General features: G+C 41.9%; 1 protein-coding gene across 1 annotated transcript; it reads left to right on the top strand.

The window, feature by feature from the left end:
• Positions 1-32,124: 32,124 nt before the first annotated feature.
• On the top strand, positions 32,125-44,392 carry PNPLA4 (patatin like phospholipase domain containing 4). Its single transcript, XM_007670455.1, is given in 5 exon segments — positions 32,125-32,216; positions 32,371-32,506; positions 40,182-40,247; positions 41,339-41,407; positions 44,270-44,392. Coding segments are annotated over 5 exon segments (486 nt in total).
• The last annotated feature ends 27,697 nt before the right edge of the window (positions 44,393-72,089 follow it).

The raw sequence follows: 72,089 nt of genomic DNA, 5'->3' as shown, positions 1-72,089 counted from the left end.
GTATTTGTTAAGTGCTTAAGTGCCAGACACTTCATTAAGCACTGGGATGGATACAGGTTAATCAGCTTGGACACAGTCCATGTCCCACATGGGGCTCACAGTGTTAATCTCCGTTTTACAGATGAGGTAAGTGAGGCAGGGAGAAAGGAAGTGATTTGCTCAAGGTCACAGAGCATACAAGTGTTAGCGCTGGGATTTTAACTCAGGTTTTTCTGACTCCCAGGCTCATGCTCTATTCACTGGACCGTACTTTTTCTCAGAGAATTGAAAGAGCCTATCACATTCAATATCATTTTACTCAACATGAAAAATAAAATATCCTTCAACTCATGCTAATCAATCAATCGACAGTATTTAGTGAGTTTTTACTGAGTACAAGAGCATTGCGCTAGGTCCTTGAGAGAGTATAATAAGAAGTAAAAGACACAGCCCCTGACTTCATGAAGATATTTCAAGCCATGCATGCTTCACTCTGCCACCTGGATCATTTTTCTACAGATATGTTTAGTTCATGTTTTCCCCTCTTCCCAGAAATCTCCAGTAGTTGCCCATCTACCTCCACATCTAACAAAAACTCGGTACTGTCGGCTTTAAAGCATTCAATCACCTTGTCCCTCCTATCTTACGTCTCTCATGTCCCCAGCCTGCACATTATGCTCCTCTAATTCCAAACTACTCACTGTACCTCAATCTCATCTATCTCGCCACTGACCTCTCACCCACATCATGCCGCTGGCCTGGGATGTCCCCCCTCTTCATATCTGACAATTTCCCTCCCCTACTTCAAGTCTTACTAAAAGCACATCTCCTCCAAGAGCCCTTCCCTAAGCCCTCATTTCCTCCTCTCCCACTCCCTTCTGCATCACCTTTGCACTTAGATTTGCTCCCTTTCATTCATTCATATTTATTGAGCGTTTACTCTGTGCAGAGCACTAAACTAAGCGCTTGGGAAGTACAATTCAGCAACAAAGAGACAATCCCTGCCCACAGTGGGCTCACAGTCTAGAAGGGGGAAGACAGGCTCCCTTAACTTCTCGACTCCACGGCAAGTATGTGAATATCAGCATTATTTATATTAATGTCTATCTCCCCCTCTAGACTGTAAGCTCGCTGTGGGCAGGAACCATGTCTACCAACTCTGTTATTATATTGAACTCTCTCAAGTGCTTAGTATCGCACTCTGAACACAGTAAGTGCTCAGTAAATGATTGATTGATTTTTAAGTAATTTATATTGATATTATATTAGACAGATAGTGGAACTTTGTCAATGGAAGGTCATCTGTTGGTTTGGCTACCACCTGCTGCTTTGGAGTCAGTGTTTCTCAAGATTGGGATCTCAAAAAGAGGTGAGAACGTGAAGGGCCTTAAAGATGTGTGAGATTTCGAACTGCTGCATAGAGACCTCAACTTACACCACCACTAAAGAACTCTGTGTTTCCAACCCAAGATTTTATTGTAAGATGTGCCCACCAACTCTGTTATGTTGTAGTTGCCTAAGTGCCTAGTACAGTGCTCTACACATAAGCGCTGTATTAAGCAATAGAGTAGACAAAAGACAATCCAGTTGGGCATAGTCCCTGTTCCACATGGTGCTCACTGTCTAAGTAGGATGGAGAATAGGTATTGAAACCCCTATTTTACAGATGAGGAAACTGAGGCACAGATAAATTAATTGGCAAGTTGAAGATCACCCAACAGGCAGCTAATGGAGCCAGTATTAGAACCCAGGTCCTCTGGGTTTTTCTCTCTTTTTTTTCCACCGTAGAGTCCCAGATAGTATTCCTCTACTGAAATCTTAGTGCCCTGCGTGCTGGGAAGATAGGGAGTTAGCTGCCAAGTTAGCTCTCCAGCCTTGCCAGCTCATAGAAAAGCCAATAAGAGCAGTGAAAGAAGAAAATAAAAAGTTATAATTATAAAATAAGCCTTCAATAACTAAAGATAAGATGGATGATCCACTACTGTGTTCTGCACCATTTAGTTATCCATCAATTTATCACTCTTACAAGAGGCTTAGATATGACCTGGGGGGCAGGAAGCATTTATACCAACTGTTGTACTGAATTCTTTCAAGCTGTCAGCATTGTGTTCTGTTCACAATAAGTGCTCAATCGTAATGATCGATTAATTCCCTCTACAGGGATATCCCCATCCTGTATTTCAAGAATGAACAGTTTTAATTCTATTTCCTTTTAAAAAATTTAAAAAAACCACACCAGACTATGTATAGTCAGATGAAGGAGTTTAGGGGAAAATGAGGAAATGGAAAAGAAATGCGGAATGAAATTCAGGGCTTCCTTGTGAACATATACTGTAAATGATGGATCCGGTCAAAGTTTCATGCCCTAATGCCCTGCCATTAGATCAAACTGATAAAATCACAAATTGTTTGCTATGCAGTTGCTCTTTTGCATTGTATAGCAGTGCCCTCTGCAGGAGCAGGAACAGCCTGAGTTGCAAAGCACCGCATCTTCTGAAAACGGCTTCTTTTTCTTCCCCTTATTATTAGGAGCTCCCTGGATGCTGGAAAAAGCCATTGAAAAAGCCTAATAAAATCATTTGGGCTTAAACCATTAAGATTTGTAAACATACTCAAGTGAGGTGGAGTGTACAGATGAAAAGATTGCTTGGGGGGGGGCATGGGAAGACTTATCTTACCATCATATAAAGTGGAGAAAATACAGTCAGATTAAAAGAACATTTCAAGGATGGAGTTTCCAAAATGTCATCTAATCCTTGTCTGTTTCCAGGCAGAATCAGAAAATAGCTCCAGACAGTTGAGAATCTACATTTTTTAAACATCCAGAGGAATTTGCCAGACATTTACTTCATTATCCACTTGCTCAATCAGTGGCACTTACCGATTCCTTACTAGGTGCCCAGCACCATACTAAGCACTGGGGAGAGTACAACTCCAGTGTATACTCTGGAGTGTATACACCTCCTTCGTCTCATTTCACATATTCTGTTTTTGTTATTGCTGCTGTTGTTTTTAAAAAGGAAATAGGATTAAGATGGTTCATTCTTGAAAGACAGGGTAGGGATATCCCTGTGGAGTAAATTCATCATTTGGAAATGCTTTGTCATGTCTAGCCTAAATCCCTCATCCTTTGGTATAGGCCCACTCTCTACTTCAATTGTAGAACATCAGATCAGAAAGACAATGTGAATAGTAAATCGAAATCCCTCACATGTGAGTAGAGCTTACGTCACCCTCATTTTATTTTCCAAGTCTTATTTTCCAGGGTACAAAGTCCTATTCCTTTAACTCTATCTTGAGATTTTAATACATCAAATTCTTAATTATATCTGTGATGCAGTTTGGGTCTTAATTTTTCCATGAGAGAATAATAAGGGACATGCTTTTAGCACCAGAATGTATAATAATGATGGAATTTTTAAAGTGCTTATTATGTGCCAAGAACTGCATGGCCTAGTGGATAAAGCACATGCCTGGGAGTCAGAAGGACCTGAGTTCTAATTCCAGTTCTTCCACATATCTGCTGTGTGACCTTGGGCAATCCACTTAACTTCTTTGGGCCTCAGTTACCAGAGCTTTATAATGGGTAATGAAACTGTGAGCCCCATGCTGGACACAGTACAACCTGATAACCTTGTATTTATTCCAGCATTTAGTACAGTATCTGGCACATAGTAACAAATACCATTAAAAAATAAAAAATAAGGTTAGACACAGTCCCTGCCTCAAATGGGGCTCACGGCCTAAATGGGAGAGAGAACAGGTATTGGCTCCACATGTACAGAGGAGAAAAAGGAGGCACAGAGAAGTTAAATGACTTGACCAAGGTAAAACAGCATGGAATTGTGGAGCTGGGATTAGAACCCAAGTCCTCTGACTCCCTGGTCTAAGCTCTTTCCACTAGGTCATGCTTCTGTTTCAGGTCTGGAAACTCATGGAATCCAGTGCCTTAGTTGTTTTTTGTGTGGCCACCCCATAAAAGAAGTGAAGAAAAGTTTTCTGCATGTTGGGGGGCTTTTTTTGGTTTCTTTTTTTTTTTCCCCAGAAGGGGTTGAATATAGAAATAAATCTGAAACACCTGAAAATTTTTGCAGATTTCTCTGTCAAATTTAAAAATCTGTTTGAACATTTATAGAGTATTTGTAACAATTATGAGCAGCTTCCTCAATCCTACACATTAAAAATGGGTATTTTTAAGAGAAAGGTGGAAGATTTTGCATGCACTGCCCATTAAAGTATATGGAAGCATATGTGTAAATTAAGTATGCACAAAAAACCCTGCGTAATTTTCCATATATTCTAAAAGACATTATTTTGCAAGGGTTGTTTGTGTAAAAAGGAATAGTAAAAAGTAAAGTCAATTTTTAGTCAGACTGCAAGTTGCTGAAGTCTATTCATAGGAAACAGTACTGAGTTTTGAGCAGCTCTGTTGTGGAGAGTAAACAAATGTGTATCCCAGGTTTTCCCTTAACATTAACAACATTCAACAGTACAATTCAAGCACTTAGTACAGTGTTCTGCACACAGTAAGCACTCAATAAATACCACAAATCATAATAATACAATTATCACCCTAATCCCAATAAATACTTACCAAGTGTTTCCAAAGTATTAAATCTGATAAAATAGAAGAAAACTTACAAAAGATGCACTCTGTGACCTTATAGCACCGACACGCTAAAGAGACAGCGTGGCTCAGTGGAAAGAGCACGGGCTTGGGAGTCAGAGGTCACAAGTTCAAATCCCAGCTCTGCCACTTGGCAGCTGTGTGACTGTGGGCAAGTCACTTAACTTCTCTGGGCCTCAGTTCCCTCATCTGTAAAATGTGGATTAACTGTGAGCCCCACGTGGGACAACCTGATTCCCCTGTGTCTACCCCAGCGCTTAGAACAGTGCTTGGCACATAGTAAGCGCTTAACAAATACCAACATTATTATTACAAGATTGACACATATGTTGTTTTTATCTTTTTCTGGCATTGGCAAGTTTTGTCCTTACCCATTCACTCCTCTCCCTCTCTGCTTTCTACTTTTCAAATATCTTTTGTTATTCTTTCTTTCTCTAACTTCCTTTATCATTTTAATCTTCTACTTGGAGTCATTTTGTCCTTGCCTATCTGCTTTTTATCTTCTTACCTCCGCTCCCCCCCCAAAAAAAACCCTCCAGCAACTGCTGCATCAAATGCCAGACTGATTCAACTTTTCAGAAGCTGATGTTCTGTCCAAAGGACTGAAAGAGTTGCCTGACATTGGGATTTCTTTCATTTCATATGGATCAACAAGATGTCTGTTTCCTTCCTGTGTTGATGGTCCTCCTTCTCCTTGTTGTGGGCAGGGAATATGTCTGCCAACTCTGTTGGATTGTGCTCTCCCAATTGTTTAGTACATTGCTCTGCACACTTAAAAAAAATAGCACCTAGTGATTAATTACCACCACCCCTTCCTACTAACACCCCATGGCGCCTCTCCTTGAGCAAAGTATTTTGATTCAGGATGCCTCAGTTTCTGCCACAGTAAGTTTCTCAGTGGTCTAATGCAGTTGGCCTCTACCCTTTCCACTCAAAAGAGCTGCTCTTGCCAAGATCAATAAAATGACCTCCTTCCTGGCCAATTCCAACTAATTCAAGAATTTGCCTCATTCCTCTAGACCTCTCATCTCTTTTAGCTATTCTCCACTGTTTGTAGACATACTTTTTCATTCAATCATATTTATTGAGCACTTAGTATGTGCAGAGCACACTTTTTATGGTATTTGTTAAGCACTTACTATATGCCAGGCATTATAAAAAGCACGGGGGCAGATACAAGCTAATCAGGTTGGACCCAATCCATGTCCCACGTGAAGTTCACGGTTTTTATCCCCATTTTACAGATGAGGTAACAGGCTCCGAGAACTAAAGTGACTCGGCCAAGGTCACAAAGCACACGAGTGGATGAGTGGGGATTAGAACCCAGGTCCTTCTGACTCCCAGGATCATGCTGTATCTACTAGGCCACACTGCCCCAATGGTGGAGAAATCTACTCCCTCAAAGAGATGCAGCTAAAGACCCTTTGTATGGCTCCCGTTCCTTTATTGTATTGTACCTGTGGTCTGGCTCTGCTGTCATTTTCTTTTTGTAGTAACGTCCCCTTAGCACAGATAGCCTTAGCTTAACACTTAGCATACTTAACATCCAATCAAGCAATCAGTGGTATCTACTGAGCACTTCCTGTGTGCAGAGCACTCCACTAGCTCAGGTGATTACAATACAACAGACTTAGGGGACGTATTCCCTGCCAGTGAACATCTATCCAGTGAAGCTGAAGTCCAGTGCAGCTCAGATCCAGTGAGCAGGGCATTCAGGTCTTTGCGTAGCTCTCCTTCCCTGACACTGGGTGGTAATTGAAGGCATTAAGTTTCCCATCACAAACCTCTTGCTGGCTCCTTCACTTCCTCCATCCCGTAATGGTTAGTGTCCCCAAGGCATCTCACCCAACTCTCATTCATTCCAACAACCTCTATCTGCTCATTAGACAGTGCTGGGGAGACACACTCAGATGTTGTGGTGCAGCGCAAAAGACTGTGCCACTGACCTTTGCAGCCATTCGACTGCTTTCTGAGAAGTGCTACCCGTGACTTAACGGAAGCAGGCCCTGCCCACAACTCCCATTGAATCAAATAATCGAGACCATGGTTTTACTAAGAATCTGGATTGCGCATCCTCCCAGGGCTGGGCCCCCAAGCCATTAGGCAACTCTGGTGTACTTCTACAGGTTCTATTTAAGAGCTGAGAAATTGCTAATGCTCTTCCCAAAGAGCAGAAAGCATCTCTAAGCTCCCAGATGCTACGTCCTGCTGTGATCCACAGGTAATTGCTGCATGCTAAGGTCAAAGGCAGCAGATAATCCTAGCTATACTATTCACCCAAGCAACCGTATTCTGCATTTTTTTGCGTATTCTGCATTTTTTTTTGCGTGAGGAATTGGTATTAGAAGGTGACAGGTTCAGGTGGAGACAGATTGAGATGGAAGAGTTGTTTCCCACATCAAGATTTGTTAACCGAAGACTTTAGAGGCTTTGGGAGATCAAAGTCCAGCTGTTTAGCTTTGAATGATTTACTGAGGGGAAGGCCAAGAGGTGACATTATTGACAAACTTCCAGAAATATGGGAAAACCTCTTCAGAGGGCAAGATAATATTAAGGCACCACAATTTATGTATTTTAAGACTGCTTATGTACCTGTCCATAAACTATGTATATTAATATCTCTCCCTCTAGGACTGTCAGCTCTGTTGAACTGTACTCTCCCAAGTGCTTAAAGTTCTCTGCATACTGTAAGTGCTCAGATAACACGATCAATGGATGATGGGTGGAAGAAGAGGAGGATGAGCTTTTGGAGAATATTAAATGCAACGACTTCAACCGCAAATATTTAACCAAATCATGCCACGTTATAACTCAAAGATGTTAGTCATGCAATCAGAATGTTGATCTTCATATTTATAAGGGACTTTGTACTAACCGGGATTCAATGTAGTTGTACATGAAGGTTTCAGAATTGTAATCCCTGGAAATCTAGAAAGATATGGTCATCGCTTCAGAGTCTCAAGCAACTGGTTTTGCTAGCAACTGAGCTGAAACGGGTTTGGAAGAGTGAGAAGGTATCACAGGCTAAAGCTTGAAAATGAAAACATTCGCATCAGGTACAATCAGTACTTAATTTTCATTTTTCAGATGAGGAAACTGAGGTACTGAAAAGTTGAGTGACTGGTCCAAGATCACTCAGCAGGCAAGTGGCAGAACCAGGATTAGAAGTCAGACTTCCTGGTCCCTCTAGACTATAAGCTCCATATGGGCAGGGAACAGGTCTACCAACTCTGGTATACTGTACTCTCCCAAACGCTTAGTACAATGCTCTGCACATGGTCAGCGCTCAATAAATACGATTGATGGATTGATCCTGACTCACAGTTCTGTATGCTTTCTGCCATTTTATAAGCAGAAAGGGTAGGTATGACTTTCAGTTCCAGTTTTTTAGGCTCATGGCATTTGGCCTCCAAAATTATTTTCACACAGGAATCAGTATGACCTTCTTGAAAGACTGAAAACAGATAATGGTTGAACTCCTACAAAAGACATTTTATAAATGTTCTTCTCTGGTTATGGGCTTGGGACCAGATAAGTAGCTGAAATAGCCAAAAAAAAAAAGAGAGAGATTTAAATTTAGATAATGATAAAGTACCTCAAAAGAAAAGCAGATGCTGTTGTCAGGTTGATTTAAGAGACCAAATCACTTCAGGAATGAATACCGGGACAATTATATTGGTCTTTGGTGTGTACTAAGAGAGAGAAATGTGTTAGAGAGAAAAATCTAATCTCAAGCAATAGGATGACTTCATTCTTATCCAGTTCTTGGAGATCTGAAGAATAAAAATCCTTTTGAGAAATGACCGCAACTGAAGAGATAAAGAAAATGTGTATGTATGTGTGAGTGAAACTAGCCTTCAGATATCTACTCTACAAAAGCTATGAAAAGCAGATGGAATTTTCGACTGAGGTTACCAAGAGAATAAAACCTCCAAGAAAAAAAAAGAGAAATTGATGTTACAATAAGAATTGACAAAAAACGTTCAATCGAATTTCAGAGGTTGCCGTTAGATGCCATAAGGGGGAGCTAAAGAAAAATATAAAATGGAAACGTAAAAGAGGAAGAAGTCAGTTTCCTTTCCAAAATCCTTCATCATTAGTAAGATGGTCATAAGGATCTGAAGAAAGAAAGAGGACTAAAAAAACCCCAATGACAAATTTATCCTCCCCAGCTACTGAGACAGATGAAGTCAAAGGTCAAGTGAGTCAGACTGAATAGCTACATGTGGAAAGATAAAAGGCATCAGCAAACACATTTCCCACTTAATTAGGAGAATGCAATTTACAACCAGCGAACTTCCGTGTGCAAGGTAGTTCAGAGTTTCTGGCTAAGAAATCAAAGCAGAGATTCATAGCTACATAGAGGAACAAGAGACTGTGTAGGAAAAAAAACAGTCAAATATACTAAAAAGATCTACATTTAGAAATATTAGGAACAAAGGAAACCTGGATAGTATATACACATGAAATAGCTCAAAATCCAGTAGACGAAATACCCTGAAAAAACAAGAAATGGGGAGACAAGAAGAAATTCCTGCTTTCTTTATAAACAGGCATTTCTAAGTGTTAATCTCCTTCATAGCCCAGACCCACTTTAGGCTGAGTCATTTTCGTCTGATTCAACCGAGCTAATTCTACAACTCCCTCAGATTGTGATAAAAATAATAATGATAATAGCATTTACTATGTGCCAAGCACTGCACTAAATGCTGAGGCAGGTCCAACACAATCAGATCAGACACAGTCTCTGTCCCACATGTGCCTCAGCATCTAAGTGGGAGGGAAACCAGATGAACCAAGACAAGCAAGTTGCCCAAGGTCATACGGCAGGCAAGTAAAACTGGGACTAGAACTCAGGTCTTCTGACTCCCAGATTGATGAGATAGCTTTTCATTTTAGAATAGTTCTTTAAAGCATTCAAACAGAAACGGGTTCAGTCGTTACAATCTCAAGTACTCAGGATCTGGCTTTCCTGTAACTGATGAACCTCAAAAGGAATTCTGCAAAGTTGGGCTTCTAACTGACTGGATTCGTCAAATATGCTACAATGAAAACAACGCTAATCACCTAACTAATGAAGCTTGAAAATAGGACGCACAGCTTATTCAAAAAGCAAAAAAGTACCAAATCAGGTCTCCACAGCTCCTCAGCGTGAGGCTGCCAGGTTAATCTGCTTGGGAAACCAAAACTAACTTGGGTAAATGCTCTCTGGAGAGATGAAAGCAAGATTAATTAAAGGATTTAGCAGTTTTAGGTTTCTTTTTTACGCTAGCATGCATGAGAATTGTGTGTCCAGTTATGTGAGGAAAGTACCTGCCTCTTGCTACTTGCTGAAGGCAAAATGGAGAGATGGAGTGAGATTTTTATCTGTGTAAACAGCAATAGCTGATAAAACCAGTGACTAACCACCTGTTTCACATCATGTACATGTAAACACTGCTTCTTTCCCTGCGCTACTGCCCACAATTACCCACAGTGGCTTCTCTCTGCGCTACTGCCCACAATTACCCGCAGTCGCCGGCACCCTTCTTTTATCCACCTTCTCATCATGACCTCCCCAAAACCCCTGTTCTTAAGAAAGCATCTAATATCTGATTACTGTTCAACAGGCTGGCCTATCTTCTATGGCTGTCTCCAACTCCTCACTGTTACGCCATCCTTTTTCTCTCCCGCAAAATGTTACCGTTCCGCCTGCTGTCGGAAACTAGTAAGAACAAAAGCTAGTCGGTGTAAGTGAATGTGCCGAGGCGGAGATATGGCCATCAGTAGCGTACACTAAACTGACATTCTGCTCCCTAAAAAGAGTGGATGAGTTCATTTAAAAGCAGAGAATTTAGGTCAGGAATTTTTCTTAGCAATATTGTATGGGATACCTCCTCTTGGCATTCAAATCATCTCTGAATGTCCTACTTCTTATCACTTGAAAGAGCCCCACTTAACGATAGCTTTTCTACTGATGGATATGATAGTAAAGGTATTCAACTCAAAGAAAACATATCTTCCTTAATATTATTTTCATTATGATGATCATTATTGTGACTTTTAGGGCTTACTAGGGGGCAAAAACAATAATATAAAAATAAAAAAGGGGGCCAGCTGCAGATGCAAGTGACAAGAGGTGGGGAAAAGGAGGTAAAAAAAAAAAAAGAAGGGGAGAAAAAAAGGTGGGTTGGAGAAGGTGAGGGTGAAGTGGATACCAATCAGTCTGGTTGGATGCATTTTGAACGCAGGCTTGATGTAGCAATTGAACATTTTCTACTGAAGTTCATGTAGAAACTATCAGGGGAAGATCATCTGGGCTGTAATCTCAGCTCTGCCACTTGCTTGCTATGTAATAATAATAATGTTGGTATTTGTTAAGCGCTTACTATGTGCAGAGCACTGTTCTAAGCGCTGGGGTAGACACAGGGGAATCAGGTTGTCCCACGTGGGGCTCACAGTCTTAATCCCCATTTTACAGATGAGGGAACTGAGGCACAGAGAAGTTAAGTGACTTGCCCACAGTCACACAGCCGACAAGGGGCAGAGCTGGGATTTGAACTCATGAGCTCTGACTCCAAAGCCCATGCTCTTTCCACTGCGCCGTGCTATGTGACCTCCTGTACCTCAGTTTCCTCATCTGCAAAACAGGGATTAAATATCTGTTGTCTCTTCCCATTAGGCTGTGGGACGAGGACTGCATATGATCTTATTATTTTGTATCTACCCCAGTGCTTACTCCACTGCTTGGTACAGAGTAAGCATTTAACAAATGTGTTACATTGTACTCTCCCAAGTTTTCTCATCACTGGGGTAAAAAAATGGTTCATTCAATCATACGTATTGAGTGCTTACTGTATGCAAAGCGCTGCACTAAGCGCTAATTGGATTATCAGGTTGGACATTGTCTCCCTCTATAGACTACGAGCTTGTTGTAGGCAGAGATTATGTCTATGAACTCTGCTCTATTGTGCTCTAATAATAATGATAACGTCGGCATTTAGGCGCTTACTATGTGCAGAGCACTGTTCTAAGCGCTGGGGTAGATATAAGGTAATCAGGTTGTCCCACGTGAGAGTCATAGTCTTAATCCCCCTTTTGCAGATGAGGTATCTGAGGCACAGAGAAGTGAAGTGACTTGTCCACAATCACACAGCTGACAAGTGGCAGAGCCGGAATTAGAACCCATGACCTCTGACTCCTAAGCCCCTGCTCTTTCCACTGAGCCACGCTGCTTCTCTCTCCCAAGCACAAGTTCAGTGCCCTGCACAAAATAAGCGCTCAATAAATATATTTCGTTAATAATCGCTCCCAAGGGCTTAAAACAGTGCTCTGCTCACAATAAGCAATTGATTGTTGATTATAATTTTTAGCTGGAAAAAAATCCTGGAGCGGAAAAATCCACTCAACCCACTTTTAATCCCACTGCTAATGTGCGCCAACCCAATCAATTGTATTTCTTGAGCATTTACTGTGTGCAGAGCACTGTACTAACCATTTGGCCAGTGCGCTAAGTGAAGAAAAAGAGATTTCTTCCAATTTCAGAAGTTAGATTTTAAAGCTTGAGGAATCTATTTTAAATCTTATTAACTTGCATCTACCCCAGCGCTTAGAACAGTTCTTGACACACAGTGAGTGCTTATCCAGCACAATGATAATAATAATAATAATAATAATGATGATGTTCTCTTAAGGAGTGAGTTTCCGTTTACATACACGTTGATACACTGAGACTTAGTAGCGTGCTTATTTAGTTACATTTGTTGAGGACAACCGTCACCTAAGCAGATAATGGTATCCAAAATATCTCTAATGGCAGGCCCTAGGAAAACTTCTAATTTACCATCAAGTCACATGTGATCTCTTCCCCCTTCCGGACACACCAAAGGCGCAAGCCTTTTCCCAACATGGACTAGTGGATGAGTGCAGGATTATCAGTCAAGAGACCTGGGTTCAAGTCCAAGAGCTGCCACTTGTCACCTGTGTAACCTTGAGCAAATCCCTTTATCTCTCTAGGTCTCAGTTTCCTCATCTGTAAAATGGAGATAAACATTTTCTCCAGGTTCTCAAAGATTCCTTTCCATTTAGAGAAAAAAATCTTGGATTATAGGGGAGTAATTTCATGAATGTGTGGGGTTTACAAACTTTATTAACATTAGCTTCTCCAACATCCAAGACCATATGATAAAAACAAGAAATTGCCTTTCTTCCCATCCAGAACATGGATGCTTCAGGTATTTCCACCAAATTTAGCAAGAGAAAAGTATTCTGTTCTCGTAGATTAAAAAGCAGGATATTTTTGGCACTACCTAGATACTAATATATATCAACAGTTGGCATGTAAGTATTTATACCACATATTGTGGCTAAAACAATATGCTGTGTCTTGGCGGAGCCTGAAAAGATTTCCACTTGCTAAGTTTCATAAATCAGATCTTAAAAGCCAAATGTGGCAGTTGGACAGGATGGTGGGAATACCGATCTTGGAGTTAAGGGAAATTCATTCTAACACCATTGGTTTTGTTCATTGAGTTCTGGAAGCATCGCTGTGGAAAACTTTCATGCCTCTTTACCGCTAACTAGCCTTCCAACATTCAGCCGCCATGCAAATCAGTGCTTTTTGAATCAGAAAATAGGCCACCGACTTCTGTTGCACTAATGACCTGAGCAATTCAAAGCGCATTCCATTACTTGAAGAGGAAAGTCAGCACAGGCTCCCCTTGATGTCTGGCCCAGAAGGATGAGGAAAAATGTGTTGAGCGTAAGGAATAAGAAATGCCCTGTTGCCTCTTTCCCCCTTAGTGGAGAGCAGTGGAAAGAGGGCAAGAGGAAGAGGGTGTCTGGTTCTGCTTCCCCTCTCTATCAAGCCTTCTCTGTCCATCGCTCTTGATGCCGAGCTAGGCATCATTCAGAGTATTTGTTTTTTAGGCCAAGGGTGTCCAAACTCGTTCCCTGTCCGTGTCCTACCCTTACTTGGTCAGGGTGAGACCAAACCAAAGCCTACCTCTAGCAGTGTCATGAATGATTGCTAATGACAATCTGTCACTGGCAACAGGGACCTGATTGTGCAACTCTACTTTTCTTGGTGGTGGGGCCATCCTTAAAATTGTTTCCCCTGGAAATAATGTCAGAAGTGGTTGTTCCAAGGGTCGGTTGAGACTGGATTCAAACAGGTGGTGTGCTAGATTTGGTCCTTAAGACATAGTTTGTACATCCCATGGTCAGATGAATTTGAACAGAGTGCAGTGGGATTAGAATAGGAAAAATGGAGGGAGTGGTTAAGCTCTTTAAAAGAATCAATTCATGCTCTTTGTTGAGTACTTATTGTGTGCACACCACTTTACTGAGTGTGTGACAGGATGTAATACAAGAGAGTTGGTGGAATAGAGAAGCAGCATGGCTAGTGGATGCAGCACAGGCCTGTGAATCAGGAGGACCTGGGTTCAAATTCCACCACTCCATCACTTGACCGCTGTTTGAACGGGGGCAAATCAAAAATCCTCTGTGCCTCATTTACCTCATCTGCAAAATGGGGATTAAGATTGTGAGCCTCACGTGAGACTTGGGCTGTGTGCAACCTGATTAGCACGTCTCTACCCCAGCACATAGTACAGTGCCTGGAACGTAGTAAGCGCTTAACCAATAACATTAAAAAAAACAGCAGACACAATCCCTTCCCTTAAGGAGTTTATGCCACAGAGTTGAAACCCAGAGGTAAGAGAACAGGAAAAATATATTTTACTATACAATGTAAAGAATTGGGAAAAAAGAATTGGGAAAATCCCCACAATATCAGTTTATGGACAAATTCTGAACCATTTTAAATATATTCTGGTTTATATTGGGAAAACAGATTTGAGTCCAACAATTTCAGTTTCAAGTCCATTCCTTCCTGTTTTCCAGTTTGTGTGTTTCCCCCTCTTCTAAATACTATAATGTACATTGTAAATTTTGCCTTATAAATAGCAACTCTTTTTGGTGAATTAGGTGAATAAAATACTCTAAAACATGGTACCTTATGAAGTGCATAGTGGATAGAGCATGAGCTTGGAAATCAGGAGGAGCTGGTTTCTAAACCTGGCTCTCGTCTGCTGTGGGCACTGAAAAGTGCAACACCAAGGCCTTCCTAAAAATGTCAGTTCTACACTGACTTTGCCGTAAATTCCAGTTGTGGTGTGAAGCTAGATTACTTTCAGCTTGGGGGACAGTTGGGGAATTAACCAAGCATCAGATCTGAAAACAAATGAAAAATGGGTTCCTGCCAGTGACTTTCTGGCAGCCAACTATCAAGGCACTGAGTGCTATTCAGACACTCCCCCATCCGGATCCAGCCAAACTCCAGTTACGCAGAAAGAGTCTCTGAAAGGTTTATTCTTAGTCCTGAGCTAAAGAATGCATTGCAATATGTAAAGAATACTTTTAAACAGTAAAAGGCTCTCCATTTTAAACATTTTCTGAGTATCTCCCTGATCCCCTGATCAATAGGCCCAATCTGATATTCCTGAAATTCCCCTAATTAAATTCTACCACCTCTCCCAGTGTCCATAAACTAAGTGACAAATTCTATCACCACTTTTGCTTGTAGTGAGGACAGGACTTGAAGGCAGTTAAGCATAGTGGAAAGAGCATAGGAGAGGGAATCTGGAGTCCCGGATTCTAGCCTAGCCTAGCCTTGGGTTCTAATTCCAGCTCTGCCACTTGTCTGCTGTGCGACCTTGGGCAAGTCCATAACTTCTTGGTGCCTCAGTTACCTCATCTATAAACTGGGGATAGGATACCTGTTCTCATTCTTAGACCGTGAGCCCCATGTGTGACAGGGACTGTGTTTAACCTGGTTTATTTTGTAGTTAACTGAGCACTTTGTACAGTGCGAAGCACATAGCAAGTGCTTAACATGTACCATTAAAAAAAAAGTCATCACAGAAATAGAAGCCGTGATAGATGGCAAGGGACCTGGACCTGCTTTGAGTTACATGTGTCAGGGAGGGTACACTATTTAAACACATACATGAGCTTCTTGTCAACATAAGGAACAGTGAAGAGATATTGCAGGATCCCCAAAATGCACCATCATCAAGAAAAAATACGACAGATCAGACTGCAGGAACTATCAAGAAATCTCATTAACAATCAACCAATTTATGTACATATCTCTAATTTATTTATTTATATCAATGTCTGTCTCTCCCTCTAGACTTTGAGCGCATTGTGGGCCAGGGAACCTGCCTATTTATTGTTAAGTTGTAAACTCCCAAACAGTACAGTGCTTTGCCCACAGTAAGCACTCAAATGACTGAATGAATAAATGAACAAATCACTCTTATTTACTGAGCGGCTACTGTGTGCAGCGTACTGTATCATCAGTGTTTTTTCTGCTGTGTTTCCTCAGCAAATTGGCCCCATCATCAACGGCAGAAAGAATGTTGAGGTGAAGAGAACCACCCTCACTCTTCAGCGGTGGTGTTGGCTAACATTCACGGCTACATCATTTCCTTAATAACGTTGAAATGTCTTTAGTTTGGTGGTGAGCAGCATGTCTTCGAAGCCCTCTGGACCATAAGCTTGTCGTGGCCATAGAACGTGTCTACCAACTCTGTTATACCGTAGGCTTAGTACAGTGCTCTGCACACAGAAAGTGTTCCATTAATACCACTGATGGATTGATCTTAAATTTTGGCTTCCCAGCACATGCCGGGAATATTTCTTCCCCGGATCTGTAACTTGTGCGGAGCAGGGTAGCAAGTGCTTGTGAAAGTACAGTACAGTAAAGTTGGTAGACACCGTCTCTGCTCTCAAGAGGCTTATAACTTAAATTACTCTCTATTTCTGACAAGAACCTAGACCGCATCCTTCGAGAGAGAATAATGAAAAAGAGTGAAGGTGGTAAATCCCAGAATCACATTGTTGTTTCAAGCCACAGGGTGGCACAGTAGGCATGAGTTTTGCAGCATGACAGATCTAGGAACAGAGAACATCTGACACGCTCACCAGCTCTGTTCTCTAGAAATTGATCAGTGAATTGATTAGCGAAAGGCTCACCTAGACTCCGAGACTGCTTCACAGGCCGGACGTTGTTTTAAAATATGCTTCTCATCAACTCTATATGTCATTTCTCTTATTCCTATCAATACGTTTCTGTCACGGATGTTCTTCATGAAAGGGAAGGGGATCACGGGTTGAAAAGAGCGCAGATAACAGATGTGTACATGGCTTTAATAATTCTACTTTGGGGGAAAGTTTTTAAAGGGCTTTAAGTCATTCAAGTAATTTCTCTTGGGAACTAGCACTTAATTCAAGCTAAATGTGTGTTAACTCTAATTATCTCAGGTAGGAAATGGAAGCTCTTTAGTAACATATCCATTGCCCTGGCTATTTGGTTTTACCCTAGCCATTCATCTGCTTTGACCTTACGTGAAAAAATCAGAAAGTCATCAAGTAACATTTGTAGATATTCCAGGGGCATTTCAGCCATATTATAACCCACTCTCAGAAAGCCAAAATAAAAGTGAAATTTTTACATGCCTAAGAAGGAACACATTTTTAAAAAAGAATCTTTTTTACTACTGAATCTATCCCACAATTCCTTGCTATTGATTACGAGAGGTGGCAGATTATCAAGTTGACTTAAGTGAATATCTGATTACACTGATAATTAGATCTCAGCCGGCTTGTCTGACTCTAATGTGGTTATAATGTCTATTGCCGGGTTCAGAAGTGAAGTTAATCTTCTAACCCAAGGAACCTCAGCCTTTGATCACTTCAGGGACTGTTATTATGCCCATGGAAGCTTTCTCTCTCGATTATGACCAGATGGATTAAAATTCTTTCAATTTTACTCATCTACTCTTTACTTTTAGCTCCAGAACAATAGATGCGAATCCAGTCAGCAGACTATTCCCTTTTCTCTTTCAAAATTTAAACAGAAATGTTTCACACATAACAAGAGTCCTTAAGGTTTGAGTTTTATATGTATCATATATATTATAATCTATGAGTCTACAACATATTATATATATTCATATGTACACACATGGACAAATATTCAGCGAACAGAAAAAGTGAGTTTTTCTTCAGTTTTCATTGCAAAAGAAAAGTGCATATCCCAATGTGTTTTACTGATATGTGCTGATTTTATCATGCTACACATATACAGATAGGACCAGCTTTGAAATTGAATTATTTGATTACATACACATGTATGAAGGAAATACTGTGTTGGAAACATTGCAGTAATCACTGAGGTAAATTCAAGAAAATTATTTAAAATTGGGTCTGTTGCCCAAAACTGTGGTGGCAAATACATTAAAAATAAGATAAAAACCCAATGACATAAGTTAAAATTGAACAAAACCATAATCAGGGGAAGCAGCAGGGCCAGGGAAAGAACATGGGACTGGGAGTCAAAGGATCTGAGTTCTAATCCTGCTCTGCCACTTTTTTTAAGGTATTTCTTAAACTCTTACGATGTGCCAGGCACTCTTCTAAGCACTGGGGTAGATACAAGGCTATCAGGGTGGACACAACCCCTTGTCCCACATGGGGCTCACAGTCTCAATCCCCATTTTACAAATGAGATAACTGAGGCCCAGAGAACTGAAGAGACCGCCCAAGGTCACACAACAGACAAGGGGCGGAACCGGGACTAGAACCCAGGTCTTTCTGACTCCCAGGCCCATGCTCTCTTCTTTAGGCCATGCTGTTTCTCCACTGGTCTGCTGTGTCACCTTGGGCAAGTCAGCTTCTCCGTGCCTTTAACCTAATATTTTCTGGGTCAAAATACTGGGGCAAAAAAGGAGTATTTTCAAATAGCATCAACACATAATCCAGGCTGACTACTGAATTAAATATCATTGGTCCCATGAAGTTATACACCAACTTCATGAAATTTTCTACTTGTCCAGAACAGATGCAGTTAATAAAGTATTAGAATCATCCACTAGACTGTAAACTCCTCAAAGGCAGGGATCACATCTGGTAGCTCTATTCGACTCTCCCAAGTGCTTATTCTGGCAGTCTGCACAGAGTAAGTGCTCAATAAATACTATTAAGTCTCCCACAGATATTTTTAACTCCCATCTCCCCTACTGTATTACAAACTTTCTAAAACGGATCATTTCTTATACTTTGTGTGTGTGAGAGAGAGATTTACCTATAGCAGAGCTCTCCCACTCTGTTTGTGGAACCAAACACTCTTCTATATAGTCTTCAAGTACTCAGTACAGGGTTTTACACATAGTAGGAACCCAATGAATACTGTAGATACTGACTAGTACTCAGACTTTCTTTCCCTTTTTAGATGACTGCTATTTTCCAAAGAAATGAAGTTTAGTAGCTGCCCTTTGAGAATGATGAGGTGATAGACAAGGCTTGACTAGAGAGTTGGGAAGTTTCATTAGCTAATGGGTAATTTTGGAACTGGTTTCTGCTGTCAAAGATCACTTAACATTACTTGAATGAAAGGTTTATAGTTCCACCACAATTGTCCAAAAAAATGGCATACTGTCATCTTTCCCTTAGAACCCTTCCCTATGCACTTTGAGGTTATGGATTTTCTGTAAACAATAAGCATCAGATAAAGCTTGACCCTGATTAACTAAGGAATTATGACTCATGAGGTTACCTATGTTCAAAGAGGCACGGACATCTTTTTTTATCAAAATAGGCTATACTATATGTGTTCATATTTTCCAAGCATTTGGAAACACTTAAAAGAGTTTGGAAGTCAATCTTGAGGTGTGTGCATTGAGAGCAAACTACACTTTTTGTCAGTTTCTGGCATTCCACGAGTCCCATGTGGATGCCCACATGTGTGATGTAAAAAGTGAATTCAAGTGTATCAAACAATTCTGTTTGAGCGTGACATAAATTGTGTTTTATGACGTGTCACCCAAAACAATGAGGTGCCCATGAAAATACATCGGGAATGCTCGTTTCCTACAAATTAGAAAAGAAAGAAATGGACATGTGTTGGGAAAACAAAGTTAGAAACATATGGAAAGACTGCATTCTCAAGTACAAAGCAGAATGGTAAATAAATCACAAAGTGAGAATGAGGGGAAAGGATGAAAAGACTTGCCCCTACAAAGAAAACACTGTTTTGTTTTTTTTCAGAATTACCAATTGAGGAACTGTTTTAAGTAGGTATATTCTCAATGGGAAATGCAAAACATTTTACTTCAAGCTTCCAGTGCTCTAGGAAAATTAGGAGAAATTAAAAATGAAGACAAGTTTGCCGACTGTATTGTCTACCTTTTAAGAATTTCCATCACTCTACGGGATGAAAGAAAACCCCAAGTGTCCCCATCGATATTTCACACAATCGTGCTCCACTAGAAAAAAAATTCTACCAGTAAACACTACCTACTAATACTCCATACTAGAGGTCTCTGTCCCACATTCCTTTTCTTTTTCTTTCCTTTTGTCAAGTGATCAATCACAACCGCCTTCGAGTGCACTTTCTTGGGCATGAAATTAAAGATTTGTATCCCAAAAGGCACTAATGAGTATTAATCGATATCGCACATAACCATGAGACACAAAAAGGTGGATTAATATACGTAGAATCATACTTGGAGGTATTTCTACTATGCACCTAGTAGGCCTTTTTTTTGTTTTGTGGCATTTAAGTGCTTACTATGTGCCAGGCACCGTAATAAGTGCTGGGGCAGATATAACGTAATTAGGTTGGACACAGTCCCTGTTCCACGTGGGGCTCATAGCCTTAGTTTCCATTTTACGGATAAGGTAATTGAGAGACAGAGAAGTGATGCGACTTGCCCAAGGTCACGCAGCCGACAGATCCTTCTAACTCCCAGGCCCATGCTCTATCCACTAGGCCATGCTGCTTCAAATGTTACGTTATTAAAATCACGACTACAGCATCCACCTTCTACATCACAAAATAGAATTTTCCACCCTTTCCCCTCAGTCAATCAATCAGTGGTATTTACTGAGCACTGAGTATGTGCAGGTAACTGTACTAAGTACTTGGGAGAGGACAATTCAACAGAATTGGCAGGAATGTTCCCCGCCCATTTTATACTCTAGACACTATACAATCTAACGTCTAGTCTACCGACTGTGTTGTACTGTGCTCTCTCAAGTGCTTAGTACAGTGCTCTGCACACAGTAAGGGCTTAATAAATCTGTTGATTGATTGACCACATAGTAACTCTCTTTCAGATGTTCAAGAACCTTTTGGAATATTTGCTCGTGCTTGTTTCCTTATTAACCCACAAAATCACATTCCAACCACACCCATCCAAAAACAAACTTAGGAAGAGAAAACGCTAGTTTCTTAATGTGTGGAGGCTCATTTCAGTTACATGGTATTACAAGCCCAATTTGGCAAGAGTATTATTACTCCCCTTCATTAGAAAATAATGTAGAGCTCTTTGGAATCCTATCCTTAGAAGCTGCCTTTTAGTAAAATGAAAGCCCCCCCCCCAAGAAGAATGAAGAGGAACTGTTCGTTTGAGTATATTATCTATTCTTTCAGTATGCTGCCAGTATGAAGGTTCAAATAAAAATCAAGAAGTAAGGACAGTAAGCAAAAGCTTACTCTACTTAAAAGAACATTAACTGGCATTCTGTTTTGCTGTGATGCTTTTGCTCTATAGTTTTATAAGTCCAAAAAAAAAAAGAATCCCAAAAATGAATTCTGTGCTTTCCAAAAGCATTGAGGGTACCATGGTGGAGCCTGTGAAATTACTGTTATGTCTAGTCTAGGAAGAGAGATTAACAATGTATAAAAATAGATTACTTTCAAATCAGATCAGTCAATACATTAGAAGTCACAGTTTCCTTTTTTCATGAAGATATTTTTCAAAAAAAAATGGTTATGTTCTTAATGTTTTGGTTCAGCTTTCTAGATTAATATTTTTTAAATGACGGGAGGAATTAATTTGGATAAAGCAGAACCATATATGGCCTCTTCTTCGTCCTGTTAACTATCAACATTTTTAATGCATTTTTATTATCACATCATCACTCAGAGGTACAGCCTGAACCATTTACAATTTGAGCCGTTTGTTCTACATATAACTTTTAAATGGTTAAGTTTACTTGAATCAACACTTTCAGAAAATCTTTGGAGTACATAAACCGATTTTTTTTCCAATTGTCTTTTGTTATAAGAGCTTGCCAAAAGCAAAGGAGGAAGAAAAAATGAAAGGTCCTCTATTTCCTCGATTCCCGAGCAAGGCCAAAGAACCCTCATGATGCTCTTCTTAAAAGACTCTGATCTTCTAGGTTGGGTTGGGACTGTACTTTTTTGCTGCTGCAATTTTGCCACTCATGTTTCATCTTTCAAAAGATACTAGAACAAAAACCTTAAGCTGTGAGTACAATATGGTTTCTCTAGTGAGGGGTGGCAGTTTCACGATCATAATTGTTTTTATGGCATATTTTGAATTTGGGAGGTTTAAGCAACCAAACGACGGTAGCTCTGTGCATATGTGTGATTTTGGTGAAGACGTAGGTACTACAATGTGATTTCTGCCTAACTTTCTTTCAAGACTGCAGAGGAGGAGAAAGAACACGACAAGAGATGGAGATTTGGGAGTCATCCATCTAGAGATGGTACTTGAAGTTGTAGGAGCAAATGAGTTTTTCAGGGGAGGAGGTGGAGATGGAGGATAGAAAGGAACAAAGAACTGAGCCTTGAGGGAGTCAGAGGAGAAGGCCGTGAAAGAGACTGAGAAGCAGTAGACAGAGAGAAGGAGAACCAAAAAATGGCACCTTACCATTTGCTGTTCTTCTCTATCGCGCATGGCGTACAGAAGTAGAGCTGCCTAATGGAAAGTTAATTTTCCTGGGAGTCATGGGTTCTGGGTTCTAACTCCACCTCTGCTCAGAGAAGCAGCGTGGCTCAGTGGAAAAAGCCCGGGCTTGGGAGTCAGAGGTCATGGGTTGGAATCCCGGCTCTGCCACTTGTCAGCTGTGTGACTGTGGGCAAGTCACTTGGCTTCTCTGTGCCTCAGTTACCTCATCTGTAAAATGAGATTGAAGACTGTGAGCCTCACGTGGGACAACCCGATTACCCTGTATCTCCCCCAGCGCTTAGAACAGTGCTCTGCACATAGTAAGCGCTTAACAAATACCAACATTATTATTATTATTATTATTACTTGCTGGTTGATCTTGTGCAATTTATTTAACTTATGTGCACTTCAGTTTCCTCAGCTGTAAAAGGAAAATGAGATATCTTTATTGCTATTGTTTTTGTCTGTCTGTCTCCCCCAGTTAGACTGTAAGCCCATCAAAGGGCAGGGACTGTCTCTATCTGTTCCCAATTTGTACATTCCAAGCACTTAGTACAGTGTTCTGCACATAGTAAGCACTCAATAAATACTACTGAATAAATACTATTGAATGAATATCTGTTCTTCTCTCCCTTAGTCTCTGAGCTGCCTACGTGTCTGTGACTACTTCTGACCTGATTATTTTCTATCTACCCTGGCACTTAGAACAGTGCTTGGCACATAATAAGCATGTAACAAGTGTCAAAGTTATAATTATCATCATCACTATTATTCAGATGTTCCCCAAACGGCTGTCACAAAGTCATACCCCTAGGATATCACATAACTCCAATCAAAGATATCCTGTGCTGCCACAATCCAGACCTAACAGTAGAATGGGTGATCCTTTCATTTCTTTATGTTTTAAATTGGGGGTGAAAAGAAAATGCCTGGTGACAGGTATTAATTCAATTGGTTCCGCAGAAACTTAAAGTCTCTTTTCAGTCTCCGACGTGAAGTCTTTTTCATAAATGAAGACAAGGCAAGGCAATCGGCAGTGCCACCTACTGTTAGAACAATGATCTCCGAGGCTACAAAACCGGGAAATAAACTGGAAAAGGAGCAAAGGGAAATCTTTTCAGAGCCAAGATAGAGAATAATTCTTTCAGTTCTCTCAGATCACTGCTTCTCGGAAAGAACATTCCCAGATAAAAAATATCTAACTCACTGCCAGGATTATCATATTTTGCATCTTTCCATTTTTCACTCCCTCGCTCGTTCCTAGACGGATAAACAAAATCATTTTTTCTTCTGGACAAATGAGATGAGATCTATTTTTCACCAGTACACTCACCAAAAAAAGAAAAATCCAGTGAGTCTTTGTGCAGAATACCCCAGTCTGGAGGTTTTTTAAGCATTCTGCCATGCCCGTGTAGGTGGTATTATGTTTGATATTCTTGCAGGGAATGGGCATCCCTGTGATTCATTAGGCCTCAGTTGCTTATCTCCAATTCTAGGTACTTAGTAAACATATTTTCTGGAAAAAAAAAGTTCTTTCTAAATAATAATAATGTTGGTATTTGTTAAGCGCTTACTATGTGCAGAGCACTGTTTTAAGCACTGAGGTAGATACAGGGTAATCAGATTGGCCCACATGAGGCTCACAGTCTTAATTCCCATTTTGCAGATGAGGCAACTGAGGCACAGAGAAGTTAAGTGACTTGCTCACAGTCACACAGCTGACAAGTGGCAGAGCCAGGATTCGAACCCATGACCTCTGACTCCCAAGCTCTTTCCACCGAGCCATACTGCTTCCCTGTGATTTTCCCTGTGATGTTAATAAAGTGATTAACATCCACATACTGACCCTATCTATCCACTCCGCCATGCTGCTTCTGGGCCTGCTTGCCTCGCTTATTAAGGTAGAAGCTTTTTGAGGGCAGGGACTGCATCTTCCGTTTTAAGCTCCCAAATGCAAGTTGAGTTCTGAGCACTCTGTTGTTATAATAAATACTGTGCATCTTGATTATTATCCATACTAATGTTTCTCACTGGATTGCTCTCTTGGTGGGCAGGGATCGTGTCAATTGTATTACATTCTCCCAAGCACTTAGTTCAGATCTGTGAACAACAGTAAGTACTTAATAAATGGGGGACAGGGACTGTGTCCAACTCGATTTGCTCGTATCTAGTCCAGCATTTAGCACATGCCTGGCACATACTAAGTGCTTAAATTCCATTATTATTATCATTATTATTATTACTATTATAGTGACTGCTTAACACACACAACAATCATCATCATTATCTGTAAGCTCATGTGGGCAGAGGTCATCTACACCTACTCTTTTATATTGTGCTCTTCCAAGACCTTAGAACAGTGCCCTGCACACAGTGGGTGCTCAATAAATGCCATTGATTGATACAACCTCTAACTCATTCAATATTATTTATGGGTAGCCCACTGTAGGCAGAATCCAGAGCGAAGTGCTTCGGAGAGGAGGAGAGGTACATGATATGAACCTTGTCCTCGAGGACCCTAAACTCAAATAGGAGACACATGAATCTTTTATCATTAGGAGGAAAACAGCCTTTTATAAAAGAAGGGAAAGCTGAATAAATGAGTAAATAGCAGAATACATACAGCTCTATGTCTCAACTAAGGGTTAAGACAATTATAACAGTCTCTGGTGTCGAAGGAAATCCTCTTGGACATTTGTAGAGGATTTTTTAAAAGTCAAAACAAGTCAATTTTAAGTTTGTGCTTTTGTTTTGGAATTGAATGAGAGGTAATGTTAATTTTATTATAGGGTTGCCAAACAACATTTGTTGCTAGACATTTTTATTAAGTAACGACTTCAAATGAGTTCTGAATATGAATTGAACACTTGCCAAAATGTGAGGCTTGAGCTTTTGTGCTGAATTTAACTCCTACCATAATGTAAGAACACGAGTATATTACACCCTATGTTTCTCTAGAGGATCTTTGCTGGTCAGTGGATGTAGATTGACCACATTACGGGATAGTAATGGTTATTGAGAGCAACTGGCAAGTTTGAACCTCTCATGCTATGAACGCAAAACCCTGGAAAACAGTCGATGGAACCTTAATCTGACCGAACCCCAACAAGACTACCTCATGGAATATCTGCCCATCTTGACTGACAAAACACTGATTGAAAAGAGAGTTCAACACTAAACAGAAAGAGAGTGACAAATCTGCTTGGGAATTCATAGTTTTCCAAACATTGTCACGTTCGAGTCGCGTTTGAAAATTCTACCTGCATTTAGGCCTTCCTTGTAGTTGCAGATAACCAAAGAACTATACCGACTAAATGTCAGGAAAAGGTCTATATATTAGTTGCTTTTTTGCAAGCATCATCATCATCACAATGATAATGATGGCATTTGTTAAGCGCTATGTGCCAGCCACTGTACTAAACACTGGGGTGGATAAAAGCAAATCGGCTGGAGGAGATCCCTGTCCCATGTGGGGCTCACAGTCTCAATCCCCATTTTACGGATGAGATAACAGGCACAGAGAAATGACTTGCATAAGGTCACAGAGCAGACAAGTGACAGAGCCAGAATTAGAACCTATAACCTTCTGATTCCTAGGCCTGGGCTCTATCCAGAAGTCTTTCTGCTTCTCATCACCATTATCTGAACTCTCTGGTCTTTTCCAATTTCTTCTCTCCATTTCTCCCTCTTCTTTCTTGTTCCTTCTCATCTTCCTTCCACCACCCTTCTCTTTCTTTCTCTTTCCATCCCTCATTTTAGTAGCTCTTTGCTCTTTTTCAATTGGCTCTCATTTTCATTGTGTAATTCTACCTCTCTCCAAAGATCTAGACACCTTTGCTAATATGTGTTTCCTTCTCTCTTCCTTCAGTGTGCTAAAGGGTTAGGAAATGGAAGAAGGGAGAAGAAGCCACTGAACTACATCGATGAATTGAAGTCACTCTATCTAATATAAATTAATCATGAAAATTGTTTCGTTTCTGAAGTGAAACAGGGACAGGAATCACTCCCTTGACCTCCCTTAAAGATAAAAGAGTTCTACTTATTTGTAAGTTAAATTATGGTCTTGAATGAATATCTATCCATAGCAATACTCAACACTTATTAATTACATCCTCGAGAGGAGAAAGTACAAATGTCATTTAATTCTCTCTCTGTCACATGCTAAGATAATTAACTCTTGAAGATTTTCAGTGGAAAAAAGGAAGGTAGGTCCTGGCAGTGTCTCTTGGCAAACATCTCTCTCCACTACTGGACAAGCAGAGGAGCCTAGTGGAAAGAACATGGGCCTGGGTGTCGAAAGATCTGGATTCTAATCCCAGCTTTGCCGGCTGCCTGCTGTGTGACCTTGAGCAAGTCACTGAGCTTCTCTATGCCTCAATCTCCCCACCTGGGAAAGGGGGTTCAATATCTGTTTTCTCCCTCCTCCAGACTGTCTTACCTGCTTAACCTGGATCTTCCCTAGCACTCAGTACAGTGTTTGACACACAGTAAAGTACTCAACCAATGCCAAAATTATTATCCTCAAAAACCTGAAATAGTTACCCATATCCTTGCACATCAAGCAGACAGTCTTCACCATTAATGGTGGGCTCTCTCCATCTCACCAACAGACTCTCTTCACCCTCTCCTCCTCCTCTCATCCTCTCTATCCCTCCCAAACACACCATCCTAACGTTCTCCCACCACCAATCCTTCCCTCAAGCTATTCTCTCAGCCCAATACTCTCTTTCTACCAAATCTGACTGATCCCAGCTCTCCCCATTTGTAAAGCCTTCCAAAAAAAAAAAAAAATCCCACCTCCTCCGAGGTCTTCCCTGATGGATCGACAACATCAAACGATTCTAGTCTGTAAGCTCATTGTGGATAGGGAATGTGTCTGCATATTGTACTCTCCCAAGTGCTTAGTACAGTGGTCTGCACAGACTGAGTTGGCAATACAACCGACTGACCGACATACCCTTAGGGTTTTGTGCTTTATTCCTATTCTTAGCAGATACAGATAAATGCAAAGTTGTCTTTATTTCTATTTTTGTTTGTAAATCTACCTGTTCGTTCAATTACTAGTTCAATTGATTCACCCGGATGCACTTGCACCACTTTGAGCTTCATAGTGGTTCTCTCCCTAGCTTTCCCATTCTGTAAATAATTTTACCTTTCTTCTCCGGGACACTGTAGGCTCCGTGAGAGCAGAGGGCGTTGTGTCTTGCTACTTTTGTTCTAGTGCTTAGTTCAGGACCTACCATTCAGAAGGGGCTCAATAAACGCCACTGATCGAATGCCTGTCTGAATGATCTGAAACTGTACTATGGTTATAAATCAATTACCGTACTAAGACCTATGGCGAATGTTTAAATTCACTGTGCATTCTTTGTAGCTATAGAACTCTTCTCTTATTAAGCAAGGAATACTGTAGGAATAAAAGCAGCGTGGCTCAGTGGAAAGAGCATGGGCTTTGGAGTCAGGACTCACGGGTTTGAATCCCAGCTCTGCCACTTGTCGGCTGTGTGACTGTGGGCGAGTCACTTCACTTCTCTGTGCCTCCGTTCCCTCATCTGTAAAATGGGGATTAAGACTGTGAGCCCCACGTGGGACAACCTGATTCCCCTGTGTCTACCCCAGCGCTTAGAACAGTGCTCGGCACATAGTAAGCGCTTAACAAATACCAACAATATTATTATTATTATTATTATTAAAAGTGTTTCCCATAGGACTAATTATAGGACTCTATTACTCTAACATTCCAATCACATAATAGCTTTTAAGAATCACTTAAGAATCATTCCAGTACTGGGCCATCGCAGGCATCAATCGGGATGTCCAATTGGAGAGGAAGGGGCGTTAAGCAGAGTGTTGGAAAGAAGATATCCGTTTCTAGACTGTGAGTCCGTCGTTGGGTAGGGATTGTCTCTATTTGTTGCCGAATTGTACTTTCCAAGTGCATAGTACAGTGCTCTGCACACATTAAGTGCTCAACAAATACGATTGAATAATAGAGATCAAAAATCCACAGTGCTTAGGGTGAACCCTCAGACCAACCTCAAGTCTGTTTAAGAAGGCAGAAAGGGATACTGAGAGAACATTAAAGAAATGCCAAGCCCCCAAACCCTGTCCGAGAAGCAGCACGGCTTAGTGGAAGGAGCACTGGCTTGGGAGTCATAGGACATGGGTGCTAATCCCGGCTCCACCGCTCGTCGGCTGTGACCTTGGGCGAGTCACTTAACTTCTCTCTGCCTCAGTTTCCTCATCTGTCAAATGGGGATTAAGACTGTAAGCCCCAGGTGGGACAACCTCATCACCTTGTATCCTCCCCAGCGCTTAGAACAGTGCTTTGCACATAGTAAGTGCTTAACAAATGCCATCATTATTATTACAGTGCTCTGCACACAGTGAGTGCTCAGTAAATACTACTGGATGAATGGAATATCACCATTATGATTATGATGATGATGAACTCTATGCTGAACACTATACTAGCTCTTGGGAAAGTATAATATAACCATCTAACGGACACATTCCCTCCTCATAACAAACTTAAAATCCTGTGTCAAACTCTCCCAAGCACTTAAGAATAGTGCTCTATACACAGTAAGTGTTCAGTAAATGTCATTTATTGATCCTGCTTCAACTACAGCCTTGGTTTCCTTGCTGGTCTCCCTGCCTTCAATCTCTTCCCCAGCCAGTCGGTACTTAACTCCGATGCTCAGACCATTTTCTAAACATTTGTTCAGGGAAATTCTCCCTGTTCTTCAAAGCCCACAATAGTTTACCCATACATGTCCACGTTGAACAGAAACCCCTCCAACAATCCTTTTCAGATCAATTTCTCATCACCCTGACCCATATCATCCCTTGAGCCAACTCTAGCACTTATGAACCATTTACATTCCCCCTTAGGACTCCTTTATGTCCGCTTTATTTTTTATCTCTCTCTGTAAATCCATCGGTGGTATTTACTGAGCACTGACTGGGTTCAGAGCACTGTACCAAGCGCTTGGGAGAGTACAGTATAATAGAGTTGGTTGATACATTCCCTGCCCACAAGGAGCTTACAGTGTAGATGGGGAAGGAACTGCAGTCAGAAGGTCGGAGCAGCTAAAGTGATTTGGTCATACAAAATTACCAAAATTGTCAAGCACTGGATTCTAGGCAGTAATTAAGGGATATAATAAAAATAATAACAACTGTGGCATTTGTTTAGCACATACTATGTACCAACCTTTGAACTAAGCACCTGGGTGGATACAAGTAAATTGGTTTGAATGAAGCCCCTGGCTCTCACGGGGCTCACAGTCTCAATCCCCCTTTGACAGATGAGGGAACTGAGGCACAGAGAAGGAAAGTCACTTGCCCAGAGTCACACGGCAGATAAGTGGCGGGGCCGGGATTAGAACCCATGACCTTCTGACTCCCAGGCCTGTGACCTATCCAGTGCGCCACGTTCCTCTATTAGGCTGTAAGCTCTTGGTGGGCAGGGATCGCGTCTATTGTATCCCATTCCCCCAAGCACTTAGTTCAGATCTGTGAAGGACAGTAAGTACTTAATAAATAGTGAATTCATTGGCTGAAGAATGGATGCCACTCAGAAGCGACTCCATGCAACGACGTTCCCATAGTTACTATAGGAGTAACTCAGACCTGTGCACTCGGAAAAAACCTAAAAAATCAAAGTGGGGAACTCCTAAGTGCTTCAAAAATGATACCTATCCAAGTTACGAGAGAACCAAGATATTAAGGTCAAACATTTATAGATCTTTCACTACAAAACTGTAACCAATTCTGGGATTCAGTCAATAAATACGATTGATTGATTGTATAATAATAATAATAATGGCATTTGTTAAGCACTTACTATATGCCAATCACTTTTCTAAGCACTTAATGAAAACTGTGGTATCTGTTAAACACTATGTTCCAGGGAGTGTACTACACACCGGGGTGATACAAGCAAATCTGGTTGGACCCGGTCCTCGTCCCACATGGGGCTCCCGGTCTTTAATCCCTGTTTTCAGACAAGGGAACTGAGGCACAGAGTATTCATTCATTCAATAGTATTTATTGAGCGCTTACTATGTGCAGAGCACTGTACTAAGCGCTTGGGATGAACAAGTCGGCAACAGATAGAGACAGTCCCTGCCGTTTGACGGGCTTACAGTCTAATCGGGGGAGACGGACAGACAAGAACAATGGCACTAAACAGCGTCAAGGGGAAGAACATCTCGTAAAAACAATGGCAACTAAATAGAATCGAGGCAATGTACAATTCATTAACAAAATAAATAGGGTAACGAAAATATATACAGTTGAGCGGACGAGTACAGTGCTGTGGGGATGGGAAGGGAGAGGTGGAGGAGCAGAGGGAAAAGGGGAAAATGAGGCTTTAGCTGCGGAGAGTTAAAGGGGGGATGGCAGAGGGAGTAGAGGGGGAAGAGGAGCTCAGTCTGGGAACGCCTCTTGGAGGAGGTGATTTTTAAGTAAGGTTTTGAAGAGGGAAAGAGAATCGGTTTGGCGGAGGTGAGGAGGGAGGGCGTCCCAGGACCGCGGGAGGACGTGACCCAGGGGTCGACGGCGGGATAGGCGAGACCGAGGGACGGCGAGGAGGTGGGCGGCAGAGGAGCGGAGCGTGCGGGGTGGGAGGTAGAAAGAGAGAAGGGAGGAGAGGTAGGAAGGGGCAAGGTGATGGAGAGCCTTGAAGCCTAGAGTGAGAAGTTTTTGTTTGGAGCGGAGGTCGACAGGCAACCACTGGAGTTGTTTAAGAAGGGGAGTGACATGCCCAGATCGTTTCTGCAGGAAGATGAGCCGGGCAGCGGAGTGAAGAATAGACCGGAGCGGGGCGAGAGAGGAGGAAGGGAGGTCAGAGAGAAGGCTGACACAGTAGTCTAGCCGGGATATAACGAGAGCCCGTAATAGTAAGGTAGCCGTTTGGGTGGAGAGGAAAGGGCGGATCTTGGCGATATTGTTCAGAGTTCAGAGTACTGAACTGACATGCAGTCTTCTGGAAGCCTGTTACCACCTCTGACACTTAAAGATGGAGAAACAAAGTAATTGACTATTATTTTCAAAATGTATTTTAATAATGCTTGTATTTGGGTGTTTAATATGGTTTAGAAGTGCTTTCATAAGCAGTGCCACCCATAATTGAGTACTGGTGGGGACAAAAAAAAATTGTGCCCTTTTCTGCTTGTAATTGGTTTTCGCCGACTCTGTATTTCGTATTTTTCACTACAAAATTATTTTCACCACCTACTTAACCCACAGATGTGTTGAATGATTTGCCTAAATCTACCCGGATAGTGTATGTAGCTGAACACCGATTGGGCAACGTTCTCTTGTCTCAGATTTAAATGTCACGCTACTGCTCCCTTACCATTTCACATGAGGCCCTAATTAGCAAACTAGCCATCTGATTTTTGTTTGTTTGTTTGTTTGGGCATCTAAATATATTAACTGTAGGATTGATTTTTAGTTCTTCTAGTTAGCAGAATTATTCTTGCATAATTTTCCATCAGATCAGTTCCCAAATGATGTATTCACAACCAAATCTTTCCAGTGCTGGGACAAATTAATGAGTTATTAATCCAATTCATGATTTATGCATGAATAATTGAGCCAGGAGCAGCTGACACCGGTTATCTTTTAATTTGTGGACAAATTAAAACCTTGATTTTCTTTCAATTTTCAAGTGGAAAGCATTCCACCAAAATGATATATGATTATGCGTAACTCAGACGGGCAGTTTTCAAGACCTGACCTTTCAAATCAACCATTTATTTTTCAGGAATGCGGGAATTTACTTACAAATTTGCTGAAGAAGTTAGAAACCAGACCCTCGGTGCTGTCACACCAGGCTGTGATTTTACGGCCCGGCTAAGGTAGACGTTATTTATTTTCTTCAACTGTTTCCTTTTATGTAAAACCCAAAATATGAAGAAAGTATGAGTTGAAAGCTCAGCATTCTCTCTTGAAATATTTACATTGTGTTTAATAATTAAAGCTGAATAATGTTTATCATTCTCTCTTCTTCAGAGACAGTATGGAAGCTATTCTTCTCCCTAATGCTCACAAGATAGCAGAGAATCGACTCTGCGTAGCTATCACTAAAACCAAAATGAGAGAAAATTGCTTGGTTTTACAGTTTTCCTCCAGGAAGGACCTCAGTGAGGTAACAAAGTTACTTAGAATTTGGACAGACATAACCAGACCCTGTGATTTCCAAGACTGTAAATTCCTTGAGGCCAGAGATCATGTCTACCAACTCCAGGTACTGGACTCTCCCAAGCACTCAGGACAGAGCTCTTTACACAGTAGACACTCAATATAAACCAAGGATTGAATGACTGATTGGATGCTTTTCTTTAGTAAGGCCAGAATCTAGATGCTTCGTTCATTTCAGGTTTCATGATTATCTGTTAATAAAAAACTTTGTGGTTTTCTGTTTAGAGTTCTCTTGAACGGATTTGAAAATGTCTGGTTCATTCATTCCTTCAATAGTATTTACTAAGCGCTATGTTCAGAGCATTGTACTAGGCGCTTGGAATGTACAATTCGGCAACAGATAGAGACAATCCCTGCCCAATGACGGGCTTAGTTGAATATTAAATATGCATTTGAGTGCCCCAGGTGACTCATAATGATTCTGTGTGTTCTCCCAAGTGCTCGGTACAGTGCTCTGCGGACCTTAGGTGCTCAATAAATAACACTGATTGATTGATACCTCTCCTGGGGAAAAGACCCTGCAAAGACGGTATCTGAAAATGCCAAAATGGTAAACTTCCAGAGAACCTCTAATTCTGCAGGGAATTTGCTGAGCTGGGATTTCTTGCAACCTCGAGAGAAAAGTAAATGGACTTTCTCTGCTGCCTGTATTATATTCTTGGTTCTCTTCCTTTGTTTTCTATATCTGCCTTTTGGGTTCCTCCTTTTCCTTTTCTATTTTATTTCTGAATGAATATTTCAGTGACATTCATTTCTTTTTGTCATAACTTGAATCATCTTTCAGCCAGAGGAGCAGCTTCATTAATTCGGAAGGTCAGCTGTACTGGATTATTCTTCTTATTCCTTTTACTGGGAGTATAATTTCATACACTCAGGTCATGGGTTCTATCCCAGCTCTGCCACTTGTCCGCTGTGTGACTGTGGGCAAGTCACTTACCTTCTCTGTGCCTCAGTTCCCTCACCTGTAAAATGGGGATGAAGACTGTGAGCCTCACGTGGGAGAACCTGATTACCCTGTATCTCCCCCAGCGCTTGGAACAGTGCCTTGCACATAGTAAGCGTTTAACAAATACCAACATTATTATTATTATTATTAATCCCAGCTCTGCAACTTGTCTGCTTTGTGACCTTGGGCAAGTCACTTCACTTCTCTGTGCCTCAGTCACCTCATCTGTAAAATGGGGATTATGACTGTGACCTTGCTGTGGGAAAGGGACCGTATATAATCCCATGTGCTTGTATTCCCCCCCCCCCCGCCTCCCCCAGTGCTTAGCACAGTGCCTAGAACATAGTAAGTGCTTAATAAATACCACAATCATTATATTGTATTTTTTTTATCATGTAGAATGTTCCTACAGAATTTCTTTCCACAAACGGTTATCTTTTATCACTATCCCTCTGATTTAGCCTTGAGAAGGTGGAAGTTGGACTAAGCTTAAGATGGATCATTTTCTTGAGACTTGAGGAAATACATTTAGAAGTTGTCTTTGAATTGCAACTAGAGCAGGAGGATTTGTGATGGCAGCCAGATTCTCATTGAGCACAGCACTAAACCCCTACCATGTATAAAGCTTGCTGTGCAATTTATTCCCCAAAACAATTGGCTTTAGTTTTTTAAACACTCTTATTCTCCGTCTACTATAGGATTAAAGATCAATCATATTTACCGAGTGCATAGCTAAATATGAATAATAGCTAAAGTTCACCATCTTTAAAACGGGAATATCATTTCTCACCCCCTGGCTATAGACAATCATGAGGATCAGTAGTTACTGTGAAAATAGTGTTGAGTTCTTCAGAAGAAAAATGCAATGCAATTACTTTACTCATAATTAGTGAGACCCTAGGCGCTTGAGAGTGTACAGAATAACAGAGGTGGTAGACCCGCTCCCTGCCCACCGTGAGTTTAGAATCTAGAGGGTTAGATGGACATTAATATAAATAAATGAGTTATGGATTGGAGAAGCAGCATGGCGCAGTTTGGGATAGAGCCCAAGCCTGGGAGTCAGAAGGTCATGGGTTCTAATCTTCAGCTCTACCACTTGTCTGCTGTGTGACCTTGGGCAAGTCACTTCACTTCTCTGGGCCTCAATTATTTCACCTGTCAAATGGGGATTAAGACTGTGAGCCCCACGTGGGACAAACTGATTATCCTGTATCTACCTAGTGTTTAGAACAGTGAACCCCGGATCTGCCACTTGCCAGCTGTGTGACTTTGGGCAAGTCACTTAACTTCTCGGTGCCTCAGTTTCCTCATCTGTAAAATGGGGATTAAGACTGTGAGCCCCACGTGGGACAACCTGATTCCCCTGTGTCTACCCCAGCGCTTAGAACAGTGCTCTGCACATAGTAAGCGCTTAACAAATACCAACATTATTATTATTAACAGTACTTGGCTCATAGTAAACCCTTAACAAATACCATCATTATTATCACTACACAAGTGCTATGAGGCTGAGGAAAGGGTTTGTTCATAAAGGGTGCAAATCCAAGTACAGATGTAAATTCAAGTGCATCTGGAAGAGGGGAGAAACTGGATATGGCTGGTGTTTTTCAATATAACAAAGAGCATTAGACCCAGGTTTTACAGAGTAGCCTAAAGAAGCACCGGGGCCTCGTGGAAAGAGCCTGGGCCTGGGTTCTAATCCCAGCTACACCTCGCCTGCTGTGTGACTTTGGACAATTCATTGAACTTCTCTGTGTCTCTGCTTCCTCCTCTGTAAAATGACAATCCAAAACCCGTTCTTCCTCCTATTTAGACTATGAAGCTGATGAAGGAGAGGGACCGTGTCTGACCCGATTAACTTGTAACCACCCCAGTGCGTCGAACACTGCTTGACACGTACTAAGAACTTAACGAATGTCATACAAACAATACAAAAGAAAAAGCTTATTATAGTTAAATTTTATTTCATCATAAAGGCATAATGACAGAGTTGTCACATTATGCCAAACTTAAAATTAGGTACGGTTTCCCAACCTGTAGCATTAGTATCAATTTACTCTCCTCTAAATCCATTGCTGCATGGAACTATAAAAAAAAATAAACTCTGGTCGACAGGTTTAATGATATTTCTTAAGTGCTTAGTGTCTATCAGGCACTGTATATTAAACACTGGGGTAGATACAAACAAATCAGGCTGGACACAGTCCATATCCCACATGGGACTCACAGTTTTAATCTCCATTTTACACATGAGACAACTGAGGCACAGAGCAGTGAAGTGACTTGCCTAAGGACCCATAACAGATGAGTGGCGGAGCCAGAATTAGAACACAAGTTCTTCTGACTCCCACGCCCATGTTCTGTTCAGTAGGCCACGCAGCTTCAAAAAGGACTACATTTCCTAGTAAGCTCGGGATGATACTTGTGAAGTGACCATATGGCCCTGACAGAAAAAATACATTGATTTGGAAGAGTGATGGGAATTTTTCAGTTCATTGCACTTTCCATATGAGAAGAATTCTTACTGTTATTAACAGTAGTAAAGTAATTGCATTGAATTTTTCTTCCGAAGAGCTCAATGACATTTTCACATTAACTCCTGGACCTCACGATTGTCTATAGCCGGGGGGGGGGAAATGATATTCCTGTTTTCCAGATTGTGAACTTTAGCTAGGCCCAGATTTATTCCCAATATAATGAGGTAAAACGTTATATTATTGTAGTGTCCTTCAACCTAAAGCCCCTCGGAGCGCTATCATATCACTCTGGCATCCTCACATCTACCTGCAAATTCATCCAGGCCTAGGAAAAATTTAGCACTTATTGAATAGCACACAAAACTACTTCTCTATCTAGGAAAAGTACTTGTTTTGGTAATTAAGTGAAACATGAAAATATAATAATATACTTAAATGCCACAGTGCAGTTCTTTTAACTTTCAACAACTTGGTTTTAGAGACAGACTTGTTACAGATAGTATGAGGCCAGTTGCAATTGGGCTCCAGTGAATTCCATTCTCACCTCTGCCATTGGCTTGGGAAATAATACTGGACAAATTACATGGAATCGATCAGTCGTATTTATTGAACACTTACTGTGTGCAGAGCACTGTACTAAGCATTTGGAAGAGTATACTCTAACAGAGTTGGTAGACTTTTTTTCTTTTTTAATGATATTTGTTAAGCACTTTGTGCCAGACATTTTACTAAGCGCTGGGGTAGACAAAAGACTGGACACAATCCATATCCCACATGGGGGTCATATTCTAAATCCCCATTTTGCAGATGAGGTAACTGAGGCACAGAGAAGTTAAGTGACTTATTCAAGATCACACAGCAAACATGTGGCAGAGTCAGGGTTAGAATCCAGGTCCCTCTGACTCCCAGGCCTGTACTCTTATCCACTAGGCCCCGCCTCTTCTCACAGAATGTGATAGCACAGAGGTGATTTTCTGAAAGAATCTTGGATATGAGGAAACCACACTGTAGTAACCATTAATTTACTGGAAGTTAATTGATGAGGGGTTGAGGGTTTGTGGTCACTCATCCCAATGTTATTCTTTCACTCTACTTTTTCCCAACATCCTTCATTACAGTCAGGAAGGTTCTGCTCTACTAACAGCAGACTCATGCTGAGAGAACGATATTCCTTCAGACTTTCACCGTGTTGTACCCAAACCGCCGAAAGAAAACGCGTTGTCGCAGAACTGGGGGCGTTTAATGGTTCCATCTGTTTTGCTCCATTTATTAATTGGCTGCAGGAACGTAATGCCACCCGCCAGTACTCTGCGGCTAAATTAATTTCAAGAACCTCGGATGAAATCTCTTTAAAAGCTTGTCTCTTTCACCCGCATTTTGTTGAAGATTTATGAGTCGCACACAGGTTGGCCATAAGAGCTGGAACAAGATATGCAAGCTTGCGAAAACATGTCCCCCTCACCATCCTAGAAACGTGGCTGCCGATTAAGACACCGTCAGCGTGGCTGAAAGGAGGGACGTAAACAGTGTCTGCTGGGGCAGAAATGTTGCCATGGGTGAGGCGGCCTCAGAGCCATGTGGTTCTTTGCCAGGCTTCAAGGCTCTAGTTCTTCATTTAGCTTGGGCACTCAATAAACACTACTGAAATGGTTCCGCTTCGTCTGTGGCCGTGGCCCTTTCCCCGGTGGCGGTGACTGCTTCACGTGGCCACCGTCACACACGTTGTCCGGGGAATAACACAGATGTGCGTTCTAAACCCGGCTCTGCCGCGGGCCAGTTGGACTAGTCACTTAGCCTCTCTGTGCCTCACTTTCCTCATCGGGTTTCTGTGCCTGTTCTCCAGCCTTCTCACACTGTAAGACCCTTGAGGGACAGAGATTGGGTTTGACCTGATTATCTTTTACCTTCCCTAGTGATTAAGGGCTGTTCTTGGCACAGAGTAAGCGTTTAACAATCAGTCAATCGATTGGTCATATTTACTGAGCGCTTACTGCATTCAGATCACTGTACTAAGTGCTTGGGAGAGTACGATGCAATGGACACATTCCCTTCCCACAGTGAGTTTAGTCTAGATGGGGAAGCATTATTATTATGATTATCATTGTTAAATTCTGCCCATGAAGAGTTTGGTTGGAGGGTGTTTGCTGCATCTTCCATGGAAAATAGGGTAAGAGCAAACATCATCTGCAGACATCAGCAGAGATGAGGAAGCTCACCTGTTATGTACGACACAGCTCAAAATGGCTGATTAGTAAGATGGAAAAAAAAAATCCCACTAACTCTCCAGCCTGCTAAATTTGGCTGCCTCCCTCTGACTAGCCCAAGGAAGGTCTCTGAGAAGTAGCATGGCCTAGTGGAAAAAGCAGGAGCCAGGCAGCGAGAGGCCCACAGTTCTAATCCCAGCTTCACTTCTTATTAATGGTAAGATGGCCCGGGAACTATTAAAGCTCTACTCCTTCTCCAAGTTCCTGATCCCATACATTCATCTTATGTCAATCAATCAATCAATCAATCGTATTTATTGAGCACTTACTGTGCGTAGAATACTGTACTAAGCTCTTGGGACACATTCCCTGCACACAGTGCCCTTACAGTCTGGAGGGGGAGAGGGCAAAATAACCATCTCACAGACACATTCTCTGCCCACAGTGAGTTTACAGTCTAGAGCAAGTGACAGACATTAATATAAATAAATTACGGCTATGTACCTAAGTGCTGTGGGGCTGGACGGGGAGATCAATCAAGGGAGCAACTCAGGGAGACGCAGAACAGAGTGGGAGAAAAGGAAAGGAGGAGAAGATGTGCCTTCAGTGACACTTGGAAGGTGGGGAGAGTAATTGTCCATAGGATATGAAGAGGAAGGGTGTTCCAGGCCAGGCAGGACGTGGGCGAGAAGTTGGCGGCGAGACAGACGAGATTGACGTACAGGGAAAGTAGGTTGGCATTAGAGAAGTGAAGTCTGTGAGCTGGATCACAGTAAGAGAGTAGCCAGTTGAGGTAGGAGGGTGAAAGGTAATTCATTTCAAGCCGGCTGAGCTTCAGCTGCCATTTTCTTGTCAATGCAGTCAGGCTCAATTGTCAGAATTTTCTCTCTTGGGTTACTCAGGGCAGCATACTAACGCCACGGGATTCAAGTCAAGGCCACAGGTTCTACTCCTTCACTCTATTCTGATTGTCTTTCTCCCTACTGCCATTGCTGAGAGAGCAGCTTCCAAATGACAAGCAGCGTGCCTCGGTAGATATAGGATGGGTCTGGGAGTCAGAAGGACCTAGGTTCTCATCCCAGCTTCACCTCTTGTCTGCTGTGTGACCTTGGCGAGTCACTGCATTCTCTGTGCCTCAGTTACCTCATCTATAAGAGGGGGATTAAACTGTGAGCCCCATGTGGGAGATGGACCGTGTCCAACTTCATTATTATTAGTACAGTCCTTGGCACTTGACGCTTAACAAATACTATAAAAAAAAAAGGGATCATACATTGTGTTTTCTTATTGGTATGTGTTAAGTGCTCACTATGTGTCAAACGCTATTCTAAACCCTGGGGTAGATGCAAGTTAATTAGGTAGGACACAGTCCCTGTCCCGTATGGGGCTCACAGTCTGAATAGGAGGGAGAACAGGTATCCCCCTTTTATAGTTGAGGAAACGGAGGCACAGGGAAGTTAAGTGACTTGCCCAAGATCACACAGCAAACAAGTGGCAGAATGGTATTAGAAACCAGTTTCTGACTCCCAGGTCCATGGTCTCTCCACTAGGCCACGCTGCTTCTCCATCGTATTGTACTCTGCCAAGCTAATAATGTCAGTACTGAACGTCACTGACGCTGTGTCTGCAATCTATTCATACTTGGAATTCAACCTGACCATAGAAAATATAATTTTACAACAACTTGAGAAGTTGTGCCTAAATTAGAGTGCCAATCTCACTTAGGCCAAGTTGGTTGCTTCAAAGAAAATTGAATTGTGGGTAGTCTCCAGGCTATTTGCAAAAGTGTAAAAAAAAAATGCACCTGGAATTGGTTTAAGCAGGCGTCTTTTCCCAAACAGAGCGGATATTGATGTAATTTCTCTTGATGTGACTCCTTTGAAATATGTGTACCAGTCATTGAATAATATGAGCCTTACCGTAAAGATTACTTCATTTTGAAGGAAAATATTAATACTTGTCTCTTTCGGTGATATCTTTATTTTACCCATCCAGGTCCTCCTAGCAAGCAGTTTTGTACCAGTTTACGCATGACTGAAAGCAGTAGAATGTAAAGGAGAGGTAATTTGAAATGTTCAAAAGAGAGCTCCACTAAGAATTACTTTTTTAAAAAAAAAATGGTATTTGTTAAGCGCTTATTACGTGCCAGCTTTACTAAGCACTGGGGAAAATACATGCTAAGCAGGTTGGATACAGTCCACGTCCCACAAATTAATAATAACAATTATGGTATCTGTTAAGCCCTTCAAGACAAGCACTGTTCTAAGTGCAGGGGTAGAAACAAGTCTCACAGTCTAAATCCCCATTATACAGATGAGGTAACTGAGGCCCAGAGAAGGGAAGTGACTTGCCCAAGGTCCCACAGCAGACAAGTGGCAGAGTACCTTTTGGTATGTTTCAGAGCACACAAATTTTAAAATGATCCGGGATAACCTAAAGTCACATATTCTATGCCAGGCTTTGGCAAAGGTTTTTCCTTCCTCTGCCCTATTTTTAGTTGCAGCAGGAGAGATTTTTTTGTGTTTTTTTTTCTTTTTTACTTTTTTTTAACTATGTGTCAAACACTGATTTAAGCACTTGGATAGGTACAAGTTAATTAGGTCAGACAAAGTTGCTATCCTGCATGGGGCTCACAGTCTAAGCAGGGGGTATTTAATCTCCATTTTCCGGTTGAGGGAACTGGGGCACAAAGAAGTTAAGTGACTTGCACAAGGTCACACAGCAAGCAATTATCACACAGCAAGCAATTACCATTGACTTTAAACCATTTCATCAACTCCTACCATGAGAAATACCGCTGATCGATTTAATAATAATAATAATGATAATTTAGTGGTTGTGAGCACTTCCTACGAACAAAACATTGGGGTAGATACCAATTAAGCAGAGCGGATCCAGCCTCTGTCCCCTCAGTGCTGAAGGTAACGTGAATCAATCAACCAGTCAATGGTATTTATTGAGCACTTACTATGCTTTGAGCACTGTACTAAGCACTTGGGAGAATATACTACTACAGAATTAGCATAGTTCTTTGACCATAAGGAGCTTACAATCCTGGCATCCATATGAGGCAAAATTTCACAACGACCTCCTCCTTTTTTATGTATCCTTTTATGGGATTGCCTACAACTGTTTTGTGGTTAAATTTACAGACTGCATTCCTGCTTTCATGTACCAAGGATCATTTCAGGTCCTTACATCCTCATATAAAGCTGTGGAGGGTACATTTTGCTGAATAAGTATTTATTTATACTGGAAAATATTGATAGTCTGAAACAAATGCTATTGTCAGTGATATTGACTGAGCAATGACTGTGTGCAAAGCATTATGCCAAGTTTGGGAATAGACGAGTTGTTGGACATTTCCTTCCTACAAGGAGCGTCTTAGCCACAGAGCAGTGTGGCTTAGTAGAAAGAGGACAGGCTTGGGAGTCAGAGGACTTGGGTACTAATCCTAACTCTGCCACTCGTTTGCTGTCTGACCACAGGCAAGCCACTTAACCTCTCTGTACCTCAGTTATATCGCCTGTAAAATGGGAATTAAGACTGTGAGCCCCATGTGCGACACGGACTGTGTCCGTCCTGACAATCTTGAATCTACCCCAGCACTTAGTACAGTCCCTGGCCCATAGTAAATACTTTAGCAAATGTCATTAAAAAAACCAACAACATGGGTTAATTACTGAACATCAGGAAACTAATAAGCAGAGTTAAAAATAACGCCTGGAACTATCAGGGGCTCAATAAAAGAATATTTACATGTTTATAGCGTGGGATGCACTGGGATTAAAATGTATTCCACATTCATGGATAGGATTCATTTCCTTCAACTTCATATACAAAGGAGAGGTGTACGCCTAAGATACTAATTCAGCGTCACCACTCCCGGGGGCAAAATCTCACCTATTTGTAGCCGCATTCGTCAGCGATCGGTTATTACAAAATAACGTGGTTCCATGTTTTCCTAGAATCTCAATTTAGGGGTTTATTCTTCTCTCTCACCCACCGCTTGGGTGGCAAATAGCCTATCCTTTCATAAGGAAATTATCCCTTTGTTGGGTATTTTTTAGAGCCGTGGGTGAGGATGAAAAGGACTATGCATGACTCACAATCCATTCTACATCCTGGGCACACACAGATTTCCTTTGCTTCCCTGACGCCTTTCCCACTCAGGGCACCTGCCATTTTTAAGTCTGTCTCTGGGGTGTGGGTGGTCCCCATTTTCCAAAATCCTGTGCTCAAAGCACCCCTCCACTTCGCCTCTCACACTGTTCCCTTGGATGCTTCCTCCCAATAATCTTCTGCTCTTCCATGCTGTTTGTAAAAACTATTTCAGGAGCAGCATAGTTTAGTGGAAGGAGCGGGGGACTGAGTCAGAGGACCTAGGTTCTGATCTGTGTTCTGCCGTGTGACCTTGGTCAAATCATTTCTCTTTGCTTCAGTTTCCTCAGCTGTAAAATCGGGATTCAATAGCTGTCATTCCTCTCCTCTAGACTGAGCCCCGTGTGGGACAGGGACTGTGTCCTAACTGACCAACTTATCTCTTCCCTGGTGCTTAGTACAGCGCTTTGGTCATAGTGTTTAAATACCATAGTAGTTTTTAAGATTATTCCAAAGGATTTAAAAATGCCGGTTCTTTTCTGCCCTCTCTGCTTTGTTAGGTCCCATTTCAGATCGCCATATGCCAGCTCCTCAGAAATTCATTCCCTTCGCACGTCTCACTCGGCAATGAGAATTGATTGCTTCAATGCCGGTGAATTGCCCACGTTCCAGGACCTCAGAGTTGTTCTATAAGGGCTATAAATGTGACTGGAACTGATGAGGATTTCCATAATCAGTTGGAAATTTTAAAGTAGTTCTAAGGCGGGATTCTCTTTTCTCCCACCTTCTGGCATTCATCAACCTAGTGACCCATTTTTCTGAGTCTTGCAGCTTCAGTTTTCTCATTCCGTATTGTAAATATTTTCATCAATGTAATTGTTGATATGTAGTAAAGGAAAGAAATCAAGCACTCCCTCCACAAGTCTAGTACGCATTCCATCTATTGCTGTGATTACTTCGCACGTTACCATACTCATTCAGTGGTATTTATTGAGCACTTAATGTGTGCAGAGCACTGTTCTAAGTGCTTGGAAAGTAGATTCGGCAAGAGATAGAGATAATCCCTACGCAACAACGGGCTCACGGTCTGGAAGCGGGGAGACAGACAACAAAGCGAAACAAGTACACAGGCATCAATAGCATCAATAAAAATAGAATTATGGACAATAATAACAACAACAACAGTATTTATTAAGTGCTTAATATGTGTGAAGCACTGTTCTAAGCACTGGGGGGGGAGAAGATGCAAGGTGATCATGTTGTCCCAGGTGGGGCTCACGGTCTTAATCCCCATTTTAAAGATGAGAGAACTGAGGCACAGAAAAGTTCAGTGACTTGTCCAAAGTTCCTCAGCTGACAAGTGGTTTGGCTGTCAATGTCATTGTAAAGGTGAAATTGAATTCATTCTTTGTCCAAACTCTTAGCTTATCAACCTTCTTCTGAGGTTAATAGGCATAACAGGAATTCAAAGCCAATCCAAATTCATCGGTCCATCGATGATATTTACGGAGCGCTTACAGTGTGCAGAGCCCTGTACTAAGCACTTTTTGTACGTCATTTGTTTATGTGAGATGATTGCACATCTAAATAAATGAGGGAATATGAAGAACACTAACCGACTAGCTTAACCAAGGAGTTTAACTGCAATCAAAATTTCACTGTTACTACTCTTCAGTCAATCCATCAATCATTGGTATATAGCAAGCATTTACTGTGTGCAGATCACTGAACTAAGTCTTGCGAGAATACAACGTAACCAAGTTGGTAGGCAGGTTCCCTGCCTAAAACAATCTTACAGTCTACTTTTGTCCATGTTTTATTCATTCTTTTGTGGGCAATGTTAGAACGGCAGCTATAGAACTGTTTTTACATTTGCTTCCTAAAACTTACTCGTATAGATCTTTTAGTTCATTCATTCAATCCTATTCAGCGCTTACTGTGTGCAGAGCACTGTACTGAGCACTTGGAAAGTACAACTGTAGTTGTCTGTGACTAACCTGGTAAGACTCACTCAAGCGCTTTTCACATGTCAGAAGTAAATGGAATCATTATATCGAGACCAATTCAGTGATGCTGTGAAGTTTTTTAAAAAAGAAAACTGGTAAACTGGAAAAAATGGGGTGATGCAAACACTCTGGTTTACTTCAGCACAATTTTCGGATTGAGCGTTTTGAAAATAGTAGAACTTTGGGTTTGGCGTGGAAGCTATGGCAGTCTACTGCCTCGTGGAAATGTTGAAAGCTTTTGCAGCCTTGAATAATAAAATTTAAATGATATTTAAAGTATCCCTTCAAGTGTATTGTAATGTATTTTTGAACAGTAATGGTAACACTCCAATTATGCAAATTTTCATTTATTCCTATCTATATCATGACATGTTAAAAATCTGTTTTTATGGAGCTTTGTCAAGCATGAACTCTAATTACCAAGTGACTGTGTGCAACAAAACAATTTAATTGCATGCCTTTAATTGTCATGTATTCTTCTACCATTTGAATCTTCTTTCAATGTTTTAGGCTTTTAACTGGAATACTTAATTTTCAGAGTGGATGCACCACCCCTTCAATAATAATGGGAACAATAATAACAATATATGGTAGTTGTTAAACTCCAACTATGTGCCAAGCACAGTACTAAGCCCAGGGGTACCTACAAGATCACTAGGCAGGATATAGTCCCAGAAGGGGCTCAGAGTTTAAGTAGGAAGGAGTAGGACTTTATCCCCATTTTCATATGAGGAAACTGAGGCACAAAGAAGTCACTTGCCCGAGGTCACCCAGCAGACGGGTGGCAGAATTGGGATTTGTAGCCAGGTCCTCTGATACCCAGGCCGGAGATCTTTCCACTAGGCCAAGCTGCTTCTCAAAAAGTGGACACGAAACTCACTGAAGGCGGTATGATAAAATAGGACCGTTTCAATGAATTTGAATTTTTTTGAAAATTACACACACCCATATTACACATTTATGTGGTGATATACAGTGTAGCTGTGTTACTCTATATTGTGGTATCTGTTAAGCACCAGGGAGCGTTCTAAGCACTTAGGAAAGGCACTTGCTCATCAGGTTGGATACAGTCCCTGTCCCACAGTGGGCTCACAGTCTTAATCCCCGTTTTACAGATGAGGAAACTGCAGCACAAAGAAGTGAAGTGACTTGTTCATGGTCACACAGAAGACCAGCAGCAGAGCCGGAAATAGAACCCAGGTCCTTCGGGCTCCTGGGACTGTGGTCTGTCCACTAAGCCAGGCTCCTTCTCTTATTTGCCTAGAAGTTGTCAGAGAGTGAAAATTTTTTTGAAGAGTATAATATCTGCAAGCTCAAATAACATTTTCCAAAGATGAGTGATCAGAGTTTCACGTGAAGCAACTTGCTGCATATTCTTATATTTCAAAGCTCAAGTTAATAGCCTCAGATCAGTCCTGATGTACAACTGGCATTTTTTCCTTAAAATCTGGTACATTAGCTAGTTCTGAGTCACTAAACTGTTAGGGAATGCTAACACATATCTATCAAGAGATGCACTGTATCTGCTGCCTTTAATACTATAATTTATTATAATTGAAGATTTACCAGGTTCTTAGTTCCCTTTCCTGTCCATTTCCTAATATCACAGGCTTTATCTCTGAACATTTCATTAGGATATTTAATGTTGCTTTTCAATAAAGTCGGTTACCTTTGAGAATATGTCTCGCTCAAAAGGAAGAGAAGCAGCGTAGCCTAGTGGATAGAGTCCAGGCCTGAGAGTCAGAAAGACCTGGGTTCTAGTCCCAGCTTTGCCACATGTCTGCTGTGTGACCTTGGTAAGGCAGTGGCAATCTCCTTTAACAGTATGGTCTAGTGAAAAGAGCTAAGGTCTGAGAATCAGGGGACCTGTGTTCTAATTCCAACTCTGCCCCTTGCCTGCTGTGTGATTGGGCGAGTGACAACTTCTCTGGGCCTCCATGTCCTCATCTGTAAAAGCTGGGGATAGGGAACGTGCCTAATAACTCTGTTGCGCTGAACTCTCTCTGAAGCGCGTACTTATTGAGTGCTGACTTTGCACAGAGCACGTGGGAGAGGACAATATAACCGAGTTGGTAGATATATTCCCTACCTGCAACAAGCTTACAGTCTAGAGGGACTACAATCTACCTGATCTGAGACCTATGGGTAAGCCAGAACAATAACTGTGGTATTTGTTAAGCATTTACTGTGTGCCAGGCACTGTACTAAGCTCTGGGGTGATTACAAGCAAATCAGATTGGACAGAGTCCCTGTCCCAAATGGGACTCACAGTCTTAATCACCATTTACAGATGAGGTAACTGAGGTCCAGAGATGTGAAGTGACTTGCCCAAGGTCACACAGCCGGGGGTAGGATCAGAACCCGGGCACTCTACCTTCCAGGCCCGTGTTTTTCCTCTATGCCACGCTGCTTTCCTAAGCAGAATGGTATCTAGACTGGTAAGATATCTTGAAATCCAGACAATTCACTCTCCAGTGACATTAGCCTGGCACCAATGCTATACAATGACACTGGAAAGCCTATGTGGGTACCCACTTGTGAAGAGAGCAGCTTTGAAAAAGATTACATTATAGAACAAAAGCAAGGATCAAATGTGAAAAAGCCATAAATCATGAGGTGAATGACTTCCAGGCCAAGCTTCCCACCAGCTCCAGAGGCTTATTTCATTTCCTTAGGGAGTGACTTTTTTCTAAAATGAATTATTAACATTTCACCTCAATCTAGCGATTGTCCAAATCAGAGCCTGAAATTACAGTTAATGATGGGAGGATCCGGAAAGGTTTCCCATTAGTGACCAGCCTTCGCTAATTGGGAAACTGAGCTAATAAACTAGCAGAGACTAATTTTGTCAAAGGGCTGGGCTGGCTGGATTCCCTGTTCCTCTGGGTCCATAAAAATGACAGAATAGGTCCCTTCTGTGCTTGCTTTGCTGCACCCGATTGGCTTTGTTGGGTTGGATTCTAAATAAAAAGATAGTTTACATATGCGATGATAAATTATGTTCCTAAACTAGGTTCTATTCCCAACTTTGCTATTCACCTCCTATAAACTTCGGGAGCTCATTTGACTTGTCCGTGACTCAGTTCCTTCATGACATACAAAATAACTTCTATGGGCAGGGTACCTATCTGCCAACTCTGTTGCATTGGATTCTCCCAAGTACTTAGCACAGTGCTCTGCACAGTAAGTGCTCAATAAATGACACTGATAGAATGATTGATTCTCCTAAACATCTGTGATACATTACCTAAAAAGGTCACCTACCATTCCACCTTTTACCTACGGGACATTAAAGCACAAGTCGGTCAGTGATTTCATGCAAAGAAATTATTTGCCCTTCCTTGTAATGTCAAATATTAGGTTACTTGACATAGTTTTCTGGGAATGAATCATAAACATGCAGAGCAGCTCAGACCAAGCATTAAAATATAAGGTATTATGCAGGAACCACATTATAATCATTTTCCCATAACAGGTTTATATGGGGTTTGCATTTTTAATCAAGAAACTGGCAAGCAAGGGGGATGGAAGGAACAGAGAAAAACCAGCATTTATGTTTTATTCTTGAATGGGTGCAGCTTTTCAAAGATTTGGCTTTGAAAGAGAGAGCAATTCAATGGGTTTTATTCTGCTAACATTGATATAGTAGCTCTAGAAATTAGAGGAGCTTGAAGAAAGTCAGGTATTATTCATCACAAAAGTCTAAGTAGCAAAAACCCAACTATTAAAACAATCAATAAAACTGACTGCATGTTTATCTTGGGTATCTTATAAGTGTTTACTTTGAGTCTCTTGATATTGGCACACATACTTTGGCAACAAAAATTGTGGAATAGATTGTCAGTAGCATATCAATCTTAATAATCATATTTGTTGAGCGTTTACTGTGTGAAAAGCACTGTACCAAGTGTTTGGGAGCGTCAGATCTGCAGAGTTGGCAGAGACATTGGTCCCCGGCCCATAACAAGCTTACCCTGTAGCCTCAGCTGCACAGTCAGATTATCTCATCGTACTTAATATCGCTTTTGCAACCTCGGGACAGGTAGAGCTACGACTTATATCAGTCCATTATCAGTATGCTGGAAAAATAATCTTCAAACAGTGAGGAACCTCTCATCGTAATTTGTGAATAAAGCACATGGCATGACTCAGCCATCTTGTTTTTTCTCCTGCTGCTTCTTTTGCAGTTAATAGTGAATCTCACGATGCGTCTGAATTAGGTAAGCTCCCATTTGGTATTACTATTACAGTATTGGTTAAGCCCATGGGTCGAGCACTGTTCCAAGTGCTGGGAGAGCTAGAAGATCAGCACATAGTAAGCGCTCAATAAATACTATTGAATGAATAAGCACTTAACAAATACCGTCGTCATCGTCATCATCACTGAGATCATTCCTGGAGAGATGGCTATACGGGTCATGACCTCTTCCCGGGATTCATCTATATTTTGGGCCTGAAGTAATAGTAGTTGGGAAGCAGCTGTTGCCCAAAAGAGGGCTTAGTCAGAGAAGATTAGCTTGCTGCGGGCAGAGAATCTGTCTCCCCACTCTGTACTGTATTTTACTCTCCCGAGTGCTTAGAACAGTTCTCTGTACATAGTAAGTACATCCTGTCCACTTCTCCATTGTTCTCTCCCAAGCATCTTAGTACCGTGCTCTGCACACGATAAGTGCTCGATAAATTCTACTCATTGATCTACTCCTCAATGCCACTTGTCAGCTGTGTGACTTTCAGCAAGTCACTTAACTTCTCTGTGTTACCTCATCTGTAAAATGAGGATTAACTGGGAGCCTCATGTGGGACAACCTGATTATCCTGTATCTAGCCCAGCGCTTCGAACAGTGCTCTGCACATAGTAATCGTTTAACAAATACCAAATATCAACATTATTAATGAATATTATTGATGATGAGGGAGGGGACCCTCTGTTGGGTATGAAGGGGGACATGGGCAAATAAATGGCATTTTTTTGTGCTCTGATGTGTTTTTGCTTTCATTCTCATTATTAGAATTCTGGTTTCTCAGTAGTGAAACTAAAGACAGTAGCGGTGATCTCTTCTTAAGGTCATAGGGTGTTCATATTTTCCCCAACAAAGTTGGAAATTTTAGACTGTGAGCTCCTTGTGGAACAGGAATACGTCCAACCTGAATATAATAATGATGGTGTTTGTTAAGCTCTTCCTATGTGCCAAGCACTGTTTTAAGCGCAGGGGTCGATCCAAGGTAATCAGGTTGTCCCACGTGGGGCTCACTGTCTTAATCCCCATTTTACAGATGAGGTAACCGAGGCACAGAGAAGTTAAGTGACTAGTTTCCATGCAACAACCAGTTTCTTCTCATTTTTCTCTAGAAATAATTTTTCCTAAGTAGGATACGTCTGTACATTTCTTTTGAATATCTGAGGGGTGCTAACGCTAGGGTTCAGTATTGGCCGTCTTAGAGAACATAGGCATATCAGATCCCTCAAAATAGCTACAGCTCCTTATATGCTTGAAGCTTTCGAAAATTCATAATCTCTCCCACCTCTTTCCTCACCTCGAGTTTTACATCAATGTCATAATGGCCAAGAAAATGCTCATTTTTTTCCTTATTAAAAAAGTTTAAATGATGTAGCTGGCTTTAGCTCATTCGTAATAGTAGATAGATGTGAGTCTTGGAAAAGCATTCAATTTGTTTTTAAAATGGCATTAATGAAGGAACAGGCTCCAAATTTTAGCCACCATGTATGAAATCTCACTTTAGGTTAATAATTCTCCCTAGCTTTAGAAAGTTTATTTCTAATGCTTTAAAATGGATTGATAAGTAAAGGATTTCAAGATCAGGGCTCTCCTTTAGGACAAATTTAGGACAAGTTTTGAGAAGGGGCAAAAAAAATTATCCTCTGATTTTGTAGTGAGATTGGCATCCATAAAGGATGAGCAGGCAGAAGGGCAATGTGGAAAGTTTCATATTATTCCATTTTCTTCTGGCAGTCTTCAGAGTAACCACAACTAAACCTTCCTGAAAAGAGCATCAACAATACCCAAATCAACTGACAGAATTCCGAGTCTAATTTTCAAACATTTAAAAACCATTTCCTACCACGGAGATGAAATCTGGGCAAGGTGCCACGTATAACATGATAGGGCTAGAGCAGATAAAAGTGTAAATCACAGGAACTGAAATCTCAAGCAAGGTATTTGTTCTTTCTGAAGGCAAAAAACAAACATACATCTCCAAATAGTTGCTCTCTTGATGTGATTCTATTTTAAAAGCAATTTTATTTTACTGACAGTCCAAATTATGGTCTCACAACAAATCACCCACAAAACAATATCAAATACTCTAAAGACTGAAATCCCTGAAAATTCCAGAAATGTAAATCAATCTGACTATAAAGTCTACCAAGCCCTTTTCTTTTCCCCCACAAATTTTGTTATATTGAATGAACGTTATGCACTTACTATCAGGCACTGTACCAACCACAGGGGTAGATACCAGATTATCAGGCTGGACACCGGACCTGTCCTACATGGGGCTCACATTTTTCATCCCCATTTTACAGATTCATTCATTCAATAGTATTTACTGAGAGCTTACTATGTGCAGAGCACTGTACTAAGCACTTGCAATGTACAGATCGGTAACAGATACAGACAGTCCCTGCCCTCTGACGGGCTCACAGTCTAATCGGGGGAGACGGACAGACAAGAACAATAGCAATAGACTCGAGGGGATGAACATCTCATTAAAACAATAGCAAATAAATAGAATCAAGGCGATGTACATCTCATTAACAAAATAAATAGGGTAATGAAAATATACACAGTTGAGTGGACGAGTACAGTGCTGAGGGGAGGGGAAGGGAGAGGGGGAGGAGCAGAGGGAAAGGGGGGAAAAGAGGGCTTAGCTGAGGAGAGGTGAAAAGGGGTAGAGGGGGAGCAGAGGGAGCAAAGGGAAAAGGGGAGTTCAGTCTGGGAAGGCCTCTTGAAGGAGGAGAGCTTTAAGTAGGGTTTTGAAGAGGGGAAGAGAATTAGGGGAATGGAGGCACGGAGAAGTGAAGTGACTGCCCCAGGCCACCCAGAAGATGATTGGTGAAGCCAGAATTAGAACCCAGTTTGTCTGACTCCCAGTCCGGGGATCTATCCACTAGGTCACAACGTTTCTCTTTACTTTGCTGGTCAGCTGGTCCCTAGACTGTAAACTCACTATGGGCCGGGAACCTGATTACCAACTCTAAGGAGCGGTTTAGTACAGTGCTCTGCACTCAAATGTGTGCTCAATAAATACCGCCGATTGATGTACAACAGGCAAATCTTCCTTAAGCCAGTTCCAAGTGGAACAAGCCCTGCCCATCAACCTTTTTATAAAGGCACTTATAAATTCCTTACCATCGACTTTAAGGTTTTCAATAAGCTCTCCCCCTCTGCCTTAACCTCTCTCATCTCCAACTACCATCCATCACACACATTTCACTCCTCTAACACCAACCTATTCACTATATCTCATTCTCATCTCTCTCGCTTTTGACCCTTTCCCTGAAATTCCCTTCCTCTTCACATCCAACAGACCACCACTCACCCCATCTTCAAAGCCCATGGTAAGCGCTCAGTAAATATAAATGTTTGATTGACCTGGATTCGAATCCCGGCTCCACCCCTTGAATTCCCTGTGATCTTGGGCAAATGCACTTGGCTACTCGGTGCCTCAGTTATCTCATCTATAAAATGGGGATTAATGGGGCTTCAAAGCACATCTTCTCCAAGAAGCTTTATCTCCACACCTTATTTGCCCTCCTTTCTGCCCCACCAATGCACTTAGGTGTGTAGCTCATATGCGATTTTCATTTATTCATTTGATCATATTTATTGACATTCACCTCGCTCCCAGACTGCCAGCGTTTATGTGCATACTCTGCTGCTTCCCTTCCCCTGAGGGCGGGTACCGTGTCACCTACTCCATTTTATGCTGGTGTGTAGTTCAGTGCTCTTTACAGGCTATGTGCTCAAAAAATGCCACTGATAGATTGATGGCTCCGCCACTTGACTGCTGTGTGACCTTGGGCGAGCCGCTTAACTCCTCTGTGCCTCGGTTAGGTCATCTGTAAAATGGGGATTAAGACTGTGAACTCCAGCTGGGGCAACCTGATTACTTTGTGTCTCTCCCAGCACTTAGAACAGTGCTTGGTACATAGTAAGCGCTTAAGTACCATTATTATTAGTATTATTATTGATTAAATGGAAACAGAAGACCAACTATTTCTCTTGCCTTTTGCTGCATAATGCAATTCTCATTCCTGGGTTTTGGACTGTCAACTAGGATGTGGGACGATGGATCCTAGACCAGTACTTTCCTTAAGTCTTTCCAAAAGAGAATTATTCATCTTACTGATCACATCACCCTAGACATTAGACTCAGTTTTCAAACTGTAAGCTCATTGTCTCTAGATTGTAAACTCATTCTGGACAGGGAAGATGTCTGTGGTAGGGTACTTTCCCAGGTGCTTAGTACAGTGCTCTGTGCACAGTAAACACTCAATAAAAACAATTGATTAATCACTCCACTGTTATTGGCACTTTCTTAGGGAGACCCTTTTTTCCTAGCTAAAAGAATTCCAAAATAAACTTTATAAAGCACAAGAATGGGAATTATCCAATGAAACAAGTGACATAACTTGGATCCCCTTATCTCACGGAATTGGGACATACTGTTTGATTTATGGTATAATACAATAGTGTTGACTTTTCATTTAAAGCTAAAATTAGAGAGAGTCTTGTGATTTCATGGCTTGGCCTACTTATAAATCTGCTTAAAAACACGTACCTTCAGCCTCTTTATAAATATATATATACACACACAATACACACACACACTACAGACTCATAAAAGATCTCAAAATTTACCCAGAAATGTGATTTTTTTGATAAATGCAGATTTGGAATCATAATAGGTGCTATTGAATGTCAGTATATAATTTATCTCTAAAATATATAATCCTACATGCTGAGAATACACCAGTAGTAGTAATTGAATATAATTAAAATAATGAGATATTCCAAAAAATGAAATATAAAAGTACAAAGTGATAACTAATTTATAATTACTATATCTTTTTAATATAGTTAATTCTTTGCCTCCTAATTATAGCTACCTCCATAAGTAATAAATACCAAGTTTTACCCATTGCTTGCTGGGAAGTTTACATCATAAAGTTATTCAATTGAAGATACCTCATTTTGAGCCTGACAGGGCATTAATTTATACAGCGAGTGGTTGTACAATGACTTAGATTATTCAAGCCCGGCTTCCCTAAGCTACTGGAAGGGGAGAGTCTAAGCAGTAGCAGCAATAACATGGAGGGCCTACTGTACAATCAATCATGGTATATGTTGAGCACTTATGATGTGCAGAGCACTGTTCTAAGCACTTGGAAGAGTATTCTAAGCACTTGGAAGAGTACAGTACAACAGAATTAGACACAATCTCTGCCCACGTAGGGCTTACAGTCAAGAGGGGAAGGCCTCATGTGTGAAAAACTTAAACATGTGATTCTTCCACTCTGGGAAATACACTGGAAAATTCCATATTGCCACTTATTGTAAGCTCTTGTTTTATTTTTTTTATTTATGGTACTTGCTAAGCGCTTACTCTGTATCAAACACTGTTCTAAGTGCTGGGCTAGATACTAGTTGATCAGGGGCACAGTCACTGTCCCACAAGGGGCTAATAGTCTAAATAAGAAGGAAAATAGGTTTTGAATCCCCATTTTACAGTCGAGGCAACTGAGGCATAGAGAATTTAAGTGACCTCTCCAAGGTCACACTGCAGGCAACTGGCAGAGCAGGATTTAAAATCCAGATCCTCTGACTCCCAAGCCAGTGTTTTTTCCATTAGGCCATGCTGCTTCCTTGTGGGTTTGGAAACAATTTATATGAATGTCTGTCTTCCTCTCTGGATTGTAAGCTCAATGTGGGCAGGGAATGGGTCTACCAATTCTGTTGTACTTTCCCAAGCGTTCAGTTCACTGAGCTGTGCCCAGTAAGAGCTCCATAAATACCATGGACTGATTGATTATACTCTATGTCCCCCATCCCTAATCTACTTCAAGTTCTGTCTCCCCCGATAGACTAAGGTCCCATGGGCAGGGAATACATCTATCAACACAGTTGCATTGTACTCCCCCAAGTGCTTAGTACAGTGCTCTTCAAACAGTAAGTGTTCAAAAAATTCTGTGATTGATCCACTACAACCCAGGACCAATGACTTACAGTGCTGGGCTGTTTCCACTAGGTCACGCTCCTTCTAGCTAGACAAAAATGACCTATTTTGGAGCCTCTTGGAACCTTCTAATAAATCAACTCTATTCAATCCTTGCTAGTAGATTTGGAATCTCACTGGAAACCAGAGAGGAGCTGAATCGGGAGACCAGCCTAAAAATCCGAGGAGACAAATACAGTGACTTAAAAGCCACACGTGAAAATGATAAATGAGAAGACGATGGCCCCTTCTGACCCTCAAGTGTTGCGACCAGAAGCCCAGAGAGTCAACTGATCCAAAAAATAATAATAATAATAATAACAACAATAATAATGACAATAGTAGCCACAATAATAATCGAGAAGGACCATAACTTAGTAGAAAGAGCATGGGCCTTTTAGTGAGAGGACTGAGTTCTAATCTGGACTCTGTCACATGTCTGCTGCGTGACCTTGGGCAAGCCACTTGACTTCTCTATGCCTCAGTTACCTCATCTGTAAAATGGGGATTAAAACCATGAGCCCCAAGCAGGACAGGGACTGTGTCCAACCTGATTGCCTGGTATCTACCCCAGCGTTTAGTACAGTGCCTGGTACATAAGCACTTAAAATTTCCAGGAAAATAAAATTGTGGGATTTGTCAAGCACTTGCTCTGTGCCAAGACCTGAAATAAGTGCTGGGGTTAATAAAAGACCATCAGGTCTGTTACAATCCCCGTCCCACATCAGGTTCATGGGGAGAGAGAAAAACATTCACTCTGCTTCCCTGAGTCCTCAGTGAAGGAGCTTCAGAGAGAGGACTTGGCCCACTGCTATTGGTTCAAGAACTTTGAAGCTTTCAAGTTCAACTTTCCCTGCTTCAAGCAAAAGGTGCCCTACCTGATGAATGACAGCGCCTGGGCACCATGATCTATCTGCAATTAAGAGTCACCTGGGAAACATCTTAAATGGGCACCAGATGGGAAGTAAACTAGCAGTCAGACACCAATAAAGCGAGGTCAGAACAACAGCTGCTTGAGCTACTGAAGTCTTCCACAAAAACTTGGATGAGACCGCAACTCTAGCTTGTCCGATATAAAAGTCGTCCTTTCTCCTTTACGTCCCCCAGAAAGTCGGCTGCCAGTTGGAAATGTTGGGATGGAATACTGAAGCAAAATGTTTCCCTTTTCGGGATTTACTCTGTACGACTTGACTGCTTCTGCCTCGTCGTCTATGAGGCACGGGGCAGTGAAAGGCTCCTTCTCCAACATACTTCTAAATAATAAAGTTCGTGGTGCTTGTTAAACGATTCCTCTGAGATAAGCTTTGTGCTGAGCATGAAATATATAAATTAGAAGCAGAATAAGACAAAGTCCCCGCCCCCCACGGCCTCAGAGTCCAAGAGGGGAGTCAGAGCAGAACAACTGGGAAACAGTGTTGCCAAAGCAGAGGCCTGGGAGTCCCAAGGTCCCGGGTTCTAATCCCAGCTCTAATCAAACACCATTGATGGATGGACTGAAAATACTGTTTGATTAACTTGACTGAAGGCTCCCCATTCTCACTCAAAGCCTGTTCCTTGTATCCCATTTCTCTGAGGACCATCTGTTAATATTGGTTTCCTAACTTCTCATTCTTTCTACCCTAGATGGCACATTTGATGTCGCCCTAAATGTTGATTTGAATTATCTTTTCATCATGAGGGTCACAAGGAGCCTCTTTATGGAGCAGTTGAACTGGCCTAGTTTATCTGCGTCATTTATGCTTTTCACAATCCCAAGTCCCAGTTTTAGAAACACTGACATTTGCAGACTGTACATAGAGGCTAATTGCTGGCATTACACATAATTAGGGGCCAGTGTTTATCAAAAAATGAAGATGGATTCGACCTAAGAGGAAAAGTGCATGTGGTGGCTATTAATATGATAATGAGATAGGATATGTGATTTAGGCATAACAAAAAAGGGGTGTAATTCATTGATGAGCATGGAGGAGAGAGCCCAGTCTTGGATTTCTGGGACTGAGCCATCCTACATCCACTACATACCTGGATCTGTACCCCTTAAGCACTTAATATCCACCCCCTCAGAACTTAGGAACAAACAATACTAATAATTAGGGTATTTGTGAAGCGCTTACTCTGTTGCAGGCACTGTACTATGCACTGGTGTGGATACAAGCAAATTGGGTTGGACCCAATCCCTGTCCCACATAAGGCTCACAGTCTCTCCATTGTACTGATGAGGTAACTGAGGCAGAGAAGTGAAGTGATTTGCCCAAGGCTACACAGCAGACAAGTGGAAGAGCCGATATTAGAACCCATGGCCTCCCGACTCCCAGATCCACCATGCTGTTTCTCCTATCCTCACAGTCTCCCATTCCCATATCTTTAATTATAATGTCAGTCTCTCTTGCTAGACTACAAGCTCCTTATGGACAGAGCTTGTGTCTATTGACTCCCATCTTGTTTTCTCCCAAGCACCTACTACAGTGCTCGGCACACAGTAAGTGCTCAATAAATACCATGAGATTAGAACCTAGGTACACTAACTGCAAAGCCTGTCATTTTTCTACTAGACCACACTGCTTCACATAGTTAGCACTTAACACCACCACTATTATTATTCTATCTATCCTAGTGTTTGGGTAAAGTTTAAAGGTGTAGAGAATGTCATTATTATTATTATTACAATTACTTGCTTATCACCATCACCCCTAATTCTTTCAGGGTCAAATTTCTAGTGAATAGTAATAGTTTCTCTGCTTCAGGCACGAGTAGGGGTTTTGGGGTTTTAAATGGTATTTGTTAAGCACTTACTATATGTCAGGCACTGTTCTAAGCGCCGGGGTAGACCCAAAGTAATCAGGTTGGACACAATCCCTGTCCCACATGGGGCACTCAGCCTTAATCCCCATTTTACAGATGAGGTAGCTGAGGCACAGAGAAGTGAAGTGACTTGCCGAAGGTCACTCAGCAGACAAGTGACGGAGCTGGGATTAGAACCAGGTCCTTCTGCCTCACAGGCCTGTGCTCTATCTACTAAACCACACAGTTTCTAGTCAGTTGGGCTAGCAAGTAAGCGGCAAGTGATGTGGTGAGAGACACATTGCCAACTCCTTGACATTCAGCAGCAGGAAGGTGAAGGAGAGCAGATTAGATCACTGGGTTGTTTTTCTCCTCTGAGACCGTCCCCCTTATCTGATGTTTATCAGAAGGAACAGATAAGCTAATGGTTCCCCAGGAATCTTCCTCCTCTCCCACAGCAGGAATGACCACATCAATCCCATCATTTTAGCAAAAATTATTTCTGGTACCGCCTGGGGCATAGCAACAGTAACCACTCTCCCTCTAGCCCTTAATAAAGTGGAATTGGAAATAAGGCAAAAATCCTCACGCTCCACTCCTACATGGCAACCTAAGTCTCAGTAGCATTATCTCCCAAAACAATAGCAAGAATAATCCTAAACGGGTGATACCTTAAAGGCTTCTAAGAGTCAGCAAACTGCCTACTAAAACTGATCAAAAACAGACGAGTGCCATCATTACAAATCTGTGCACCAAAGCTAGGCAATGGAAAACCACTTTACAATAGATAAATACACAAAGCGCAGGCAGACGTTTAGGAAGTATAGAACCGGGGATGATAAAATGAAAACCAATACAGCTAAGTCACTCTAGAAGCAATCGATGATATTTTCTGAGCATTTATTGTTTGCAGAGGACTGGATTCAGCACTTGGGACAGTAGAGCAGAGGTACTACAGTTGATCCCTGCCATCAAGGGGCTTAAAGTCGAGCCCGGAGACAGACTGTGAATAAACTGCAGGCAGGGACAATAATGGAGTTTGAAGATATGGGCACAAGTGCTATGGTGGAATGGAATGGGATGGAGTGCTTGGAGAGGGAGGAGGGGGAAAATAGGGTGGAGAGCTTGGATGAAATCCTGCGAGAATTACCTGGGAAATGGTAACAAGATACAGTCTGTACCTGAGTCACTTAACTCTTTTGTACCTGTTACCTCATCTGAAAATTGAGGATTAAGACTTTGAGTTCATGTGGAACAGGGACCGTATCAAGTCAGATAATCTTGTAACTACCTCAGTACTTAGTACAGTGCCTGACACGTAGTAAGCACTTCAATACCGTTAAAAAATAAAAAGGAGAATTGCAGGAAGATTGGAGAGACAGAAGGCGAAATGGAGACATGGAGGGAGATGGGGGAGAAAAGAGAGGGAGAGAAAGAGGGATGGAGGGAGAGACAGAGGAAATAAGAAGGAAGGAGAGAGAAGGAGAAGGGGGGGGAAGAGAGGGATGGAGGGAGAGACAGAGGGAGCAAGAGAGGGGGAGAAAGAGAGGGAAGGAGGGAGAGAAAAAGAGAGGGGGGAAGAAGGGAGAGAGGGAGAAAGCGAGAGGGGAAGAAGGGAGAGAGGGAGAAAGCGAGAGAGTAAATGAGAGAGGAGAGAGAGGGAATAAGAGTGATGGAAAAAGGGAGAGAGAAAGAGATAGAGAAAGAGGATACACAATCAGTCCATACCTTTGCTGAAGCCCAAAGGACCAGGAAATGGAAGGTCACACCACATTTCCTTCATGCAAGTGAAACACTCTGCTCACCTGGCTCTGTGTTTTCTTACCCCCGGCTTTTCTGCATGCTCTCCTCTCTTCCTCTGGTCAGTCATGACCCTTGCCTTCTTAAAGTCTAAGCCTTTTAGCCAACCACTGGCCACCAGCTGTCTACAGACCTTTCAGAATTCTTGGTTGTAGCCCAGGTAGAGAAAACTATTATACTTTATGGGTGCATTTATAATCCTATGTCCGCACACACACACAGTTGTGTGAAAATTTAGTAATTGTACTTATGTGCTGATCATGAAAGGTCACTTCAGGATGTCTGCTTTAGTAAGAGTGTTCTACAGGGCACTGCCTGCTTTTATCAATAACTGCTACACAGTACACGTGTAGATGTATAAATCGGGACATTCAGAGCATTTCCTCTGCCAAGCTACTACATTTTACTGGACAAGTTTTCAAAGTAAATTGGTAATTAGACAACATCTTGTAACAAGCCTGCTCATACTGCTAAAATGAGTTCCAGTAAGATATATTTAGCTCACTTAATAAAAAATGTGTCCATTCATTTGGCTCCAGGTACCTGAGTGTTTTGTTTTCTTAATTTACCAACAAGAAAACTCAAGAATCACTTGGAAAAGCAGAGGAAGTTTGTGAGAATTCTCTGATGTGCTCTTAGAATTTTGAGTTCGCTGGAAGCTAGGACTATGATAATTCTGGAAAAAAAAAATGATTTCCTCACTTCATTGTTTTTCTCCATTATGGATCTGAGAAATGCTTTAAGCATGAAATATAATTTTTTGTCGAGGCAGTACCCTTGCAATACGACATGAAACGAATTAACCAGTATTCATGCCAACAATAATTAAAAAAACAGAATTGAATTTATTTTATATACTCTTGAGGGAACTATCTTCAGCTCTTGTTTATCTGGAGTATGTCGGTCTTGTTAAATCACTACCCAAAGTATGAAATCCAAGGTAGGCACCCAAGTGCTCTGCACCTAGTAAGTGCTTAACAAATACTAGCATTATTATTAAGTGCTGTTACTGTTGTATTTTCAAATATTACTGTGTGAAAAAGGTCAAGAGGGGACAGGCTTCTTGGAGCATTAAATTACCAACCTGAGGTTAGACACAGGGATGATGAAATATGTTTTCTAAAAAGCGTAAACAACAAAGAAAATGGAAACTAAATGACAGACATTAAGGATTCAATACCCATAGACGATTCACTTGTATACTTAGACTATACTAGGCATTACTTGGAGGAAATCATGGTGGTATTTATTAAGGTCTTAATGTGGTTCAGGAGATGGGGCTTGGACCCCTGAACCTGCCCAGTAGTTTGCTGGCTACTAGTGCCACCAGTGGCCCTCTCAAATTCCACATAAAACGACGCATGTGATATTCTGCCTGTGCTGCTAGGTGCACAACCTAACGCGTAATAATCTCGGCTCGACCACAAGCCTGCTGTGTGACCATGGGCAAATCACTTCCCTTCTCTGGGCCTCCGTTACCTCACCTACAAAATGGGGATTAAGACTGAGCGCCCCATGTGGATCAAGGGACCGTGTCCAACCCGATCATCTTGTGTTTACCTCGGCACTTAGAACTGTGCTTGGCATGTAGTAAGTGCTTAATAAATACCTGTATTATCACTGTGGGTGCCATTTCTGGGAAGTGTGGGGATATTTCATGATACTAGACCATTTTTCTGGGGAATTCCTTCTCTGCTGCAGACCTTTCGGGTTCCCTCTCTAGGTCAGTGTCAAGGCTGAGGTAATAATAATTACAAAAATAACGGACATTTGCTAAGTGCTAAGAATGTGCCCAGCACTGTACTAAGTCTTAGGATAGATTCAAGACAATCAGGTGGGACACAAGTCCCTGCCCCTCCTGGGACTTGCAGTCAAAGTAGTTGGGAGTAGAATTTAATTCCCATTTTCTACGTGAGGAAATGGAGGCACAGAGAAGTTGTGATGTGCTAAAGGTCACACAGGAGGCAAGTGGCAGTGCCAGGAGTGAAAACCAGGTCCTCTGACTCCCCGGCCCATATTGTTTCCAATAGGCCACACTGTTGCTCAAGTCATAATTAAAATCACAGTATGGATGGCAACAACAGTAGTGAACAGCAATGCCTTACCACTCAATCGTCTTTCCCATTTTTACTTAAACCTCACTAATCTCTCACTGTAACCCAGTCTTGATGAGCTCACTAAAGGCAGGGAATATGTCTGTTTATTGTTATACTGTACTCTCCCAAGCGCTTAGGACAGTGCTCTGCACACAGTAAGTGGTCAATAAATACAACTGAATGAACGAATGATAATAAGAAACAGAAACTCATTCGTTCATTCATTCAATAGTATTTTTTGAGCACTTATTATGTGCAGAGCACTGTACTAAGCGCTTGGAATGTACTAATCGGCAACAGATAGAGACAGTCTCTGCCCTTTGATGGGCTTACAGTCTAATCGGGGGAAGACAGGCAGACAAGAACAATGGCAATAGAGTCAAGGGGAAGAACATCTCATAAAAACAATGGCAAATAAATAGAATCAGGGTGATGTACATCTCATTAAACAAAATAAATAGGGTGATGAAGATATATACAGTCGAGCGGACGAGTACAGTGCTGAGGGGGTAGGACGGGAGAGGGGGAGGAGGAGAGGGAAAGGGGGCAGAAGAGGGTTTAGCTGCGAAGTGAAGGGGGGGTAGAGGGAGCAGAGGGAAAAGGGGGAGAGCTCAGTCTGGGAAGGCCTCTTGGAGGAGGTGAGCTGTTAGTAGGGATTTGAAGAGGGGAAGAGAATTAGATTGTCGGAGGTGAGGAGGGAGGGCATTCCAGGACCGCGGGAGGATGTGGCCCTTACCATCCCGTCAACTCTCTCTTTTACAAACTTTTCTCATCTCTTACTACAACCCATAGTTGTTCCTCCAATGCCAACCTGTTCACAGTACCCCGTTATCGCTCTTGTTGCCAACGACCCCATGCTCATGTCCCCTTCTGTAGCCCACAGCTCCCACTCCTCTTCACATGTGATAGACCATCACCCTCCCCACCTTCAAATCCCTACTAAAAATCACACCTCACCACAGGAAGCCTTCCTTAACCCTTCACTGTCCCAATTATAAGCACTCCCTAGGCACTTGGGGTCTCTACCCTTTAGCAATTTGATACTTAGCCCACCAGAAGTCCCAAGACATGATATACAGATCTTTTTACCCTGTCATTTTCCCAATCTGTAATTTATGAGGCCAGTCTCCCCTTCTAAACTGTAAGCTTCTTGAGGGCAGGGATCATGTCTCTCAACTCTACTGCATTGGATTCCCAAGCACCTAGGAGAGTGACCTGCACCCAATTTGCACCCAATAAAGGTCAGTGATTAATAAAAAAAAAGGTATTTGTCAAGCACTACTAGTGGGCTAAGCACCGGCATAGATACAGATAATCAAATTGGGTAGGGACAAGAACAGCAGACCACACTCACCTCTGTCCCATATGGGGCTTCACAGTCCAAGGGGTTGGGAGAAGAGGCAGCTTATCTCTATTTTACAAATAAGAACACTGAGGTACAGATGAGTTGACTGACCTGCCCAAGATCACACAGTGACCCAGGGGCAGAGTTGGGAGGAGATGTAGCATCTGAGCTGCAGATCTTAGACATTGAAATTGTGGTGGAGGGGATTTAGTGTCAAAATATCATAAAAAGGACATAAAAGCATTTGATACTTTATTGAAATTGGGCCAGCCAAAAACTAGACCGGTATAAAGAGAACAGGTTACCCTCAATGGCAAAAAGGAGCAATACCTCAGGGCAGGAATTAGGCTATAGTAATATGTGGTTTCTGTTACAAAGTTCTCCATCCACCCACTTACTGTCTGGTGGTGAGTCAGAGGGGTGAAAAAAGGGGGACAAACTGAGGCTCCTCAAGATTTGGGGATCAGAAGAAGAGGTTCTCAAGAAGAGATCTCACCAACTGGAAAAGCCCCTTGTAAATTATGATGTCTCACTGTGTGACCTTAGGCAAGCCACTTCTCTATGGCTCAGTTCCTCTCTGTAAAATGGGGATTAAGACTGTGAGCCCCATGTGGAACAGGAACTGTGTCTGGCCTGATTATCTTTTATTCACCCCAGCGCTTAGTACAGTGCCTGGCACATAGGAAGCACTACAGACTCCGGTCTCCCTTCAGCCTCAATCCCCCTCTCTCTTTTAAATCAGGTATCACACTATTTTAAGTCAAGAAGCAGCAATGTCTAATAGAAAGAGCAAGGGCCTGGGAGTCAGAGGCCGTAGGTTCTAATTCTATCTCTGCCACTTGTCTGCTGAGTGACCTTGGGCAAATCACTTTACTTTTCTGTGCCTCAGTTATCCTGTTCTCCCTCCTATTTAGACTGTGAGTGCCATGAGGGGCAGGGATTATGCCCAACATAATTCACTTGTATCTACTCCAGCACCTACAACTGTGATAAATAGGAAGCGCTTAACAAATCTCGTTTTTTAAAAAAAGAAAAAAAAAGAAATCGCTTAGATAATGTAGCCCCATGCCGACCTTTCAAGGATGGAATTCCAGGGATGTGGGCAACTCATAGAACAATGCCTGTTTCTGGTTCCCTCAAGTTCAAATTTAGGGTCCATTAGACTTTATGAGTTGTATTAAATTTTTGACATCCTTGATACTTTATTCCAGCTAAAATGCATTAATTTGCATTATTTCAATAAAACGGGGCCTTATATTTCCCCAATTTGAATTTTTATAGCACACTGCAAGCCAAAATAAAGCTTCAATTATGTGAAAATGTAGCTGTTACAAGGGACTCATTTTTCTCCGATACCATGAGTCATAATTTTGCTCTAAATATAATGTATTTGTATTTTTCCTAAGGATGAATATAATCATTTAAATATTTTTTTTTTGTGCCTTTGCTCCTACACAGGCACATAACTTTCCTCCAGGCCCCAAGATGTCACTACTGGTGAGATTTTCACTGGTTGCTGGGATATCTAGTCAAATCAATGAAATTTCTGACAAAATTTTGCCTCCAGACTAAGTTTCTTGTGGCCATGGAAGGTGTCTACCACTTAATAATGTTGGTATTTAAGCGCTTACTATGTGCCGAGCACTGTTCTAAGCGCTGGGGTAGACACAGGGGAATCAGGTTGTCCCACGTGGGGCTCACAGTCTTAATCCCCATTTTAAAGATGAGGTCACCGAGGCACAGAGAAGTTAAGTGACTTGCCCAAAGTCACACAGCTGACAAGTGGCAGAGCTGGGGTTCGAACCCATGACCTCTGACTCCAAAGCCCGTGCTCTTTCCAGTGAGCCAGGCTGCTTCTCTAAAAAATATACACAAATGAGCAAATGAGCACAGTGCTGAGGGGAAGCATGGCAGACAAGAGGTGGAGCTGGGATAATAATAATAATGGTGGTATTTGTTAAGCACTTAGTATGTGCAAACCACTGTTCTAAGCACTGGGGGGATACAAGGTGATTAGGTTGTCCCACGTGGGGCTCACAGTTTTAAATCCCCATTTTACAGATGAGGTAACTGAGGCACAGAGAAGTTAAGTGACTTGCCCAAAGTCACACAGCTGGCAAGCGGTGGAGCCAGGATTAGAACCCATGACCTCTGACTCCCAAGCCCGGGCTCTTTCCACTGAGCCACGCTTCTGTTATATGGTACACTCCCAAGTGCTTAGTACAGTGCCTGGTACACAATAAGCACTCAATTAATACAATTGATTGATTCTCTCATCAAGAGTTTTTAGGGAGCACTTTATGTTCAGCATACTGTAATAGGCACTTGGGGAAAAAAAAGCAACATGACCTTGTGGGAAAAAAAAACCATAGGCCTGGGAATCAAAGGACCCAGGTTCTAATCCTGGTTCCACTGCTTGTCGGCTGTGTGACCTTGGGTGAGTCGCTTCTCTGTGCCTCAGGTACCTCATCTGTGGAATGGGGATTAAGACTGTGAGCCCCATGTGAAACAGGGATTGTGTCCAACCTGATTACTTGTGTCTACCCCAGCACTTAGAACAGTGCCGGGAATATAGTACATACTTTAATATCTTAAAAAAAAATTAAAAAACCAAGACAAATGGGCGAAATGGTTGTGAAGAGAGAATATAGACTAGGAAGAGACATCCAAGTGTAGTGACAACTAACAAAAACAGAAGCATAAAGAAAGTGGAACAAATATATATATACACACACATATGCTTTTATAAAATATATGCTCAGGGTGGCTGGTGCTGACAAGCAGGACTGGTGAGAATTAGATTGTCTCCTAGAGGAAGTGACTTTTTTGTAGTGCTTGAGAATGAAGATGGACATAGATTTGAGGAGAAAGAGAATTCCCAGAAGGGGGAAGGACTGGTTTAATCGATAGGCGATCGGAAATTACAGTTATGAGAATAGAAAGGGTCTTCTTAAAAAAAAAACTTTGATGGTACTTGTTAAGCCTTTACTATGTGACAAACACAGAATTAAGCACTGGGGTAGATATAAGATACAAGTGTGGTGAGTTGTGGCGGAAAAGAGAGCAGAGGGTGTTTAGGATTGCAGTTGGATTTGTACCCTTTATTCACCCCTCCCTCAGCCCCAAAGCCCTTAAGTACACATCCAAAATTTATTCATGTTGACATCTCTCTCCCTTTCTAAACTGTCAGCATATTGTGGGCAGGTTACCGGTCTACCAATTGTGTCATATTGTACTCACCCAAGCAACTAATACAGTGCTCTTCACACCGTAAGCACTCAGTAAATTTCACTGATTGACTGGTAACACGTATGACAACGATCAGTAGTTTTCTGATTGATGCGGAGATTAATGGGTAGCCTCTGGAGGGTTTTGAGGAGGTGAATGATGCAGGAAGGGCATTTTAAGCAAATGATCTGGGCATTCATTCATTCATTCAATCGTAATTATTGAGCGCTCACTGTGCGGAGAGCACTGTACTAATTGCTTGGAAAGTACAATTCAGCAACAAATAGAGACAATCCCTCCCCAACAACGGGCTCACAGTCTAGAAGGGCATCTGAGTTTACAGTCAACTACAGGGGGAAGACTTGGGGAAGAGAACCTAGCAAGGAGGCTAATGGAATAATTCAGCCAGGAGGTGATGAGAGGTTGGACCAAAATGGCATCTCTATGGTCGGAAGAGGAAGGGGAAGACCACAAGTTCCACTGCTTGTCGGCTGTGTGACCTTGGGTGAGTCACTTCTCTGTCCTCTCCTGGTTCTCCTCTTACCTCTCTGGCCGGTCATTCTCGGTCTCCTTCGCTGGAGCCTCCTCCCCCTCCCATCCTTTAACTGTTGGACTTCCTCAAGGGTCAATTCTTGGCCCTCTTCTGTTCTCCATTTACACTCACTCCCTCGGTGAACTCATCTGCTCTCACGGCTTTGACTACCATCTCTACGCAGATGACACGCAGATCTACATCTCCGCCCCTGTCCTCTCCCCCTCCCTTCAGGCTCGCATCTCCTCCTGCCTCCGGGACGTCTCCACCTGGATGTCTGCCCGCCACCTAAAACTCAACATGAGCAAGACTGAGCTCCTCATCTTCCCTCCCAAACCCGGTCCTCTCCCGGACTTCTCTATCACCGTCGATGGCACGACCATCCTTCCCGTCTCTCAGGCCCGCAATCTCGGTGTCATCCTTGACTCGTCCCTCTCCTTCACCCCACACATCCTATCCGTTACCGAGACCTGCCGGTTTCACCTCTACAATATCGCCAAGATCCGCCCTTTCCTCTCCACCCAAACGGCTACCTTACTGTTACGGGCTCTCGTTATATCCCGGCTAGACTACTGTGTCGGCCTTCTCTCCGACCTCCCTTCCTCCTCTCTCGCCCCGCTCCAGTCTATTCTTCACTCCGCTGCCCGGCTCATCTTCCCGCAGAAACCATCTGGGCATGTCACTCCCCTTCTTAAACAACTCCAGTGGTTGCCTATCGACCTCCGCTCCAGACAAAAACTCCTCACTCTAGGCTTCGAGGGTCTCCATCACCTTGCCCCTTCCTACCTCTCCTCCCTTCTCTCTTTCTACCACCCACCCCGCACGCTCCGCTCCTCTGCCGCCCACCTCCTCACCGTCCCCCGGTCTCACCCATCCCGCCGTCGACCCCTGGGTCACGTCCTCCCGCGGTCCTGGGACGCCCTCCCTCCTCACCTGCGCCAAACTGATTCTCTTTCCCTCTTCAAAACCCTACTTAAAAATCACCTCCTCCAAGAGGCGTTCCCAGACTGAGCTCCTCTTCTCCCTCTACTCCCTCTGCCATCCCCCCTTGACCTCTCCGCAGCTAAACCCTCTTTTTCCCCTTTTCCCTCTGCTCCTCCACCTCTCCCTTCCCATCCCCACAGCACTGTACTCGTCCGCTCAACTGTATATATTTTCGTTACCCTACTTATTTTGTTAATGAATTGTACATCGCCTCGATTCTATTTAGTTGCCATTGTTTTTACGAGATGTTCTTCCCCTCGACTCTATTTATTGCCACTGTTCTCGTCTGTCCGTCTCCCCCGATTAGACTGTAAGCCCATCAAACGGCAGGGACTGTCTCTATCTGTTGCCGACTTGTTCATCCCAAGCGCTTAGTACAGTGCTCTGCACATAGTAAGCGCTCAATAAATACTATTGAATGAATGAATGAAAAGACCATTAAATATTAATGCAGAGGATTAACCAGAAGGAGCCAAGGCCAGAATGAACCTGGAAGGCAGATGACAGAGATGGTTCAAAGATGACACCAAAGATTCGACCTTCTTGGGTGGTGGTGTTTCATTTTACACAGAGAAGAAAATATTCATTTTGAGATAGCCTCTTATTCAGAAAGAAGTGAATTAGCTCGACTGGCAGAAAGATCGGTGTAATTTCAGGTAGACTATATGGTACAAACTTTGGGACATTTGTTTTACCACTCTGTGTAGAAATACTACCAAAACTACTGAATGAACAGCCATTTTGCTCAGTAAGTGAATGCTTAACAAATTTTCTTCTCCTAAGTGCTAGTTACATGAGGGTTTTTTTTTTTCCATTTTGTGCTTTTTATGCATTTAAAGTGCTGAGCAGCTGTTTATTTGGGAAAGTTCCATTACGGCCATAATAATCTCCAACTAATTGCACATCAAATATTTATTTCCTGTACATTAAATTAATGAAGCAGTTTCAACAAGAGAAAAATCAGAACAAGTTGGCAAGTGGGGCATATGAATACACAAGAATTTCCAATATATTTTGGGCAGAATTCTTCAATACAGATTGGCAGGTTGTTCTTGTTTCTCTTAATTGAGGAATATCACCATTACTTAATTGTTGTGACTACTATACAATTCATGGTTAAAAATTACTTTGCTAAATGTACTCTTGATGTGGCATGTTATGAGTTCTCCAAATAAAATTGAATGATGATATTAATTTCAATATGAAATTTCTTTTCCCCACAGCTGGCCTATTGTTATTTCATTTGCATTGGCTTGAATTTAATAAGTTCACTTTATAAATCTAATTGTGATATTAATGCCCCAAGCAGGTAGGTACATAAAATAAAGAAGTTGGGCAATAGGGGTAAAGTGGTAGTCTGTAAATATTTGCCACAGAAAATACCTGGGTTCCCTAATTTTACTTTTTATATCTATTTGAAACGTTCCCTTACATTTATTTCCTTTCACTCTATGAGCTTCAGATAGCATTTTCTTCTAGTTTTTTTTTTTCTACAGGCAGTTAGAGAAAAGATGACTTTCTTAGATAGAAAATCTCCTCAGAGTTATAAAACTTGGCAAGTGGTTGGTCTGACTGAGCTTCAGATGAAATCTACAGATTGCTTTTCTTTAACCACACTTAACTTCTCGCCGAAAAGGACGGTATCAATAGGCTACGTCAGTCAGATGTTACAGAATGGTTAGAAGACCTTGATTAATAGAAAGTTCAGCTTCATCCATTTCTGTTTTGGAAAGGGGAGATATATTTTGATAAGCATCAGGCTATCTATCCAGAAGGCTGTTTACTGTGTTCAGGCAGCAAATAGGCAGAAAGTCCATTAATGGCGTGAATGGTAAAAGGAAGGACAAGTCCCATGTCACAGAACTAAGGCAAATTGTAGAGTCACTTTCCTGATATATTTTAGAGGGTACAATTTGGGCAGCATGGCCTAGTGGATGGAGTGTGGCCCTGGGAGACAGAAGGACCTGAGTTCTAATCCCAGCTCGAACCCCGGTCTGTTGTGTGACCTTAGGCAAGACGCTTCACTTCTCTGTGCCTCAGTTACCCTGTCTGTAAAATGGGGATTAAGAGTGTGAGCCCCATGTGGGACAGGGACTAGATCCAAACTGCTTTGCTTGTATCTACCACAGCAGTTAGAACAGTGCTTGACACATAGTAAGTGCCTAAAAATAGCATCATTATTATTAACCCACATTATGACCACCCTACAATACGTGTACACTAGTAACTAACAGGCTATCCTGCAACATCCTTGTGGGCAGGGATCAAGTCTACCAACTCTACTGTATTCTCCCAAGCACTTAGTACAGTGATCTGCACACAGTAAGCTCCCAATAAATCCCTCTGATCAACTCATTACACGTGCCTCAGCCCACGGTGTTATGTCCAATAGCCTTAGGAAAAGTTCACTCCCTTCCTGACTCCTCCTCCCCTTTTCTTCCAACCTCTCTATACTCTGTTTTCTGTTCTCTCCATGCTGCAAACCTCAAATAATACTTGTAGTAAGCATGGTGCTTTTACTAAGTGTTTACTACGTGCCAGGCATTGGACTAAACCCTGAGGTAGATACAAGATAATCAACTGGGACACCTTCCCTTGGGGCTCACAGTCTAAGTTGGTGGGAGAACACGTACTGAATCCCGATTTTACAGGTGAGAAAACCAAGGCACAGAAAAGTTAAGCCTTTGGTCACACAGCTAGCATGTGATCAAACCAGGATTGATCTAAGAATCTAAGTCCTCTGACATCCAGGCTTCTGCTCTTCCCATGTGGCCACACTGCTTCCCCCAAATTCACCCTAACCCAAGTGCCCCTTCACTGTGCCTCCGTATTTTCTTCTTGGTTTTCGTCTTAGAGTGACAGCTAGTGGTACTTGTTAGGCACTTACTGTGTTCCGGGCACTGAACTGAGCACTGGGTTGGAGACAAGCAAATCAGGTTGGACACAGTCCCTGTCCCACATGGGGCTCAGAGTCTCAATCCCCATTTTCCAGCTGAGATAAGGGAGGCCCAGAGAAGTGAAGTGCCTCATCCAAGGTCCCACAGCAGACCAGAGGTGGAACCGTGATTAGAACCTGTTGCCCTTCTGACTCCCAGGCCCGGGCTCTCTCCACTGTGCCACGGTACCACAGTGTTAAGCAGATCCCCACAACTCCTCTCCCCGAGCCCCTCCAGGTGGCCGGTAGGCTGTAGGTTCCTCGAGGGCCAGGGTCCTATCTATCAACTCTATTGAATTGCAACATACTCAAGTGCTTAGTAGAGCGTTCTACACACAGTAAGAGCTCAGTAAATACCTTTGAGTCATTGACTGGAAGACAGCAATTATGACCACACACTGTTGCTGGCTCTGAGCCTGTGGGGATTGCTTCAAGACACCCCACATGGTAATAATAATGATATTTGTTAAGCGCTTACTATGTGCCAAGCACTGTTCTAAGCTCTGAAGACCCTTGAGGATAGGGACTCTACTTTTCACATCAATTTCTCTCCCAAGCTTCCAATGCAGTGCTTTGTACACAGTAGGTGTTCAATAAAGACCATTGATGATGATGATGAGCTCCCAGTAGACTACTCTGCCATCAAATATATCTGTATTTCAAATGTTAATGTTTTTCCACTTATGGTAATGTGGGAAAGCTCCATTAAAGAGGAACAGTTTTACTAGGCATTAATCATTTTTAATGCTTCCTTTATGTGCAAGGAGAATTAATATTGAACATATTGGATTCAAATGCTCGGATAACAGCATGGTCCAGTGAGTACCCAAATAAGATTCAGAATTCTAAATTTCTATTCTGCACCTTTCTTTGACCTTGGCCAACTAACCTTCGAGTGTCTGCATTTTATTACCTTTCAACTGAAGATGGTATTTCCTAATGAGAAGTGTTTATGCGTTAACTAGTTTGTCAGGAAGCTGGGGAAATGCAACATTCAATATAAATCCGAAGGGCTCATATTTAACACGATCCAAACATGGCTGTGTGTGTGTGTGTATATATATATTATACGTATATATATATATATATATATATATATATATATATATAAATGAAGCTATTTAAATCAAAAAGAATAAAAGACTACTAAGTGGGAACAGCTTGGTTGGGTGCTTTTGAAAATATGTGGAACAATTTAATCTACTTGTCAAGTTATTTTTGTAGTTTTAATCAGTATTTTCAAGAAGCAAACAATGGGGGAAATGCCTACACAAAGACCTTTTATATTGCATGCAGTGGAAAAATATCCTCCCTGCCACCAAAATGGAGAGGCTTGTTGTGATACCCCAGAGATCTAGACTAAAGAATCAATTGCACCATCAGGTTCTCATTTACAATGGAAATATGTCTTTAACCAGGGTTCTGACAGTGACCCTTTCCATGCTTGCAGATAATGGATAATTTTGAAGGAAAAAATGGACTCATTTTAATCCGTAAAATGTTAAACTGTTAACGGGATGCTTCTCTTTCCTGTGTGCACTAATTTGATAGAAAATCACAATTATCCAAATGTTGCCACATCTAATTCAGACAAGTACAAGACACTGTAACACGAGAAGCAGCATGGCTCAGTGAAAAGAAGAGCAAGAGCTTAGGAGCCAGAGGTCATGGGTTCTCATCCCGGCCTCGTCACTTGTCGACTGACTTTGGGCAAGTTGCTTAACTTCTCTGTGCCTCAGTTATCTCAATTGTAAAGTGGGGATTAAGACTGTGAGCACCAGGTGGGACAACCTGATTGCCTTATATCCCCCCACCACAGTGCTTAGAACAGTGCTTGGCACAGAGTAAGCACTTGAATA

Source organism: Ornithorhynchus anatinus, chromosome 15 (assembly GCF_004115215.2).
Source record: "Ornithorhynchus anatinus isolate Pmale09 chromosome 15, mOrnAna1.pri.v4, whole genome shotgun sequence".
Classification (NCBI taxonomy): domain Eukaryota; kingdom Metazoa; phylum Chordata; class Mammalia; order Monotremata; family Ornithorhynchidae; genus Ornithorhynchus; species Ornithorhynchus anatinus.
Note: the sequence above shows the minus strand (reverse complement) of the source record. Positions and strands in the feature narration are given on the sequence as shown.